The following is a 72,089-nucleotide window of genomic DNA, read 5'->3' on the forward strand; positions in this document are numbered from 1 at the left end:
GGCTTTCCCGCCTAATTTTCCCCCTGTATCTGGGGAGAATTGGGTCTTCACCCCACTTCCCGCTCGAATCTGCCGCCCAAACTGTCAGCCGGTCAGTTCTGGTTTTCAGTTTGGGGGCTATTTAAGGGGCTCCTTGCTGCCTGTTTCCTCAGTTCACCTCAAGAAGTCCAAGAAGAATCTTTTACTTTCCCCTCCCCCCCTCCCTTGGCTGTCGCGGCCAAAGTTATTATTTGTGGGTCACCTTTGTTTGATGCAAAGGGGGACTATATGTGTTAACCGGTTGCCGACCGCCGCACGACTATATACTGCGGCGGTCAGCCCCGGCCAGGCAGAGTGACGTATCGGTACGTCACTCGCCTGTCACTGACTTGCGAGCCTATCGCGGGCGGGCGGGCGCGCCCGCCGCGGCTCGTTCACAGGCAAGTCAGTGCGTGTGACCGGCGGACTCGATGTCCGCCAGTCACACTGCGATTGCTCCTGTGAAGGGAGAAAGACAGAGCAGCTTGTGTAAACAAGCTGCCTGTCAGTTCTCCCTGTGTAAAAGTGAAGATCTGACCGTTCTACTATGTAGAACGGTTGATCTTTGCTTTTACACCAATAGGAATGTCCCTGCACAGTAGAAAGCACGCCCCTAGGACACACTTAACCCCTCCCTGTCCAATAAAGTTAACCCCTTCCCTGCCAGTGTCATTTTTGCAGTAACAGTGCATATGTATAGCACTGATTACTGCAGTAATGTCACTGGTACCCCCAAAAGTGTCAAAAATGTCAGTCAAGGGTCCGATCTCTCCGCCGCAATGTCGCAGTACCGAAAAAAAAATCGCAGATCGCCGCCATTACGCGTTAAAAAAAAAAACACCAAAAATGACAAAAATCTTTCCCTTTGTTAGTAAACGCGATAACTTTTGCGCAAACCAATCAAAATACGCTTTTTGCGATTTTTTTTACCAAACATAGGTAGCATAAAACAAATTGGCCGAAAAATGTTAAAAAATTTTGATTTTTACTTTTTTTTTGGGGGAATTTCATATAAAAAAATGTGAAAAATATTGTTATTTTTGCAAAATTTACGCTCTTTTTTTGTTTATAGCGCGTGATCAAAAAATCGCACAGGTGATCAAATACCACCAAAAGAAAGCTCTGTTTGTGGGAAAAAAAAGGACGTCAAATTCGTTTAGGTACAGCGTCGCACGACCGCGCAATTGTCCGTTAAAGTCACGCAGTAAAAAATCGCAAAAAAACCCCTGGTCCTTTAGCAGCCAAATCCTCCGGGGCTTAAGTGGTTAAAGTTGTTGAGATAAATGTGGATAAAAATTTATGATGTATTATTTATTTACCGCCTGGATCGTGGTGATCGGGTGTGTTACAATGTTAAACATCTTGTTGTGTTTTTAAATTATTTATTTATTTATTTATTATTTTAAACAAATAATAAACGGCCGCGGCCTATAAAATTTTTTATTCCAAAACAGATGGTGTGGTGTCTTTATTTAAGGTATTATTTAATAAGTTAAGTAAGGGTGATCCTGGCTACTTCCCTATCTATGGGACTGCAGGCAATATTTTGCCTAAATAAACACCAAAACAACCTTTTGGAAGTAAACTTGGTCGCGGCCATTTTTATTATTGGATTTAATAAAAAGCATTTTATTCAAAATGAAAACAAGTCCCCCAAACTGGTCACATGATTTCCAGGAAGTCATGTGATCCCCTAGACAATTCACCCCATCATCATATACAATTACAGAGACACGTTCATTACCATAATACCACATCTAGAGGTCCAGGGATAGTCCATAGCAACCGTTACAATCCATAGCAACCAGGTAGATCCCATAGCAACAACAGAAAAACACAAGTCACCCCCGCAATATACACCAGACTGAATGTACAATACATATATGCAATAATAATTTTCCCCACGGAGAGTTGGGGGAGCTGGGAAAGCTCGGTTGGAGCTGGCCGGGGGGTGGAGAGTCTCCAGTGGGGCATGGAACCGGCCTCTGCTCAGACACAGTTTACACCATCCATGCTGGGTTCGGGGGGAGGGGGGAAGGCCTGTACTCTGTCCTTGTCTTCACCCCGCACTCAGTAGGTCAGTGGTGGGGACTTTTTACTTCTCCTCACCAGGAATCCCTTAGGCATCTCTGTAGCAGAAGCAGTGCAGCCTTTTTCACTGGGCATCAGAACGGCCCATGGGGCAATTGCCCCCCTGCCCCCTGGCCCAGTCCTCCCCTGCAGGGAATCTACAGTGTCTGGCACCCAGCACTACTCACCCACCACCACTCTAATTTCCACCCCCTTGCGTGTCTCCCCCACTGCTCCAATCCCCCTGTGTGCCCCCTAATGCAGTATTGGTGGCTCTCCTCCTGCCAGCTGCAGCTGCTGTGGGACACAGGAGAATTGAGTTCAGGATGAAGAGCAGAGGGGCCAGTAAATATGTCATATTTTTCAGCCCCTTCCTGTCCTAAACGAATACATTGTGTCCCTGGTACCGATCACTCCTGTGTTCATTCATAACTGTGTTTACTATGCTTCAGTTTGTGAATGAACAAAAGCCTCTGTACAGAGCTTTCTATTCATTAACTGTCCAGTGCAGCTGAGGCTGCAGAGAAAGAGACTAAGGAATCTCTGTCCTCAGTCCATTATTTCGTCTCCAAAATGAGACTGTTTAGACCCCTGATATTTTGCCAAAGCCCAACATTAGTGCTGTTAAATATGTAAAAAAAAAAAAAAACAGCAAAAAAAAAAAAAAAATAGATAATTAAGGGTTTGTTCACACTTTGAAAAATGATCAGCATTTGGATTGCTTTTCAGAGAACATTTGACAAGCGATAAAGAGGTCTTGTTTTAGCTTTGTCTTTGCTTTAACCACTTCAGCCCTACACTAGCATGCTGCAACCATGTGTGTTGCACACAGGGGTGGGGCACTTGCAGAGCAGCGCCATTCACTTGAATCGCTCACTTTCAACAGAGAGTGAAGCTGTGAAGCAAAGGATTGTGGACGCAGTATGTTTACACCCCCAGGAGCTGCCACTGTAGCTAAAGGGGGTAGTGGTAGAGGCACACAGGGGATGCCAGACTGTCCCCCCCACCCATCATAATTTAACAATTCCTACTTTTAAAACACACTAGCTTTTCGCGGCGGTGTGTTACACTCGCCACAGGTCAATCTCTCCCTTAAATGTCCCTCGTTCTCAACTTCAAAAGTTGGGAGGTATGCCAAAAACGGTAACCCCGAGCCACACTCGGGATTACCCCACAATTAAACCAACCTTCCACTGCAGTCCCCCGCCATCCTCCTGCTGTCCTCCTGCTGTGTGCTCGGCCAATGCCGTCACCTGCCTTCCGGTTCCCTTCCTTGCGAGCGCCGCGACGCCAGCATTACAACTTTGTATCATGCCATTTCACCACAGCTTTTCACCTGGTGGCTTTTCCAGTGCCCTGCCTGTACTTTTTGTGGTACTTTGTGCCTGGAAAATTGAGAACGTCCATGGCGACCAAAAAGCGTTCTTTTAGCTCAAAAGTGCTTTTGGACGAACTGGAAAACAGCGACGGTGAATCTGAATTATTTGAAGAACTGAGCGATAGCATTTCGTGAGAAAATTTGTCATCAGGTACTAAAAGTGACAACAGCAACGATTCTGCGACTGAGCTCAGCGATGTGCGAACTTGGTGCTCTATTGACTGTGGTACGAATCAGGCAATGCCCCCAGGATTCCCATTAACTGGAGCACCTGGTATGAAAGTTGATGTTGACCATGACAACCCCTTGGCATACCTCCAATTATTTCTGACTGATGAGGTTATTGAAAAAATAGTTACTGAGACAAACCAGTACAAAGAGCAACAATTGGCTACGCATCGGAGGTTTGCAAGATGCAGAAAGTGGGAACCAGTGACCAAAGATGACATTTGGAAATTTCTGGGCCTAATAATTCTTCAGGGAGTGGTGGGGAAACCCCTGCAGAAGTGGTATTGGACAACCAATACATTACTTGCCACTCCATTCTTTGGCACGGTCATGTCAGAGTGCAGATTCCCCCTCATAATGAAATATCTCCACTTCGAAAACAAAGAAGAATTTGATAAAATGTATTATTATATTATAATTTTGTGTTTCAAACGTTATCATACACGGCATGTCTACTAGACTCTTGTTTGGACAGATTTAAGTGAGTTATTCCTAAGAATTACAGGTCTAAAATATAAAACAACATATAATTCAATGCAAAACAATGTACCGCTTTTAGCACCAAAATTCTGACATAATCAGACTGCCAGGGAGGTTAAAGCTTTCTTTGACAGGCCTGCTCCGCCACAATTGGGCTTCAACCATATAGCTCATGTGTAGGCTGTACAGGAAGGCCTTCCACCCAGGAGAGGCTGAATTATGCCCCCCCTCCAGACCACCAGAATGGGGCTCCAACCATATAGCTCATTTAGAGACTGTACAGGAAGGCCTTCCACCCAGGAGAGGCTGAATTATGCCCCCCCTCCAGACCACCAGAATGGGGCTCCAACCATATAGCTCATTTAGAGACTGTACAGGAAGGCCTTCCACCCAGGAGAGGCTGAATTATGCCCCCCCTCCAGACCACCAGAATGGGGCTCCAACCATATAGCTCATTTAGAGACTGTACAGGAAGGCCTTCCACCCAGGAGAGGCTGAATTATGCCCCCCCCCCCCCAGACCACCAGAATGGGGCTCCAACCATATAGCTCATTTAGAGACTGTACAGGAAGGCCTTCCACCCAGAAAAGGCTAAACCTGGCTGGAGCAACAAACGGTAAGGGATACCTTGCGACTCCAGTCCTGATCAGGTGGGGACAAAAAGGAGAATGTTGCGAGCCGGGTCTGTCTTTGATTTATAGTTAACCAATGCTATCCTTTTGCCAGGAAAATAGGGTTAACACCTATCTTGATTTCACGGACAGGATCGGATCGGATAGCAGCGCGTGTCAGCGGACATCTCACCACTGACAGGGGTGCATGGAGCATCCGATCAGGTCTGAAAGAAAAACTGACAGGCCGACCTGATCGAAAAGCCCGTTCGAAAGGGCAAATGTCACCTCAGCAGCTCATTTAGTGAAACTGAATTTCCACTTGGTAAAAATAACTCCTTTCATCTCTATAGAGAACACAATGTGATTGGAAACTAATAACAACTGGCCCAGATGCTAACGTGAAAAAAAAATAGGGAAATTATGGCTCTTCCTCTTTCGAATATCTGCAAACCGAGTCTGAAAAACAAGTGGAACAAACCAAATAATTAAAATAGGCATAGGCTTCCTTTAACTACTTTCTTAGAACATGAATGGTGCAATGTGATGCTGCAACCAATTTCTGCCCAGGCCACTTCTGACATTTCTTCCATACAGTGCCTAGCAAAAGTATTCGGCCCCCTTGAACTTTGCGACCTTTTGCCACATTTCAGGCTTCAAACATAAAGATATAAAACTGTAATTTTTTGTGAAGAATCAACAAGAAGTGGGACACAATCATGAAGTGGAACGAAATGTATTGGATATTTCAAACTTTTTTAGCAAATAAAAAACTGAAAAATAGGGCACGCAAAATTATTCAGCCCCCTTAAGTTAATGCTTTGTAGCGCCACCTTTTGCTGCGATTACAGCTGTAAGTCGCTTGGGGTATGTCTCTATCAGTTTGGCACATCGAGAGACTGAAATTTTTGCCCTTTCCTCCTTGCAAAACAGCTTGAGCTCAGTGAGGTTGGATGGAGAGCGTTTGTGAACAGCAGTTTTCAGTTCTTTCCACAGATTCTCGATTGGATTCAGGTCTGGACCTTGACTTGGTCATTCTAACACTTGGATATGTTTATTTGTGAACCATTCCATTGTAGATTTTGCTTTATGTTTTGGATCATTGTCTTGTTGGAAGACAAATCTCCGTCCCAGTCTCAGGTCTTTTGCAGACTCCATCAGGTTTTCTTCCAGAATGGTCCTGTATTTGGCTCCATCCATCTTCCCATCAATTTTAACCATCTTCCCTGTCCCTGCTGAAGAAAAGCAGGCCCAAACCATGATGCTGCCACCACCATGTTTGACAGTGGGGATGGTGTGTTCAGGGTGATGAGCTGTGTTGCTTTTACGCCAAACATAACGTTTTGCATTGTTGCCAAAAAGTTTGATTTTGGTTTCATCTGACCAGAGCACCTTCTTCCACATGTTTGGTGTGTCTCCCAGGTGGCTTGTGGCAAACTTTAAATGACACTTTTTATGGATATCTTTAAGAAATGGCTTTCTTCTTGCCACTCTTCCATAAAGGCCAGATTTGTGCAGTATACGACTGATTGTTGTCCTATGGACAGAGTCTCCCACCTCAGCTGTAGATCTCTGTAGTTCATCCAGAGTGATCATGGGCCTCTTGGCTGCATCTCTGATCAGTCTTCTCCTTGTATGAGCTGAAAGTTTAGAGGGATGGCCAGGTCTTCGTAGATTTGCAGTGGTCTGATACTCCTTCCATTTCAATATTATCGCTTGCACAGTGCTCCTTGGGATGTTTAAAGCTTGGGAAATGTTTTTGTATCCAAATCCGGCTTTAAACTTCTCCACAACAGTATCTTGGACCTGCCTGGTGTGTTCCTTGTTCTTCATGATGCTCTCTGCGCTTTAAACGGACCTCTGAGACTATCACAGTGCAGGTGCATTTATACGGAGACTTGATTACACACAGGTGGATTCTATTTATCATCATTAGTCATTTAGATCAACATTGGATCATTCAGAGATCCTCACTGAACTTCTGGAGAGAGTTTGCTGCACTGAAAGTAAAGGAGCTGAATAATTTTTCAGTTTTTTATTTGTTAACAAAGTTTGAAATATCTAATAAATTTCGTTCCACTTCATGATTGTGTCCCTCTTCTTGTTGATTCTTCACAAAAAATTACAGTTTTATATTTTTATGTTTGAAGCCTGAAATGTGGCAAAAGGTTGCAAAGTTCAAGGGGGCCGAATATGAATACAAGGCACTGTATATGTAAATATTTGCATTTTTTTTTTGCTAGAAGATGACTTATATGTTTGGAGGGGTTCTATTTTCTGAAAACAGAGGCCCTGCAGAATGAATTACATTTTTTGTCATTCAATATTTGCACAGCTGTTTATCAAACACAAATTATAAGGAAAAAATTATTTATATGCATTTTAGTGCTCACAAACACAATACCCATTTTTTGGGGAAAAAGTAAAATGTGAGTTTGTGCAAAGTAAATAGATATCAAACATGTCAAGATTTAAACTTTTGCACGCCTGTGGAATGGCGACAAACTACGACATCTAAAAATCTCCATAGTCAATGCTTTCAAGCATTGATCAATATAGAGTTGAACATGAGCTTTGATGCTAGAATGATTGCTCTCCCTTTGAAGTTCTCAGGGATACCTCATGTTTACATATGAGTGCAGGACCGACGTGCATGTTCTCATTTGCATGTGAGCACAGAGGGACATGGACACTTAAAATGTTTTAAACTTTTTTTTTTTAGCATTATTATTATTTAACATCTCTTCTGATAGCATGTGCAATGACAGGCAGGGCTAGGGCAAGGCGCGGGCAGAAGGAACAGCTGCCCTGGGCGCAGAGTATATTGTAAGGATGGGAGCGCCACAAGTTCCTTCTACTTTATGACTGACAGCAGTTGTGAAAGCGGCATCACTACTTCTGTCAGCCGAGTGCTGAAAGTGGCAAGAAGAGGGGGAGAGATCCGGGAGGAGGTGCAGCTGTGCTTTCTCTCCCCCTCCTCCTCCTCCTCCTCATAAGCTCACACATAACTTTCTCCACTGGAGTGCTTCTAGGCTTCTAGGTTCTTAATTTGACAGAACTAATTTGTGTACCACAAGAGCACATACTGTAGCCAGTCTGTGGGAGCCAGAATTATTGTTGGTTTGTAGGGGATCAAATACTTATTTTACTCACTGAACTGCAAAAATTTAGAACATTTGATTCATGTTTTTTTCTGGATTTTTTTGGTTGATACTCCCGTTTCTATCATTTAAAATACACCTATTAAATTATAGACCCTTTTTCTTTTTGTAAGTGGGCAAACTTACAAAATCTGCAGGGGTTCAAATTATTATTTCCCCCACTGCATATTTATATTTACAGGCATACATATATATGATTTTTTTTTTTTTTACAATAATTGTGTTTCAGGGGTGTGCAAGATTGGGTGTTGGTTTCTCCTCACGAGCCCAGCGGTCTTCACCACTAGTCATTTTCCTACAGGCCTCTCTGAAGGTGATTAATTGAATAAACCAATAATATTTCATATATAGTATTTTATTGTTTCTCTTTTTTTCCACCCCCCCTTTCACTCCAAAATTGGCATCTATGTAGCCAAATTGTTAATTTGTCTCCTAACTTATTTTGTTATATGACATATTTCTTGCATGTTGCAGATTTTGTATAACATGTCGCAATAATTAGGATTTTTTATATGTTTTGTTACAGCAATGTTACATTGAGATCCAAGGTCCTGATGAAGCGGGTTTTCCCACGAAAACCCGTCGACCCTTACATGCTGTTTTCAAGGCCATTCGTACTGCAACATCGGGTGGCTGTCTTGAATGTTTGCTTTTAAGATGGTTTTAGATAAGTATGTTCTTTATTTGTCAAAATAAAGTGGAATATTATATTTATTTTTTATTTCTTGTTTATATTATACCTTTGGAGGTACATTTAAAGTCCCATTTCCAATATCTTTCACGGTTTGCCCATATGATTGAGGAAGTGACGTCACCCCCCACCTTCCTTCCCAGTTGCCAACACTGGTGACTTTTAGTGACATCTGCAATAGTCGAGGAAGTGGCAAGGGTGCACAGGTAAATTCAGCATAAGCGGGTCTGGGGAATGGGAGTGCCCTTTCCCTTCCAATGGAAGCATAACAGGGTCTAACTAAAAATGCTGTTGGTAGGATACAATATCATCAATATCCTACTTTATCCAGTCAGTTTTTAAGTCACGTAATATATAAACCCTTATAAAATTCTTATTGGGGGGGGAGGATGTCTTGACCTTCAAAACATATTGGCTCTCTTTTTATTTATTTTAGGTACTTATATAGTACCATCAATTTATGCAGCGATTCACATATATACTTAACATTCCCATCAGTCCCTGCCCTCAAGGAGCTTACAATCTAAGGTCCCTAACTCACATACTAGGACCAATTTAGATAGGAGCCAATTAGCCTACCAGCATATCCTTGGAGTGTTGGAGAAAACCAGAGTACCCAGAGAAAGCCCACGCAGGCACGGGGAGAACATGCAAACTCCATTCAGGTAGTGCCTTAGTTGGGATTTGAGCCGACGCCCCCTAGTGCTGCTAGACGGAAGTGCCATTCCATTCCCCTTTTGCCCAGGCTTTCCATCCAGCAGCCAGTCACTACCACTAAAAGCAGTGATCTGTTGCTGCAAAGCGCATGGGGGAGTCTGGACCAGATCTTTACTGAACAAATCCCCCCCCCCCCCCCCAAAAAAAAAAAAAAAGAACAGTAAAGTGAAAAAATATAAAGAATAGTAAAAGAACAAATATAAAACACTTTAAAAAATGAATAAGCAGAAGGTACATTGCCTTGAAAAAGTATTCATACCCCTTGAAATTTTCTACATTTTGTCATGTTACAACCAAAAACATAAATGCGTTTTATTGGGATTGTATGTGATAGACATCCCTTTTTCAGTGATGCCACCAATGCAGAGATAATTTTTCCTTTTAGTGACACCACTGATGCCAGGGCACTTAGATTTTCAGTGATGCCACCAATGCAGAGATAATTTTTCCTTTCAGTGACACCACTGATGCCAGGGGCACTTAGATTTTCAGTGATGCCACCAATGCAGAGATAATTTTTCCTTTCAGTGACACCACTGATGCCAGGGCACTTAGATTTTCAGTGATGCCACCAATATAGAGAATTTTTCCTTTCAGTGACAGCAACATTTTTTCATTCCAGTCACATCACCTGAGACATTCTCTCCTTTCAGTGACACCACCAACCCAAGGACAATTTTCCTTTCCTCGTATTTGTGTGCACCGGTTTAAAACTTTTCACTGGTACCATTTCATTGCATGTCACAAACATTTTTTTGCGCTCTACTATTGGCTCTGGGCGAAGAAGGGGTGTGCAGTCTTCTGCCTTTGTCCTAGGCAGCGATTCACCTTGTCCCGGCACTGACGACAGGTCGACAGGTACTCTTTATTGAATGATCTGGGGTCTATGACATCTCTAAACCCTCCTAACCTTTGACCAAACCAACCAAACAAAATCCTTGTCCCTTCCAGGCAAGTAATTTGCGCCCCCTAGCCTGCAGACTTTTAGCACTCCCTGAGTCCCTTCCTACAATAGTACTGACCAGCCTGATTCCTATACTGACCTACCAGTTCACAACAGCTGACCAGTGTTCTGTCAACGGGGAGCAATCGCAGGTGCAGCAGATTCCATGAATTTATATCCCTGCTGCCTAGTAGGGGCGGAAAGGGGCTCGCCCCCAGGACCACTCCCGTGAGCAGACGTACCCCCTACGTCGGTTCGTGCAGCCAAGCCAGCCTGCCGCAGTAAATCTGCTGCGGTCGGTCAGCAAGCGGTAAAGTGAATAACTGCATCAAGTTCACTATATGGACCACTTATTCATACATGGTGATCATATCCCTCCAAATTACCTATTCTCAAGATTAGAAATTCAGTTCAGCTCCTCCATGCCTCTTATCAGTTTGGTTGCCAGTCTCTGCACTTTCTCCAGTTCCAATATTTTTTTTGTGAATTGGTGCCCAAAACTGAATATTCCAGATGGAGGTCTTACTAAGGATTTGTACAGGGGCAAAAATGATAGCTCTCTCTGCATACAAGAAAGAATTTGGAAACCACAGCTTGGCACTGAATGCTATTAAGCCTACGAGCTACCAGCCAGATCTTCCCCCAATTACACAACTTTACGTTTGTTCACATGAAGGCCCCTTTCACACTAGCGGACCGTTCAGATACGCCTGTCCGTTTTTCAGGTGGATCAGAACAGCTGCCCATGCATCACTATGGGGCATCAGATGTCAGCGGAGACATGTCCACTGACATCCGAACCGATAAATCCAGACGGATGGAAACCCTATTTTCCATCAGATTGGATGAGAACAGACAGTCCGTTCTCATCCGATTCCCCCATAGAGAAGAATGGTGACCTGACAGCTGTGTCTCTGCACACACCGCGGAGACACAGAGCTGCCATCCACCTGCCCAGTGGCGGATTGATCCCCCGCTGAGAAAAACTGAGTCCGTTGACGGACTACCGTGTGTGAAAGGGGCCTTAACCTCATTCGCAGCAGAGCACAAAGTGATAGCAAATTTGGGTGGATCAGGGAAGTTTTGATACTGTTTGCCCACTGGAAAAATGTTTGACACATTCACTGTCACCAAGTGATGGGAAAGCTAAAAATTATTGAAAGTACCTGTTTTTGAAGGTGAAAGCCAGGAGAGTGAGGGGTGTTGAGGTCTAAAAATGTCAAGTGCACTTTTTTCTAAAATCCAGCTCTCCCCCCCCCGTATCTCTGTTGCACAAAAATACAAGTTTTCTTTGGATTTTGAAAGCAAGGCCTACCTTATCCATGGCTATATTTCACAGATTGCTTCAGAAACTCCTTGGTATATGACATAGACAGACCAGCCATTAAGACAAGGGAAGGAGTTTACCAGCTGACCTCATTAGCACACCTTCACCCATCAACTATGTATGTTTCCACAGCACCCCCAGCCTTTCTCCATTGCATTATGCCTGGCTTCCCCAGCATCCCTTCAGGAGGGCTCAGGGTGCATGCAGCCCATGGGAAACCCCTGATATAGTGCAAAAGCCTGCCTAACTGGAATGATAGGGTGTCCACCACCAATTATACAGTTTTGGTAAATTGAAAAGATTGTATAGTGTATGGCCGTTTATAGACCCAAGTTTACCTAATTGCGCTTTTAGTGTCATTCATTATTTTTAATGGCACACCAAACACGGGGGGGGGGGGGGGAACACCACTTCCGTGGTGGGATATCTGGGTTGAAGCCTCCTCTAACTCAGACTCAATGGATGAATACCTAGAATATGATCCCTTATTCAACTATCACTATTGAGATCCCATGGATATGCTCTGGATGGTAGCAAACCCCCTAGATATTAGGTTTCTGAATTTATGTCTAGTTGCATTTACCTTGAAACGCATACAATTCTATGCATTATACAATGTACTGACAATACAAAAAAAGAAAAAAAAGGAACCGACGTCTTCTAGAAAGGAGTTTCATTTCACTTTTTCCTCTCTTGTTTTTGTTACAGTTTCTCTTGAGCCCGGGAATGCCCAATAGGCTCTGAGCCTATGATATATAAAACCTGAAAAAATATTTAAAAAAAAAAATACCCAAGACAAAAACCATGCACTATAGGTGTGAATGCGGCCTGAAAGTGAGGTTGGTGCATTTACACAATGAAACTCCATTCACATCTGTGTTTCCAAACATATGGCAAGCTGCACAAAAAAAAAAAGTGCTTTGCCATGGGTTTAAAAAAAAAAAATAAAAATGCTGCAAATGTGCATGGTATTTGTGTTGTCAAATGTTAAAAAAAAAAAAAAAAAAAAGGCACTCCAAGGGCAGCAAACTCACCAAAAACTGCAGTAACCCACCATGCTGCACTCCATTAAAAAAAAAAAAAAAAAAAAAAGTTCTAGAGCGAATTGTCATGTGTAGAGCAGCCCATTCAAGTGAACGGCGACTGAATGTTTGGCAAGTCCCTCCTATGTACTTGTGTAAAGCTGGTCACACTATGCAATCTGATTGTACAATTTCCTTTAGATTCACCAGTACTATGGAATAGAGACACCTGATCGATCCATTTGATTTGTATCTAATCAGATAGGCCCTTTTACTCAGGGGAGGACTAGGCCAGGGGGCAGAGGGTCAATTGCCCCCCCAGGCCACTCTGATGCTCCATAAAAAGGCTGCACTGCTTCTGCCAGACTTGCCTAAAGGATTTGTGGTGAAGAGAAGTCCCCACTGCTGACCTACTGAGTGCAGGATGAAGACAAGGACTGAGCTCAGACACCCCCCCCCCCAGCATGGATGGTGTTAACTGAGATTGATCAGAGGCCAGTTCCATGCCCCACTGGAGACTCTACTCCCCCGACCAAGCTGTTCTAGCTCTCCCCAACTGCCCCCTGCTGACCAGGTCGATTACCCGGATTTGGCCAGTGTGTAGGGAGTATCTGGAGCAAAGCTTCAGCCTGGAATGGGGGTCAGGGAGAGTGGGAGAGGGGCCGAGTAGCTTCACCATGGGCCTCTGGTTTGTACTTACTCCCTGGGCCGAAAGTTGCCAGTCAGCCCCTGCTTTTACTACATAGCTGATGGGAGCTCTAAAGGAGATTATACAGGGAGTAGGTAGAATTGCAATTAGGTAGGAATGGTCCAGAGTGGTGAACACGCCCCATCATGCTCTTTTCTGTGATGCAAGGAAGTGAAGGCTTCTGGGAGATGACCCACAGAAGTGAATGCTGATACAAGATACAGGAAAGAATAGAATCTGAAAATCTACTCAAAAATAAAAATTGACAAAACTTTAAACCTCCTATGGATGAGTTAGATGAATGAAAAATCACATTGGGACGGCTGGGCCAGAAATGGCATTGGAAAAAACACTTCAATTATGAGAAGTAAAATTCATGAAAAGGGGGGGGCGTATCCTTTAGGCCAGTGGTCCTCAACTCCGGTCCTCAGGGCCCACTAACAGGCCAGATTTTAAGTATTACCTTGGGGAGATGCAGACTAGAGTACTGCAATCACTGAGCAGCAAATGATATCACCTGGGATGTATTTCAGTTATCTTGCAAACCTGGCCTGTTAATGGGCCCTGTAGGCCAGGGTTGAGGACCACTGCTTTAGGCCACCTTCCACCAAAGTTATGGTACAACATTATGGAGATCACCAAACCTCTCAATCACAGAAGATGTCCACACAGAAACCACTGACCTCCCACCCCTGCTTCCCATGTAATGAGCAAAAAGTGAATCTCTGTAGGGCATGTGCTCAAACAACATTTGCCCAGATCGTCATTGGAAAATTTGACTGTGGAGTCACGTTTTAGGGTTACAGTGGCTACTCTAATCCAGCACAGCCAAAATTCCAGCTTTTTTTTCACAAAGCCTTTACAAGCCCATTCGTAGAGAGAAAAAAAAAAGGAAACTTCAGTATCATAGCATTAAAATCTCCTTTATCCAAGTGACCATATTTACATGTATACATATATGTGCAAAAAACATACATAGCTTGGGACAAGTCAGCAAAAAGGGAGGGGGAATTCATGCTTAAAATAATTGATGTGACAATATACAATCATGAGATGCAATTTAACCCGTTTATATCAGACTTGTTTCATGTAGGCATGCATCCAGTTTAAGGATTTAAAAAAGGGTTGTTTACAAGTCACAGGGGAGGGGGGGGGGGGGGGAACCCACACTACCATAATCTTCAGTCAACCTTTACCAGGTTCATTTTGTTGAACTCCATAGTTTACCACCTTCGTAAAATTGTTAGCTTCCTGGTTTTCTACCCACCCAACAGCTTCAAAGTTGAGTCACCAACCCAAGAACAGATATGTAGATCAGAATCCCTGTGCAAAACCAGGGCACTTGTTCTAGGCTAATCCCAGAAAGTAATGAAACCGGTATGCCATAACAGCCAGAAGTCCAGCATTTGCAGACTGCAATGGAAACATCTCAAAATGTTTAACAGAAAAAAAAAAAAATACACCTCCCTGTAAATCCCTCAGATTGGCCATTTTTCACATTAAGGGACGTCATAATATTCCAGTGTTTGCTCTGTTACCCCCTTAACACTCCCTGAAAAATACTGCTACTCCCCCATAAGCCTCAAGCTGGGAGTCAGGCCTCTGGTATCCAAACTTCAGGAGGTCCTTCCAGTCCTAAACTTGTAAGCACCTGATAGCAAACTGGTTGACATAGGGAATTTTAAAATCATCAAAAAACAAACTCCAGAATAAAACCCTCCCAGCAAGCCACATTATATCAGTTTCTCATTTGATTACAAAGACTCTGAGCTCTCCCTAAGTAACACCTCTAAATTTGAGGAAGAGGAGACCTCCACTTTGTAGATCAGAGGTAGACCGTGGCAGATTCGAGAGTAAAAATTAGAGACACTTAGAGTCTTGCGAAGCATTAAAAGTGTCTAAAAATTTAAATTAAAATAAAAAAGGTCTTCACGCTGAAGCCAGAACACAATCCTGGTATAAGCAGGGAAGGCCAGCAGTCCCATTTCATAAAAGTTCTAGACTCAAAGTTAGCATATTTGATTTCCAAGCTGCATTCCATGAGGTACAGGCTGTTGGAACATGTCGTTTTTGTGGTTAAACACAGGGTTGTACATTGGTGGTGACCCAGACATATATCCTGGAGATGACATCTCCTGATGAGAAAAAACGCCAACATGAGGGACGATGTGTTGCGGTTCATAACCTTCGTTACTAGGTTCCTTCACAATCTGGCGCTTATCCTTCTGACGGCGATTACAGAACCAGACACGGACCACCTGGAGAACAAAGAAGTGTCAAGATATGAGGATACAGAGACCAGAAAACATGAAGACAATAGTTTGTAGATATAGCTGGATAAGTAGCACCCACTTCACTTGCTAAACTGAAACCAGTCCTCTGACCATCATGGAGTCTTCTGAAACCACCAACAACCAGATTTTTTATAGAGAAAAATGCTCTGGTCTAAGGGGCAGCACACAGCAACCCACATGTGATCCTGACTGTCAAGTGAAAGTACAGCCAGCCACACCAATGTCAGGGGTGTCCAAACTTTGGCCCTCCAGCTGTTCAGGAACTACAATTCCCATCATGCCTAGTTAAGTCTGAATGCCAGAGATTTACAATGCCTCATGGGACGTGTAGTTCTGCAACAGCTGGAGGGCCATAGTTTGGACACCCCTGATCTAGGTCCTAACGGTCATTGTTGTAGTCCCAGCAAAGTTTGTGTATTATTAGTTGAAATGTAGTATACTATACTCACTTCTGGCTCCATACACCTAGCACCCAACAAGGGGACAGTTTGACCTACTCTTCCATTTGCCCAATGTAAAGTTGATAAACTGGTTTTCCAAGAAAGGAATGTCCACACATTGAGGTTGTTGCACTGTACTGATGGAAGTCAGGAAAGTCTGCAGTAATTACACGTGAAAGCATAGGCAGCACTTTAGACAGCAGTCTCCTTCTACAGTCTAATGTTCTACCCAGGATTATTCGTACTCACAGGACTGTTCTCTGCACTCCCCTCCTCCACAGGTACGCCTCTCCTGTGACCTTCTAGGCTAGGGGGGGGGGGGGGGGAAATAACCTCACTCAAACTCTTGGCCTGGCCCAAAAAGCCTTTTGCAACCTACCTTAGCCCCACCTCCATAAGGGTCAGGAAGTCTACAGCTGGCTGTCCTGGGTGAAGGTCTACTACTCCCAGGCTTCCACATGCTGGTGTGGGATGTTTGGCTTCCATGCACCATCTGCCCTAGAGCTCCTCCCAACCAGGTTAATAACTGGGCATTGACTCACCCATGACATCACTGCAGGATGACTTAACTAAAAGGGGCCTAGTAAACACACTATTCTGGCACAGAGCCACCTAGTGACAAACTAGCCAACTGCACCTGCCTACACCAACCATCTCTACAAGGCATAATCCCATTAGGTCATTCTGAAAATAATGCTTACATCCTTCTCCATATGCAGATCCCGGGCAATCTGCTCCATTTCCTGGGCACCTGGTTTGGGGTTCTTCATAAAATAAATCTCCAGGCTGTCTTTTGCAATGTTTTCAATGTTTGTTCTTCGTTTCCTCTTCCGGGACTGAGCCAGCGCCTGTTCCCGATTGATCATCTAAGGACAAAAAAAAAAAAATAGTTAAGTATTGTTTCAGAGACACCAGTCAAGAAAGCATACAACTGACAAGAAATAGTAGAGTTGTTTAAAGTACTTGAACCCCATACTTGAGTAAAAGTACAAGTGCTCGATCAAAAAGTGACTTGAGTAGAAGTGCTCAATCAAAAAGTGACTTGAGTAGAAGTACTAAAGTATTCAACATTTTTTGTACTTAAGTATTGCAAGTAGTTTTTTTTTTTAAATTTTGCTACTCATGTACTGAAAGTAAAAGTACAAGTACTGTGTTATGTAGTTAAAGAAGTCAAAAGTTTGATCATATTGTTTTTTATTATTTCAAATGCAGCTTTTATTTATACATACAGTAGCATTTATTTACGTATGCGCTGATAATACACATGTTTGGAGCTTCACGAAACCTGCCATCTACTGTTCTGGCAGTGGAATTTATAATTGTAACGAGTAACTATGCAGCACAAAAAAATATATTGGAGTAGAAGTATTGAAATCATTGAAAGAAAATGTAGTGAAGTAAAAGTGGAAGTAGGAGAAAAAAAAAAAAAATTCTACTCAAAGTACAGATACCGCATTTCGGTACATAACTACCTCCCATCCACGCTACAGCCTATATACGGCTGCAGCGCGGACTCAAATTTTCGGGAGGCCGTTTTTAAACAGCCTCCCAGAAGCAGGCTCCCCGCGCGCTCCCGCGAGCGCGCATCGGGGAGAATCTGTGTCGGCCGTGTCCCTTGGACACAGCCGATCACAGATCGTGGTGAATGGCCAATCACAGCGGCCATTCACCACGTGATCGGACCATCCAATGAGAGATGATCTCATATGTAAACATATAAGATCTCTCATCGCCGGCGCTCCTTCCTCACACGGAGCCTGCAGTGTGAGGAAGGAGGGGGAGCCGCCAGCCGCCGGGGACACAGACATGTAATCAGGGCACTGATCACCAGTGCCCTGATTACTAAAAGGTAAAAAAACACCACACAAATTGCCCCCAACAGTGCCCGCCATCAGTGTCCCCCATCAATGCCCACAATCAGTGCCCATAGTGCTGCCAGTGAGTGCCCATCAGTGCCTGCTCATCTAGGCACTGATTAGCACTGACTGGCAGCACTATGGGCACTGATGGTGCCACCCGTCAGTGCCCAGCAGTGCCACCCATCAGTGCAGCCTATCAGTGCACATCAGTGAAGGAGAAAAATTTATTTTCAAAATTTACTCGCAGAAAATAAGAAAAACTTTTTTTTTCCAAAATTCTGTCTTTATTCTTTTTTTTTTTTAAAAAAAAAAAAACCCAGAGATGATTACATACCACCAAAAGAAAGCTCTATTTGTGTGAAAAAAAGTGATAAAAATTTCATATGGGTACAGTGTAGCATGACCGCGCAATTGTCAGTCAAAGTGTGACAGCGCTGAAAGCTGAAAATTGGCCTGGATGGGAAGGGGGTTTAAGTGCACAGTAGGCAAGTGGTTAAGTACAGTAGTGAAGTAGTTCTACTTAGTTACTATACATCTCTGGAAATAGTCTAGCCTGCCTGATAATGCTATAAAAATTACAAGAAGGTTTTATTGGCCAAATCAAATGTCAACTGAAAAGTTGTTTCACATCTTCCAGACCCCCCCTCCCTTAACACCAAGAAGGTACCCAATATGCATGTATGTTGGCTTTACTTACAGCCCAAAGGGTGTAAACTGAGTAGTCTATTTTAGCCCTACCACTGAAATCACTGTTTAGGACTTAAAAACCTGGACCAAAACTTGCAGCTAGTGAAGTCAGCCAATTGATCAGCCTGGGGAGTCAGGAGTGGCCATCTCTATAGTTGCTCATTGAACATTTTTCAGAAGCAAATATGCCTTAAAAATGGCTTCTCAAACCAATTGTTGTAACTACAAACTTTAGAAGTTATTTCAAAGTCCTGCTTACCTCTTGAAGGTTTTCATTGTGTTCTGCCTCTCCCAGCCAGCGATTTAGCAGGGGTTTAAGCTGGCACATATTTTTGTAGCTTAGCTGGAGGGACTCAAACCTGCAGATCGTTGTTTGGCTAAACATTTTTCCTGTAAAAAAAAAAAAAAAAGTCAACATATCTACAGACAGGGCAAATACTTCTAGTTTTGACACCAGCAAATGGAGAACACATTAGAACTACAGGGGCAAATTCATCCCTTAAGGGTTAGAACTTCATGAAGCGTTTATGGTTATTCAGAAGACATGTAAACTCTTCCCCAATAGGCTTCCTAGACGGGATACAAAATAGAATTTTCCAACACTTAAACTAAAGAAAAAACTAAAAATCTACATTTTGTTAACTTTTTGAGCCCATGTGCAGCCCAATGCATAACTTTAGTGCCTTCTTACAGATGGAGCACCATCTGCTACAATCAGCAGGGGGCTCTGTGAACAGATCCCCTGCCGATCAGGGTGGAAGTCCCATCCATGCCCGTTCAGTTTCTGCACAGGGGACCCATGTCAGTTATATGGGCAGCTAGGTGTAAATAGACTTCATTGTCATCAGGCCCCCACCCATCCAGTCTAAAAACTGGAAAGAATGCAGTCCTTTTCCCAGACCTGAAGGTAGGCGGCTGTAGACTTAGACATCCACCAGTCCATAGTGCTGCATGGACCTTGCGATCATGTCCATCTGCCAGTTTTTCATGCAGACCTGATCAGAATGCCTGCGTGAAAGGGCCCAAAGGTTACTTCTGTAACTACTTCATGAGCCTTAATACCCAGACTGAGAAACCTAAATGTAGCACCTCACCACATGGAGTGGGTCGGCTTTATGATGGGAAATGGAGGACATTCCAGGAGATGCAAAAAAAAAAAAAAAAATTAGCTTTAAAACAATTTACATGAGATAAAGGGGGTAGAGTGCTTACCATACAAAACTCCCAAGGCATAGCCCACATCTGCTTGTGTAAACCCCATAGACACCCGCTTCTGTTTCAGATCCCTAGCAAACTGCTCCATTTCTATTTCAGTGGGCATTTCCTAAAAGAAAAAAGCAATGTAGTTAAACATTTTAGGCTTTTACTGCTGCCCATATCCAGGACACTGGATCCTTCATCCCCCCCCACAGTGCATGCAAACAATGGCAACCACCCCGAAAGCTGCTGCAAAATAAAAATTAAATAAAATATATACACACATTATGTATGTATGTATGTATGTATGTATATATATACACATACACACCTATCTAATGCAGCTACCACATCCAAGAACTGTTAAGCAGCAGTGCTATTAATTTTGATTTGGCTGGATATTCAAAATAAGGGGGCTCATATCTATTACTCTGGATCTCCAACACCAGAGAGAGTGTTGAGTTTGCCATTGCCAATCCTGCCCCAAAATGCTAGTTGCCTGGCTGTCATGTTCATCCTTTCTGCTTGAAGCTCTAAAAAACGCTCAACAAGCCAAATCCCATTCATTTTAATGGTCGTTCACATCTGAGCATTCTGTTGCCTGAAGCAAAAACGGCTGTCGCTCAAAAAAGTACATGAGCTTTTTTGGCAGACTACAAGCATTTTTTTGGGCCCCATATACTTAAATAGAAACGCCTGTCTTGAGACTTTTGTTGCTCGTTTTCTGCTCACAGCAGCTCTCCACCCCTAGCTTCTTATCCCTCTTCCCCCTCCTAGTGCTCTCTAAGGGGCTAAACAAACACCTGAAGCTGTAAAACGCTTGTAATAGGCTTCTAAAACGCTTTAAAAACCAGTATAAAAAAAAAAAAAAAAACACACCTGGGAGAAAAAAAAAAAAAAAACAAGCTAGTAAACTGCTACGCTCAGGTGTAAATGGAGCCTTACAGCCAGGTAACAAGTATGCAGATAAGGAATTTGGACTTTCCCAATACACACTTGCTCTGGGTCAGCAATATAAAAGTATTGGCTCTAGAGACTAAAGGATAGCAGGCTCTTGTTGGGTTTTTGCATGCACTTGATAGTTACAGAACCAGGTGGAGAGATTCAATTCATTTCTTCCATTACAGTATAACTATAGCCAAAATTCACCCCCCCCCCCCCCATTTTGGATAGAGCAAGGGAGGGTTCCCCCCTCCCTATCAGTGTCCCATTGCAGAGATTTACCTTAACTTCCTGTCCCATAGCCAAACAGTTAGGGAGAGGAAATCCCTGCAAATTATGGGAATTCCTTAGGGCCCCCAGGTCATCATAACTAGTGTCCCCATTGGAAGGATTCCCCCCACCCCCCCCGATTACTTTTCTGGGAATAACCCAAAATTTGGGATTGTCATTTACTTTTAATAATAATGGTAAACAGGCCAAACAGAGGGTGGATCTCTTTAAAGAGGGGCACAGACAGCAACAACTACTGATAAGCTTAAAAAAAAAAAAATATGGATGATGGGGGGGGGGGGGGTTTGCCTTTAGTTAAACCTAAAGGATTAGGAAGACTTTCAAGGCCAGCTATAGATATACAAAATAATAGACTTTGGAACAAACCAAGCGTAGAAGTTTCACATAGCCACTTACCAGCGTGTCATCTCCATCTTCGGACAGAATCTCCTCCTGGGCCCCTGGGCTGGTCAGGGAGCGGCTGGCAGGTGAGCCACTCTCTTTGGTCACCTCTCCGGTGGGGGCACTGCTGCAGCGGCTGCTCTCCATGTTAGCCGCCGCAGTTTCCGCTGGAGTGTTGGGGCTCTGGTTGGGTGGCATCGGGTACACGATGGAGCCTGGGACACTGGTGTTTTTCTGGGTCTCGCTGGAAAGATTGGGGCTCCCCGGCCAGAAGGCTGGAGTCCAGGCATGGGGGTAATACTGAGGAACCTGGTGACTCTTCTCCTCCACTGATCCATTAGAGTCCTCGCTCTCCTCCTTGATCTTCCTGCTTTCCACCACACAGGGGGGTTCCTCTCTTAACTGGTGACTTGTGGGAGCACGGAGATTGAGGTGTCCAGGGGGCTCCAGCTGAGGAGTGTGGTTCCAAGCCATGACCTGAGCCTGGTGCTCTCCCAGATCCCCACTGTCTGTCCTCACAGTTGGGAAATAAAAGGCCTGGGAGGAGTGGTGGTAACCCCCAAAGCCATCTTGGATGATACCATGGTTCAGGGTAAATGAAGGGTAAGCCTGTTGGCTGTACATGACCCCAAGCGCTGAAAGTTCTCTGGTCTCCAGGAAGTCCACAAGGGAAGTAAAAGATTCAAGTGCCTCAATAAAACACTGGACACGTTCTTGTCCAAAAGCCACCAGTGCACCTTAGCACAAAAGGAGTCCTTCAAGCACTGAAGCAACTTGCATGGAACCTTGGCACCAGCTTCCTCATACCCCAACTGCTTCTTCTAGTGTGTCCATGAAAATGCCTCCTCAAACCTGAAAGGCCATTAAATTGGCCTATTTACTTTAGAGGTGGAGATCCCAGCCCCACCCCCCAATCAATGGGTATGCTAATTGATCCTATCATTCATTGGTTCCTCTGCAGCAAATAACCCCCACCATCCGCCCACCAGGTTGAATTAACTTATTTCCTAATGAATTTACCCCATGAAAAAAAGTCATCAAGGTAAAAATAAGTGTACTTGCTGCATGGTGGTTGTGGGGGTTTAACTTTTACATTGGCATCATGGCTGCTAATCACACAGGTGATGCATATATGCACATACCTAATGGATTGCTCAAGGTTAGCAGGAATCTCCATATTAAATGCTCAGCAGGCATTTCTTTGTAAACTTTGATTGGACAGATTTTCCTTTCCTTGTATCAGTGCAATCACTTCCCAACCATTAGGGATCATAAACTAATCACCTGTCCCTGTAATAAGACACAAAATGTCATGTCCCATGGCTATGGTATACAGACGGTTGCTATGATATATATACAGTATATTACTATGATGTATATATATTAGATTGCAACGATGTGTATATACAATATGTTACCATGATGTACATATAATAGACTGCTATGGTATGTAAATATATAGTATAATATATATATATATATATATATATATATATATAATACACGATATTTATACTATATATATATATATATATATATATAATACACGATATTTATACTATATATATATATATATATATATATATATATATATATATATATATATATATTTCTTGCACCATTACAACAGGGAAACAATCCTACAAATACGACAGACAGGCTGCCAATGATGACCTATTTTTGAAAATACTAATTGCTTGGCCACCACTGGCTTCACTTCTGGGTTGCATAGCTTGCGTCAGAGAGAGTGTTGTATTATATTGTAGATACACCATAGCAATCTATTGTATATACAACACAGTAACACATTGTATATACATTGTAGCAATCTATTTTATACGCATCATACGCAAACAGGATTGTAAGGCGCTACCTTTCTTGCACTATAACAACAATGGTGTAACCCCCTGTGGGGTTGGGCATCTAGTTGTCCATGTCGAATGATCACAAAGCTCTGTGAAATAGTGCAGAAATACTACTGAAATTACAAAAATGAACTAAATAGAAAAATGTGTCATTACATACGTAAATACTAGTGACTTGTCAACCACTGTGCTACTTGGTGCATTATGTCCTGTTTGGAATTCAGACCAAGGATCCCAGTGCTGCAAAGCAGCTCTACTAACTACTGAGCTATTTCATGCATTGTGCACTGGCCGGACAACAAAATAAAGATCCTTATGCTAACTACTGTGCCCTGTCTGGGAGTCAAACAAAGAACCCCAGTGCTGCAAGGCAAAGTGCTAACCCTTGCAAACCAGTGACCCCAAGTGCTATTTGGTGCATTGCGCCCTAGCTGGCATTCAAACCAGTGACCCCCAGTGTTATTTGGTGCATTGTGTTCAGGCTGAGATTCAAACCCCAGGGCCCCAAGGCAGCATTGCTAACCATTAGGTTATTTGGTGCTGTAAAGTATCAGTACTAACCACTGTGCATGTATTCCATTATGTGATAGCTGGGATTCAAAGCAAGAACTCCATGATGCAAAGCACCAGTACTAACCACTGAGCTATTTAGTGCATTATGTGCTGGCTGGGATTTAAACCAAGGACCCCAGTGCTTCAAGGCAGCAGTGCTAACCACTGTGCTGTTTGGTGCATTAGGGTTGATTTACCAAAGGCAAATAGACAGTGCACTTTGCAAAGTGCAGTTGCTCCAGAGCTTAGTACATGAGGTAAAGTGTCACTTTGCAAAGAATACCCAATCATATGCAAGGAAAACTAAAAAAACTGCATTTCATGATTGGATGATGGAAGTCAGTAGAGCTTCTGCTTATTTACTAAGCTCTGGAGCAGCTGCACAGTCTATTTGTCTTTAGTAAATCAACCCTATTGTGTCTTGGCTGAGGTTCAAATGAGGGAGCCCCCATAATGCAAAACCAATGACTGAGCAATTTGGCGCATTGTTTCCAGGCTGAGATTCAAACCAAGAACCCTAGTGCTGCAAGGCAACCGTACTAACCTCTCAGAACTGTGCTATTTGCTGCATCTGGCAAGAACTCAAACCAAGTACCCTAATGTTGCAAAGCAGTAGTGCTAACCACTAAGTTATTTAGTATACTGTGTCCTGGCTGGGGATCAGACCAAGAACTCCAGTGCTCCAAGGAAGCAGTGCTAACCACTAAGTTATTTAGTATATTGTGTCCTGGCTGGGGATCAGACCCAGGTCTCCAGTGTCACCACTGTGCTACTTAATGTATCGTGTCCTGGCTGGGGATCAGACCAAGAACTCCAGTGCTCCAAGGCAGCAGTGCTAACCACTAAGCTATTTAGTGTATTGTGTCCTGGCTGGATATCAGACCAAGAACTCCAGTGCTCCAAGGCAGCAGTGCTAACCACTAAGCTATTTAGTGTATTGTGTCCTGGCTGGGGATCAGACCAAGGGCTCCAGTGCTCCAAGACATCAGTGCTAATCACTATGCTATTTAGTGTATTGGGTCCTGGCTGGGGATCAGACCAAGGACTCCAGTGCTCCAAGGCAGCAGGGCTAACCACTATGCTAAGTAGTGTATTGGGTCCTGGCTGGGGATCAGACCAAAGACTTTAGTGCTCCAAGGCAGCAAGGCTAACCACTAAGCTATTTAGTGTATTGTGTCCTGGCTGGATATCAGACCAAAGACTCCAGTGCTCCAAGGCATCAGTGCTAACCACTATGCTATTTAGTGTATTGGGTCCTGGCTGGGGATCAGACCAAGGATTCCAGTGCTCCAAGGAAGCAGTGCTAACCACTGTGCTAGTTAGTGAATTGGGTCCAGGCTGGGGATCAGACCAAGGACTGCAGTGCTCCAAGGCAGCAGTGCTAACCACTATGCTATTTAGTGTATTGGGTCCTGGCTGGGGAACAGACCCAGGACCCCAGGGCTGAACGGCTCCAGTGAGCTTTTGGTGCATTGTGTCCTAGCTGGGATGCAAAACAAGCACCCCAGTGCTGCAAGGCAGCAGCCTGTCTGTCTTACATAGTGACTTGCAAAAACTCTGAGCCTAATATACCAGAGAGAACCACATGCATTTTTTGATTGTGATTTGCTTTGTGATCCATAGTGCAGCTGTTATATGTAGAAGGTGTAGAGCTTTAGCACACAGCGCATTGTCTGCTTATTTTCAAACTGCATACAAAAAAATAAAAAATAAGACTGTAGAGACTTTTCCATCACACAGAGCATGTCTGATCTACTGGTTGGGGATAAGAGGAAGGCTAACCACACACAAAATGTTTTTTTATCTGATGAAACAAAGATTCTACTCTACCGATGAGATTTAAAGTATCTTAGAAATCTTAAAGTTTTAAGGTTCAGATTTTGGCCAATTCCTACAGAAATTTGAGCTATGGGTGATCAAAGGAGCAGGGTGGAAAATGATCAGCTAAACCGTGACTGCAGCCAATCAGTTCAATTCACTGTTCAGGTATTCTGACAGCCGTGGTTGTTGGGAGTAAAATATACAATCGCCAGAAGGAGAGATTCCTTCATCCATGCATGTATTTCCAGCTTTACGCTTGGTTCACATCCATGTGGGTGGCTGCAGGTGCAGGAATCGCACCTGTTCCTGCACCCACAAACACCCGCAGCTCTGCAGCGATGTGTGGGGCTGCCATTCATTCTTAATTGCACCCCTACGCATCTTAACCCACAGCACGTTTGCAGGTATGGAAACCGCAGGCACACAGCATGATGCAAAAGCACCATGCGATTTTCCTGCGGTTGCGTTATATTAAAAAGGTGCAAGCACCTTTTTTTTTGCAGAAAATACAGGCATTTCATTTGAATGGGCTGCCGTGCCCAGGCAAACGAGGGCCGCAAGAACGCAATGATGTGAACCAAGGGTTCGTTTTAAGAGGTGATTATAAAATATAGAACCTAAGCCAAAATGTTACTGCATTGGTGTTCCCACTGGGAGGAATTACCATCTCTTTGTCTTGATGACCACTGTCACTAGGACAGAAAGAAAGAAAGATATGGAAATGTTACAGTTGACAGATGTGGGAACACATAACTATCTAACAGCCAATCCCTCTCACTTTGGATAGATTTCCTGTCGCTTCCTGTTGTATCTCTGTGATAGGTACTGGAGGGAAATGTTCTAAATGGGACAAAAAATGTAAACATCACAACATTGGTTTTAACTGCTCATTTCTCTATCCAAAGGTGGAAAAAAATACATTTTGGTTTTAGATATACCTTTACCCAGCTTTAAAATGCATTTGTTTGATATACAAGAGCTAACTGATTTGCCATGGAATTGTTCATCAGTCTGATCATGGTCACTGTAATTTATTAGATGTCAAAAAAACTTTAGTGTGCACCATGATCACCATCTCCATCTAGTGGCTAGGATGCTGTCATTTATTTTTTTATTGAGGTATTTCAGGAAAATACCGCATTATGGCCACAAGATGGAGTTGATGATCAGGAGAGATAATCATATTATATAAGACATCTGTATGGCCAATCTTTTTACACATAGACCCCTATTTGTTTATGTGCACTACTAACCTTTCATGTGAAAGACCAAATAAGGTGGATAATGCTAAACTAAACACTCATGAGAGAAACCTAGAATATGGAGATCTATCTATCTATCTATCTATCTATCTATCTATCTATCTATCTATCTATCTATCTATCTATCTATCTATCTATCTATCTATCTATCTATCTATCTATCTATCTATCTATCTATCTATCTATCTATCTATCTATCTATCTATCTATCTATCTATCTATCTATCTATCTATCTATCTATCTATCTATCTATCTATCTATCTATCTATCTATCTATCTATCTATCTATCTATCTATCTATCTATCTATCTATCTATCTATCTATCTATCTATCTATCTATCTATCTATCTATCTATCTATCTATCTATCTATCTATCTATCTATCTATCTATCTATCTATCTATCTATCTATCTATCTATCTATCTATCTATCTATCTATCTATCTATCTATCTATCTATCTATCCAGGGCTTTTTTTCAGCGGTAACGCGGGGGAATGCAGTTCCGGCACCTCCAGCACTGAATGTATGTAATGGCAAGGAGTGCTGGGTTGTGCTACACTGTGTATTGATGCTGGTTGCTGCGGAACCTATTGTTGCTGGAGGGGATCTATTCCTGCAGGAGGATTTATTGCTGCTGGGGAGATCTGGTGTGGCTGCTGGGGGATCTATTGTCTCTGGAAGAGATCTTGTTTTGCAGGGGTGTCTATCGTTGCTGGGGTGGGCCTTATGTTGCTGAGGGGTCAGTTGTTGCTGGGAGGGATCTACTGTTTAGGCAGCAGTCTATTGATGCTGGCTGCTGGGAGATCTGTTGTTGCTGCTGATGGCCCATTGTTTTTGTCTGGATCTATTGTTGCTGGGGGATCTATTGTTGTTGGCTGCATGGGATCTATTTTACTGCTTTTTTTTTATCATTAACAAATTCCATACAAATTACTTGTACCACAAATTTTACTTTGTTCTGTATTTTCTAAAAGGGATGGTACTGGGAGGTGGGTAGTGGGTGGAACCAAGGAACGGTTCACGGAGGTAGTTAGGGGCGGAGACAAGGGGTAAGTCCAAAAGAGGGAGTTCCTGTACCTATTCTCTGAGGGAAAAAAAACCTGTATCTATCTATCTATCTATCTATCTATCTATCTATCTATCTATCTATCTATCTATCTATCTATCTATCTATCTATCTATCTATCTATCTATCTATCTATCTATCTATCTATCTATCTATCTATCTATCTATCTATCTATCTATCTATCTATCTATCTATCTATCTATCTATCTATCTATCTATCTATCTATCTATCTATCTATCTATCTATCTATCTATCTATCTATCTATCCATCCATCCTATGGGCACTGCTCACAACGTCCTCCCTTCCCCCCATCTCTCCAGGTTCTCTCTATTCCATCCCAGTCACCTCTGAAGTCGGCCATTGTGTGTCTAAAGCTGCAGAGCACAGCCTAGGTGTGGTGCTCGAAGATTCTTCCCTTGTTCTTTCAAACTCATAACACAAGAACCCTGTGATACTATGCTAATAATGAACTCCTCCTGCTCCTATTAACATATCTGAGACACATGTTCAACCACCGCCGATACTTGTTGTAGGTGTCAGAGAACCCTATTAGCATGACACAGGAGAGTCTAACACTAGCAGAAGCTCCATATGGACAATGTGCTAGGCAATCCCCTCTAAAGCAATGCACCCTGGGGAAAGAAGGAACCTTCCGTATGTTGTTGGAACCTGGGTCCCCCTGCCCTCCTTACATTCACATTTGACTCTGACCTTTCTGATCTGTAGACTTGTTCTGTATCAGTGACTTCAGAAAATATTGAACCCAATGAATCAGTATAACCAAAACCAGGCAACTAGCTTGGTCTGCAGGTTTGCAATGGTGGTCCCCATTTTTCCTTTAAGAAAGAAAAGGAAGGCTAACTTTAATTGCCAAAAGTACTGAGATTGCTCTTACCTTCATGGTGGAAAAGTCTGGCGTATAGGCTTATAAAATAAGTACCATTGATACATACATACATGATAAAGCAAGGCCTACTTATTGAAATGTAAAAAAAATTGAGTAAATATATGTAATTTACGCAAAGTGCCTAGGCTCAATACTTTCAGCAAGATCCTGCAAATGATGAGGATCCCAAATTTCACGAGAGGACATGCCTAACTGTATTGGAGCATAATCCTATGAAATTTGGGGTCCTTGATATTTCCAGGATCTCACCGCTGCAGCATTATGGCATGGGTATGGGGCCTCTAAGTTAGTTCAATTAGACCCCGTTCACACTGGGGCGACCTGTCAGGCGACCTGGTCGCCTGACAAGTCGCCGTGGGTTGCCTGCCATAGAGCAGCACAGGACCCGTTCTAATAGGAGCGACACAAGTCGCTCCAACTTAGAAAAAGGGTCCGGAGCTTCTTTGGGGCAACCTGGAGCGACCTGGAGCGACCTGCTTTGACTTCAATGATATGAAGTCCGTGCCGGCCGCTCCGAGGTCGCGGTGCGAGCTGCGCACCGCGACTTCACAGGTCGCCGGGCAAAGTCAGGTCGCCCCAGTGTGAACGGGGTCTTAACTGGCAAATGTTTAATATTGTAGCTTTTTTATCCAACCTCTAAATTTACTGCGTTTGTTGTTCTGAAAAGCCATTATATGGGTAATAAAGAAAAGAAACAAAAGAAAAAAACAACTGCGCTAGTGCAAAATTGTAAAAGCAGTGACTTCAAGTGTGACCATTGTCAACACCCCCAGAAGACAATACAGTAAACCCCCGCTCCATCGCAGTTCAGTTTTTGCGGTCCTGGTATATTGCGCTTTTTTTTGTAATGTTATTTTATTATATAAATCATTAAAAATGAAATATTTTTGTGTTTTCCATAGCTCTTGCTATGTCTCTCAGTATCTTTTATGTGTTTAAATGAGTTTCTATTGTTTTAAAAGTGTGTTTAAAGACCTTAAAATGCTTTTACACGTACAGTGACAGTAAAAAAAAAAAAAAACATGCCTACAATGCATTTTAATAGGGTTTTTCTATTTCGCGGATTTTCACTTTTCGCGGCTGGATCCGGAACGTAACCCCCGCAATGGAGGGGGGTTTACTGTACCAAAATAAGTCGCGCTAAAAGTGATGTGAATTGAAAATAAAAATAATAATGTCCATAGAGTCCATTGAGAAATCAGATGGAATAAAGTGTCTGTAGATGTCCCTATGGAAATAGGCTTACCAGAAGACAGTATATGAAATGCCAAATTAAGACAAAAAAACACCCAGTGGAAACCCGAAGAGATCTGTCGGAGTTGATGTGCACTCACATTTGTGAGTGCACACAATCTTTTTTCATTTAAGTTTTGTTGATTTTACGCTATGGCGTTTTTTGTATTTTGTTCCATGCGATCTCCATGTATTGTGGTTTCCTGAGAATCTCCGCATCAACTCCGACAGATCTCTTCGGGGTGTTTTTGTCTTCATTTGGCATTCCATATACTGTCTTCTGGTAAGCCTATTTCCATAGGGACATCTACAGACACTTTATTCCATCTGATTTCTCAATGGACTCTATGGACATTATTATTATTATTTTCAATTTACATCACTTTTAGCGCGACTTATTTTGGTATTATGGGTAATAAAGGCCTTGTGGATTCAACCTATTATTTTTTGTGTATTTTTTCTTCATGATTCTTTTTGATTTATGGACATAACGGGAGTGTGCTTGTTGCCTACATAGGTAAAAGTTATAGACTAAGGTCTCTGTTTATGAAACCGAGATGAGCTGCGATTCTGGTTATCAGATCATTGTTCTCTGCTGATCATCTCAGCACACAGAGAATCTGTCAGCGACAGAAACTGCCAATTTATGAAGGTGCAATCTCAGCACCCCACTGGGGAGCCCATAGGTGGAGAATGGGGGAGACAAGAGAGAATCCCCAGAGAACTGAGGAGGAAGAAGATTATTGACTTCCTTCTTCCTCAATCAGACCCCCCCAAGACAGTAAAAAAGCTTCCCTTCTTTCACAAACCCCTAAAACCAGTAAAGCAGGTTAGAAACTCTATATATATATATATATACAGTATCTCACAAAAGTGAGTACACCCCTTACATTTTTGTAAATATCTTAATTTACCTTTTCATGTGACAACACTGAAGAAATGACACTTTGCTACAATGTAAAGTAGTGAGAGTACAGCTTGTATAACTGTAAATTTGCTGTCCCCTCAAAATAACTTAACACACAGCCATTAATGTCTAAACCACTGGCAACAAAAGTGAGTACACTCCTAAGTGAAAATGTCCAAATTGGGCCAAATTAGCCATTTTACCTCCCCCGGTGTCATGTGATTCATTAGTGTTACAAGGTCCCAGAGGTGTAAATGGGGAGCAGGTGTGTTAAATTTGGTGTTATCACTCTCACTCTATCATACTGGTCACTGGAAGTTCAACATGGCACCTCATGGCAAAGAACTCTCTAAGGATCTGAAAAAAAAATTGTTGCTCTACATAAAGATGGCCTAAGCTATAGGAAGATTGCCAAGACCCTGAAACTGAACTGCAGCACAATGGCCAAGACCATACAGCGGATTAACAGGACAGTTTCCACTCAACCAAAGAAGTTGCATCATACCCAGAGGTTGTCTTTGGGAAATAGATGTATGAGTGCTGCCAGCATTGCTGCAGGGGTTGAAGGGGTGGGGGGTAAGCCTGTCAGTAGTCAGACCATACGCCGCACACTGCATCACATTGGTCTGTACTCCCAGAAAGAAGCCTCATTTAAAGATGATTCACAAGAAAGCCTTAAAACAATTTGCTGAAGACAAGCAGACTAAGGACATGGATTACTGGAACCATGTCCTGTGGTCTGATGAGACCAAGATAAACTGTTTTGGTTCAGATAGTGTCAAGTGTGTGTGGCGGCAACCAGGTGGGAAGTACAAAGACAAGTGTGTCTTGTCTACAGTCAAGCATGGTGGTGGGAGTGTCATGGTCTGGGGCTGCATGAGTGCTGCCGGCACTGGGAAGCTAAAGTTCATTGAGGGAACCTTGAATGCCAACATGTACTGTGACATACTAAATCAGAGCATGATCGCCTTCCTTCGGAGACTGGGCCACAGGGCAGTATTCCAACATGATAACGACCCCAAACACACCTCCAAGACAACCACTGCCTTGCTAAAGAAGCTGAGGGTAAAGGTGATGGACTGGCCAAGCATGTCTCCAGACCCAAACCCTATTGAGCATCTGTCGGGCATCCTCAAATGGAAGGTGGAGGAGCACAAGGTCTCTAATATCCACCAGCTCTGTGATGTCATCATGGAGGAGAGGAAGAGGACTCCAGTGGCAACCTGTGAAGCTCTGGTGAACTCCATGCCCAAGAGGGTTAAGGCAGTACTGGAAAATAATGGTGGCCACGCAAAATATTGACACTTTGGGCCAAATTTGGACATTTTCACTTAGGGGTGTACTCACTTTTGTCTGACAATGGGCCCAAGGATTTCATCCCAATACCTAATGGCAGTCAGGGTGCCATTGTCTAGCCTGTAGAGGTCTGTGTGTCCCTCCATGGATATGCCTCCCCAGACCATCACTGACCCACCACCAAACTGGTTATGCTGAATGATGTTACAGGCAGCATAACGTTTTCCACAGCTTCTCCAGACCCTTTCACATCTGTCACATCAGGGTGCACCTGCTCTCATCTGTGAAAAGCATAGGATGCCAATGGTAGACCTGACAATTCTAGTGTTTAATGGCAAATGCCAATCCAGCTCCACGGTGCCGGGCAGTGAGCACATGGCCCACTAGAAGATGTCAGGCCCTCAGGCCACCCTCATGAAGTCTGTTTCTGATTATTTGGTCAGAGACATTCCCCCCAGTGGCCTGATGGATGTCATTTTGTAGGCCTCTGGCAGTGCTCTTCCTCTTCCTCCTTGCACAAAGTAGCAGATACCAGTCCTGCTAATGGGTAAAGAACCTTCTATGGCCCTGTCCAGCTCTCCTAGTGCAACTGCCTGTCTCCTGGAACCTCCTCCATGCTCTTGAAACTGTGCAGGAAGACACAGCAAACCTTCTGGCAATGGCACGTATTGATGTGTCATCCTGGTGGAGTTGGACGGCCTGTGCAATCTCTATAGGGCTCAAGTGTCGCCTTATGTTACCAGTAGTTACACTGTCCCTAGCCAAATGCAAAACTAGTGAAAAACGAGGGAATAAAATGTCAGGGGTCTCCACCTGTAAAACCATTCCTGTTTTGGAGGTTGTCTCATTGTTGCCCATCTAGTGCACCTGTTGTTAATTTAATTAACACCAAAGAAGCTGAAACTGATTAACAACCCCCTCTGCTACCCAACTGACCATATCAATATCCCAGAAGTTTATTTGACTTGATGCTATACTCTTTTGATATTAAAAAGTGCTCCTTTCATTTTTTTAATAACAGTGTATATGCAAATTGGATGAGTTTTTAACTGCATCTGATGATGGGTACCTAGAATGTGTGTTCACCAATCATAATAATTGGACAGGAGGATGAATTGGTAGTCGTTCTTTATCTATCACACCCTTCCCACTTCCTTTCCCCCTCAAACGTTCCCTACTTTTTCCCACTTATTTGCTCGCTCTCTTAACTTGTTATCAATTTAATTTTCCCTTTTTTTTTTCCGGTTTATTAATATTTATTCCCCTTTGGAGGCCTATGGATATAAACATATATGTTTAGGAAACTACTGTATGTTTTGCAGTTCTTGAAAATCTGAAACGCTTGACAGAATAGCTCTTCATTTTCAATTCTATTGCAGTCTACTTATTGGCAGTTTTACATTTTTATCTTACGGATGCACCATATCTGTGCATATACCAATAGATATATTATATCATTTACAAGAAAAGAAAAGTTATGTCTCCTAATTGCAATATCTCAGTATAAAGGGTGGCATAAGCAAGGTTAACGTCAAGGTGGCCATATACTGCTCGAGTTTCAGTGGGTTCCTGCTGGCTTGGTTAAAATTCAGAACCTTCTGGCACTGTTCCATTAACCACTTAAGCCCCAGGAGATTTTACCCCCTTCCTGACCAGGCCCTATTTTGCGATTCGGCACTGCGTGACTTTAATGGACAATTGCGCGGTCGTGCAACGCTGTACCCAATTGAAATTGACGTCCTTTTTTTGCCACAAACAGAGCTTTCTTTTGGTGGTATTTGATCACCTGTGCGATTTTTACTTTTTGCGCTATAAACAAAAAAAAGAGAGGATATTTTGAAAAAATAACAATATTTTTCACATTTTTTTTATATGAAATTCCCCAAAAAAATGTAAAAATCAAATTTTTTTAACATTTTTGGCCAATTTGTTTTTCGCTACATATGTTTGGTAAAACAAATCGCAATAAGCGTATTTTAATTGGTTTGCGCAAAAGTTATTGCGTTTACTAACTAAGGGAAAGATTTCTGTCATTTTTGGTGGTTTTTTTTTTAACAAGTAATGGCGGCAATCTGCGATTTTTTTTGCGGGACTGCAACATTGCGGCCGACCGATCAGACCCTTGACTGACATTTTTGACACTTTTGGGGGTACCAGTGACATTACTACAGTAATCAGTGCTATACATATGCACTGTTACTGTAAAAATGACACTGGCAGGGAAGGGGTTAACTTTATTGGAGATTCAGGGGTTAAGTGTGTCCCTAGGGGCGTGCTTCTAACTGTAAAGGGGTGTGGCTAGTGGTGAAACAACAGAGACATACGATCCTACATAGCAGTACCGTATGATCTCTGTTATTACACAGGGGAGAATGACAGGTGGCTGTGTTTACATTAGCCGCCTGCCTTTCCCCCTCTCCACGGGGAGATTGCGAGTGACCGGCGGACATCGGTCCGCCGGTCACTTGCGCGGACTGCTTAGGGAATGAGCGGGGGCGGGAGCGCGCCTCGGGCGGCGCGCGCTCCCCCCTAGAGCCTCACAGGCGAGCGACGTAGATCTATGTCACTTTGCCTGTGAGGGGCTGACCGCCGCAGTAAATAGTCATGCGGCGGTCGGCAAGCGGTTAAAAAAGTTTTGATTGTTCAATCAACTTTTGTGAAATGAGCCTCTTGGAAAATTGCTGACTGAACCAATCAGATGCAGGCACTGTTCGGGTATTCTGAGAGCCAGAAGCAACAGCTTTCAGAAAACAGTAGCCTAGCAGAGGGGATTTTCCCATCTGTGCTGTTAGCATGAATGCAGGAATCTGAACCTATACATGTATGGCTAGCTTTAGAGTCACAGGAAAATAAATCTAATGTATTGCCATTGAGAAAAGATGACTGTAGGACAATCCTAATGACTACAGACCACTAAGCCTAGTGCCCGCTCCCACTGGCCGCTCATTTCTCGGCAAGGGGCCTAACCACAGTCTAAGCACTAGACTAATGGCGCTTTTCAACTGCATGGAACCGAACGGTTCGGCTCGCTTTTGTGCTTTTCCACTGCTGGTACCGCATGGTACGGTGTAGGAACGGTTCGGTACGATACGGTACAGCGGCGCTTTTCCACTACATGGAACCGAACGGTACGGCTCTCTAAAACAGTACCACCTAGATTGTGGTTCCAAGAGGTACCATACCGGTACCATATCCCACAATCCTTTGCATGCAGTCACTACTAGCCACTGATTGGTCAGAGAATCGTTGTTATCCCACCCACTTAACTTTAGTACTACTTTAGTGGAAAAGCAAACCATACCAAACCGTACCGAACCGTTCCAACACCATGCCATGCGGTACCAGCAGTGGAAAAGCAAACCGGGCAAAGCAGGGCCGAGCCGGTACTTGCAGTGGAAAAGTGCCATTAGAGGACAAATTACATTGTGGCATGTCAACACAAGGTATAAGCTTCTACTGAATTAGATGGCTAGAGAATTATACTTTCGATGGGTTTTCAATAATAGCCATTGACTAGGTAGAATATGTGTGTTGACAATTATGTGTGCCTACTGTAGATAGCCATCTTACTTTGGCCTTTTCATGGCTTGCGATGTAGGCTTATTATGTCTTGTGATTATATTTTTCGAAGATGTTTATTTTTTTGGAAATGGTGAAATAATGACTTCCAAGTTTCACTTTGTGTTGTCTGTATATGTTAATTTGTAGAAGGATTAAAAAAATGTGTGTGTTGGTTGGGAACAGAAGAGGAGGTTGAAAGTATAGCTGAAATAAGATGGCAACACATGACCACAACTTCTCTTACCACTATAGAGGAACTCGGCTACTGGTATCCTATTGTTTAGAAAGGGGAATTTTGACCACAGAGATAATAAACTGATTTTCTGTAAGGCTTTTATATTATTTATTTATATAAAGAAAGGACCAAAGTGTACATGGGCTGATGCTAGCTAATTCAGGAAAAAGAAAAGTTAACCAGTTTTAAAACTGTTAAAGCCGTATTAAACCCCAAAAAAAAACAAAAAAAAAAAACTGATTCCCCCATCTACACATTCGAGGTGGATGGAGGAATCCTCCCTGCTGTTTGGTTGTATTCTGACAGCAGGGACTCCTCTGCTGTCACAATACTGAACACTGATCAGCGCTGCAGCTGGTCGCTTGCACATCTGATCAAAGAAACATTTTCTAACATTCCTGTTTGGGGGAAGCTGATCACTAGATCGACTTCTCGCAAACGCAAACAACCGTAGATGGATCAAAATCTGGCCGGTCCCTGCTGAACTGGCCATATTTAGATCCATCTATAGTCAGCTTAAAGCCCCATACACACGAGTCGAAATTCGGCCGGGAATTTTCGTCCGACGACCGATCTGCCGATTTTCGGCTTGTTAGTATGATGCTTCCGACAACTGACTCAGACTTTTCGGCCGAAAAAATCCTGGTGTGCAGGCTATATAATTTTTGTCGACCATCAAAACACGTCTGATTTTCGTCTCATTAGTACAGATTTCGATGGGAAAAAATCTTACGAGCAAGACTAGGCATGCTCAGAGATGAAAGAAAACATACAAAGCAGTCCAAAACATGACATCACTTCTGAAGTAGAATTCTGTCGTACGGGAAAATTTGTGTGCAGTCTAGAGCACATTCCAACCAACCGACACCACTCTGGACAAAAGAAGGACGACTGGTCGGCGCAAATTCGTTGCGCGTGTACGAGACTTAAGAGTAGCTCCACTCTGAATGGACGAGCAACAGAGACACCCTTTGACAGCAGCATTGTCAATCTAGGAAGAGGGTAGTGTTGGACTCCAGCTAACACTTTTTAGACAGAAGCAGAAACATTTTCTTTTTCGTCCGACGACCGATCTGCCGATTTTCGGCTTGTTAGTATGGTGCTTCCGACAACAGACTCCGACTTTTCGGCCCGAAAAAATCCTGGTGTGCAGGCTATATAATTTTTGTCGACCATCAAAACACGTCCGATTTTCGTCTCATTAGTACAGATTTCGATGGGGAAAAATCTTATGAGCAAGACTGGGCATGCTCAGAGAAGAAAGAACACATACAAAGCAATCCAACACATGACATCACTTCTGAAGTAGAATTCTGTCATACGGGAAAATTTGTGTGCAGTCTAGAGCACATTCCAACCAACAGACACCACTCTGGACAAAAGAAGGACGTCCGGTCGGCGCAAATTCGTTGCGCGTGTACGAGACTTAAGAGTAGCTCCACTCTGAATGGACGAGCAACAGAGACACCCTTTGACAGCAGCATTGTCAATCTAGGAAGAGGGTAGTGTTGGACTGACTCCAGCTAACACTTTTTAGACAGATGCAGAAACATTTTCTTTCCTTTTGGGATAAAGATTTTACATAAAAGAATAAAAACTGATCATAGTAGGCACCGCTGTCAGTGTTAAATGGTTAGTCTTAAACCATCCAACCCCCATTTTTGCTAGACAGCTTGATCTGCTAAAGGAGGTTGAAAAATAGCAGACTTACTGGCTGAATCACCAGGTAAAAAAAAAAGCCTAAATCACAAGAAAATTAATACAGCTACAACCATACAGAATTGGCAAGCTTCAATATAATATTGTTTTTGGGTGTAATATTGCTTTAAAGTAAACCAGGAAATTACTACAGAGAATGGCTGATACTAAGAAAGCTGTTGTGGATATGGTGAATATATACTATTAAATAGTCAATCTACCCAAAAGTCAAATTTAGGTTATCAGTGGTGCATGGTGGGTTGAGTCGGTTCCTGGCTTCTTATATGCCTTGATGTCTTAAATGCTCTTATAGTGAGATCTCTCATATAACACCTTGTTCCGGTCCACCTGGGACTTTTGGGTGTTCTCACCCACCTTTCTCTGTTCCAGATCCCGTTACATTCTCCTCCTGGTGCCTTCACCATTATATGAGAAAAACTCAAAACCAGTGGGAGCCCCTCATAATAAGAACAGCATGTGTGAAGACCTAGGAACTCGTGGCTGTCATCAATAGAAGACCTAGAAGAAACCCTCCTGCATCTACAAAACACTGAAATATTCATTTTGGGTGAACCGACCTTTAAAAAAAAATGATGTGGTTACTTTTAGATGCGACATCCCTTTACTACACGTTGATTTGTTGGGCACTGAAAAAAATAAATGGTTTGACTTATAAAAGTGGAGGGAAAAGTGGACCTTCACGCCAACCATCCAATCCTGTACGAAGAAATTAAAGCTAAATCTGTGGTTTACCTTCTAAACTGACCCCAGGTCCTTAGAGCAGACAATTACAGACTGTTGGTACTTTCGTCTTATCTTCTGTGCTCCAAGAAATCCCCAAAACCCAGGTGCTCTATTGGCGCTTTTCCACTGCATGGAACCGAACGGTTCGGCTCCCTTTTGTGCTTTTCCACTGCTGGTACCGCATGGTACGGTGTAGGAACGGTTCGGTACGGTACGGCGGCGCTTTTCCACTGCATGGAACCGAACGGTACAGCTCTCAGAAACAGTACCACCTCGATTGTGGTTCCAAGAGGTACCATAACCAGTACCATATCCCACAATCCTTTGCATTCAGTCACTACTAGCCACTGATTGGTCAGAGAATCCCACCCACCCCGTTGTTATCCCACCCACTTAACTTTAGTACTACTTTAGTGGAAAAGCAAACCATACCGTACCGTACCGAACCGTTCCAACACCGTACCATGCGGTACCAGCAGTGGAAAAGCAAACAGGGCCAAGCAGGGCAGAGTAGAGCCGAGCCGGTACTTGCAGTGGAAAAGTGCCATTAGATGCAAATATGGACCATAATTTCAATGAACAATCCTTTCCACCTCTTCATTCTCTCATTGGCAACAAAGCAGATCTTTTCATCTGGTGAGCAGTAGAAAAATTGGCAAGGGACAGGGGGTGGTTCAGGAACTGATAGTGGAAGTGGGGTAGATAATTGCTTTTATAGAGCATCTATGTGTTGGGGATTGTTGAGTATTCTAAAGATTTACTGGGAGTGGGTACACCAACATCTGTCTGCTCTATTGGCCTTAGGCCACCTTCATGTCACATTGTTACATTTTGTAGCAGATATTTGGAGCAGCTATACAAATGCTTTTTTTTTTTAACATTTTGTGTTCCTAAGAAGAGTTGCAATCAATGAAGGGTCTGTGTCATAGAGGTTCCAAGTGATTAGTAGCTCAGTAGCTAGTAGGAGTAATTTAGTTTCAGCATTCAGGATATATTTGTTTTTGCCACATTCGCACAGATCAAATGTACATGAACTTTCACTTTCCAAATGGCGATGTAAATTCTTTGTCGATCAACTTTTTAAAGTTTTTGCAGGTGGTGGTGGCATAATCACTTTGACAAAGACCACACCCAGTTGAACCCCCTAATTAATGTTATCATTTTATATTATAGTTAAAGTATATCTAAAACATGAATACTAAGAAACCTAAAAAATCAGCGCTAATTCATAAAAAATCGATAAACTGCAGCCGTACAGATGGACAAAAAATATAAAAATATATAATCTTCCAATAAATGCTGAATGGGTTAAAATAGTGAATAATACTGACTAAATCTGTGTAGTGATAATAAAACAAAATTCAGCGCTAATTCTTAAAAATGATAAACTACATCCATGCAGATGGACAAATCTATATATTGTGTTGTATAGTAAAAATATTGACTCCAAATGATGCTGAATAGGTTAAGGTATTGAATATTCTAAAATTGGTGCAAGTGTTAATATGTATGATGATAATGAAACAAAATGTCTCAATAAATGACAAAATGTTTCAATGATGTCAAAACAAATAAACAAGTGGATAATTATTGTGAATAAACATTTATTTATTTAATGCTAGCGGTGTCAGCCTGTAATAATTTGTTTCCATGTGAGTGCATTACTTTTATTTAAATAAATAAATGTTTATTGAAGATACTGCACCATGAGCGATTGATTTCACCTGTATATAGGATTGATTTGTTTCACATTAGTTTCCATTTTTCTCATTTATGCCACTGGGATATTATATTTATTTTGGATTCATTGAAATTGATTATTGCGGCATTTTTATGTGTATAAGAGTGGATATTTTTTTGCACAGTTATTTTTACGCATATTTGTAACAATTCTTGGATTGATTGGGACATTCACAGTTCAACACGATTTATTTTACACATGATTGGGACATCTGGCAATATGTTATTTATTTGCTTCACATTTGCATCCATTTAATTTATGTATATATATATATATATATTGGGACACTCTTTATATATCTGGATTTATTTGAAATAGATTTTTAGCGTTTTCTTCACTTGGTTGATACATGTTTTTTTTTTTGTAGGAATAGTAGAAGTGTTCTTTCCACCTATATTGTTCATTCACAATAAGAGCCGGTTCACACTGGGGCGACCTGGTCGCCTGACAGGTCGCCGTAGGTCGCCTTCCATAGAGAAGCTGTGGACCCGTTCTAATAGGAGCGACACAAGTCGCTCCTACTTAGAAAAAGGGTCCGGAGCTTCTTTGGAGCGACCTGCATAGACTTCTGAGGTCGCCCGGCAAAGTCGGATCGCTGTAATGTGAACCCGGCTCTAATTATCCATTTGTTTATTTGTTTCGACATCATTGAAACATTTCGTCATTTATTGAGACATTTTGTTTCATTATCACCATACATATTAACACTTGCATCAATTTTAGAACATTCAATACCTTAACCTATTCAGCATCATTTGGAGTTAATATTTTTACTATACAACACAATATATAGCAGGGGCGTAACTACAGGGGTTGCAGGGGTTGCAATCGCTACTGGGCCCCATGCTCCAGGGGGCCCGGTAGTAAAACAGTGGGTGAACCTCTAGGATCTCAAAGGTCACACTTGCGACCGGGGCCTGGCATTTCACCACTGTGGGGAGGCCCCAAGATTGCAGGAAGGGGGCCCACTGCAGAACTTGTGAAAGGATCCTGATGCGGGACCATAATAAAAGGCCATGCAATGAGAGTAAAGAGCCCCAGGATTAGTGGGAAGAGCCCCGGGCTTGAAGGGAAGGGCCCCGGCCAGGGGTCTGGGGGGCCCTTCATCGTTTCTTGCATCGGGGCCCTGAAGGTTCTAGTTACGCCTCTGATATATAGATTTGTCCATCTGCACGGATGTAGTTTATCATTTTTAAGAATTAGCGCTGAATTTTGTTTTATTATCACTACACAGATTTAGTCAGTATTATTCACTATTTTAACCCATTCAGCATTTATTGGAAGATTATATATTTTTATATTTTTTGTCCATCTGTACGGATGCAGTTTATCGATTTTTTTATGAATTAGCGCCAATTTTTTAGGTTTCTTAGTATTTATTGACAGTGGGGATACTGATTAAAATTGGCTGCTTTTTCCTTTTTTTGCGGATTTGCACATTAACACCTGTTGTTTCACACCATCTACACTTCACCAGCTTCTCTGAGGTCATATTATCTCCTGGTAGCGCATTGGTTCTCACTATCTACAATATCTAAAACATGATTTCCAGTTTTGGATACATTGCAGAAGCAATAGTCCCTGTTTAGAAAATTCACTCTAATGCCCCGTACACACGTGCAGATTGTCGGCCGAACGATCGGCTGTCTTTTGTCTCCGGGCTGTCGTGTCTGTTGAAAAGTGCAAAAGACTGCACAAGAATTTTGTCCGCCGACTGCAGAAGTGATGTCATGTGATGGTTAACTTTCTGTGTGTTTTTTCTTTTCTGAGCATGCCCAGTCTTGCAAATCTGCTGTCTGTCGGCCGAAATCTGTATTGACTGGCGAACAATCGGCCGTTCTGGTGTTGGCCAACAAAAATTTTAATGCTTGCACGACAGATTCTGTTCGGCCGAAAGTGCGCTGTCGGCTGTCGGAAGCATCATACTAACAAGCCGAAAATCGGCCGATCGTTCGTCGGCCGAATCTTTTCGGCCGACAACCTGCACGTGTGTACGGGGCATTGGTTGTCATGTGCTTGTTCTCATAATTTTAACATTTTACTGAACACCTGTTCTGATGACAGTTGTCACTTTGGGGAGATTTCCTCTCGCATTCTGTTTTGTATCTGGGGAAGGAAGTGAGGACAAATCTTCCCAGCAGTAAAACCCTCCCTCCTAGTCAATATCACCATTAGAAAGTATACCAAATCAGGTTATTCTGGCTTTGCGATCTTAGTTGTATATGCTTTCTTTGCTGAACTGCTTGCTTTTGGTGATGAGGATCTCAGAAAAGGATGAAGGGACTATGCAGCAGAATAGGGGTGGTAGTTTCCCTTTATAACAAGCCCCGCCATTTTAGTAAAAAACACAAAAATCACACAAAATAATTGCAATGAACATAGATTTTTATCAAGTTTTTGTTCTGCATATAATATAGAAATTCATCTTGTGAGGATAAAACTGGTCCTCTAGATGTTAAGAGATAAACATGACAATATTTCATCTCATATGGTCCAGCAACCCTGACAAATTTTTATTTTCAAATGCAGTCATATGAAATTTTATTTTACAAACTCTCCCCTCCCCCCTCCCACTTCCCCATTGTGTCCCCAGATTCCTTCCCCCCCACCCCCAACCCCGACTCATCCCCCCCCCCCCCCCCCATCATCCCCACACAAGTATATCAATGCACATGCTTTGCTTTATTTCTGTGTACACATCAGGTCACAATATGGCAATTTGTCAGAATTGGTTCACCAAGTAGTGGGATGGCTTTCCTGGGCTTCTGATACACAGAATACCTCATATTAGAACTAACAGTTTTGTTACAAAGCAACTTGAATCTAAACTTGAAAGGAGTGTTGCCACCTTCACATGGCTTAAAATGTATCTAAAGCCAAAACTTTTTTTGTTTTTTTTTGTTTTAGATTGATTGAGGTAGAGATAACCCCTGCCAGGTCCGTGTCTCACTGATGACATTCATTGTCCATGAATTCATTGTCCATTGAGGAGCCCAGGATAGAAGGTGAAGAGAAATTGGAAATGTCACAATTGTCACCAGAACAGGAATATTAGGCATGGGGACATCTGTTCCATACTTTATCCAAAAAATAAAAATGTTTTGGCTTTAGATATACTTTAAACTCTGGCAACTCTTACTAAATATGTTTTTATTTCCTATTCTTGTTCTTTATCTTATACGTTTCATCCTGAAGAATTGTCTACTTCCTTTTCCCTGGGATAGAGCGTTGCTTCGTATCAGATTCCAGTGTATCAATAGAGCCTCTTCGAGGAGTATCCCATGATAAAGGAAATAAAAGTAACATATTTAGTAAAAGTTACAAAAAGGCAATGTCATACAAATCTTTTCTGTAGGTTGGAAAACTCCTTGAAATAACATTTCCTTCTATCGGCTGTGAGGATGTATGATATATACAGCACACCCAAACATTTCAGATGAAATACATCTACATTAAGAAGAAAGAATTGGTTGCTGTAATAACTGAGAGCAAACCAGCTGTAAAAAGTGATGTCTCAAAATGACCCAAGGCTGGGCTAAGTAGCAGGTCAATATGGAGAGTTCCGAATTCATGTGAATGGTAAAACGCATCACTATTTACACATAATTTGCATTTAAAGAGAGAAAGTATGAACAGGGATGGACGTGCAACTTCAAAAATACTTTGGGCAATTGGTGTATGAATATTTTAGAACTGGGGAAACTAAGACTGGGCATAGATGGATCGAAATTTGGTTGTTCAGCCTGCAGGACAAAGAAAATTTTACTTGATTCCTACTTCCATTGGGCCAGGGGGCAGGGGGGCAATTGCCCCCTGGGCTGCTCTGATGCCCCATAACAACGTTGCCCCACTTCTGCCACAGACATGCATAAAGGATTCCTGAGTGTGGGTTGAAGGCAAGGACAAAGCGCAGGCCTCCCCCTCCCTCCCAGCATGGATAGTGTAAACTGTGTCTGAGCAGAGGCCGGTTCCATGCCCCACTGGAGACTCTTCTGCCCAGTCCCAGCTCTCCCCAACCTCCCCCTACTGGCCAGGTCGGAAACCCGGATTCAACCGATAAGTAGAGAGTATCTGGAGCAAGGCTTCAGCTTGGAAAGGGGGGTCAGGAGGAGGATTCAGAGAGTGGGAGGGGGGTGAGGGAGAGTGGGAGGGGGGTCGAGTTGCTGCACCATGGGCCTCTGGTTTGTACTTGCCCCCTGGGCTGAAAGTTGCCAGTCTGCCCCTGGCCATTATATTTACGCAGCTCCAGGTCCGCATCTGATAGGATACAGCCGCTGTTTGGTTGATAAATTTCAAAATATTCGAAGAAAAAGTGACCGCACTCAGGAGAAGTTTGAAGAATGAAGTGTTTATTCCCTCGTGGAGTATAATCCATACAAATCATTGGTAATGATTAAGCGATCTCAGAGTCATGAAACGCGTTTACCTGTCCTGTGTCTATGTGAAGCTTTGTATGGATTATACTCCATGGGGGAATAAACACTTCATTCTTCAAACTTCTCCTGAGTGCGGTCACTTTTTCTTCGAATCTTTGCATTTTTGGATGACGGATCCGACCTGCACCGCAGAACTTTTTCTCACCTAAGCGGCTCTCCTCCTTCTACCTACACTGATAAATTTCCACCTGGCTCAGTCAATTTGTAAATCGACTTTTGTCAAGACCACCCATGGCTCAAATGCTGAATGGACCAAAATAAAGTCATCACTGAGGCCTTCATTGCTGTAAACTAGCTAACAGAAAACCTACGCAGCTACATACAAATTCGATTTTAGACATTATCCCCCAATAAAGTCATTCTTATTTTTCAGTGTTTGGTAGAGGCTGGAGATTTGACCCACCCAGTTTCTTTTTTCTTGATGAGATCTCTGTGCTCTGTTGGTGCACCCATAATGGTGATGGGGAACACCTCAAACTCCTAGAATGGATAGCAATGGAAGTTGACAATTTTGGTGGAGATTTCACCTTTGGAACATCCAATAAGAAATCAGGGGTTGTCTCAGACCAGCAGTCACCACCAATATGTAAAATAAAACCTTTATGGTGGTTATGCCCTTTAAAGAAAAATAATTCCAGTAAAACAGCCCTAGGCCCCCCGTTTATTTATATTTGCCCAGTTGAACAAGTAGTTTTGAAGTAGAACGTTTCCTTGCCCCAGGGTAAAAGAGGAGTTGAAATGAACGAACGCTTTAGTGCAACAAGGATTAAAGTGACTTGGGGACATTAAGTTACCAGCTTAGCTGATCAAGAAGGCAGTTTGCATAAAACATCAAAGTGACTATTCTTGACTTTAGGACAAATAATTTAAAGTCAGAAAAAACAAACATAAAAAGACAGACAAAGATGAAGCATTAGAAGCTAGATTTGGAGAAGAGTTAGGAAGCCCTGTTAAGGTAAAAGAATTTAGTGGGTTACGTAGACCTGATGCCTCAACATTGTGGTAGCCATTTTGTATGCCTAAACTATATTCAAAAGAATGTAGCTTAGGTCCCAGCTGCTTTTTCATGAATAAAGTACCTGCCTGAGAAATAGCTGCCAGAAATAGCCCCTTAACGTTGGCTCAGAAACAGCATCTACAATGTGGTGTTTCAGGACACCAACTTGTAACTGAACAGAAGGGGGCAACAGTGAGCTAGTGAGAGTAAAACATACAATGGACATGGTATGGAATGGGGTGGGGTATGGTGGGTTGGGGTGGGGTACGGTGGGGTGGGCAGGGGGGCAATGAGAGTGGGTCAAGGACTAACTCAGGTCTATCTTATGCCACTCTCACAGACTGTAGAATACCACAGTGCCCCCTAGAGTCAGACTAGAAGTTAGCATGTGCTGTTGCTGGATCATTGCCAGCCAACGACCTGATATTTTGGCTTTTTAAGGGATACAGTCATAACAAAGAGCACATTAAAAGGTTTATCCCAAAACCAAAAATGTATCTACAATCCAAAAAAGCTGCCAAAATCTCAAGATGTTACTGGATATGTATTACCACATAACTAGATATTAATATATTTTGCTGACCATAAATGCTTTGCCTTCCTCTTTGTCCCTCTTTGATATCATTTCATTTTTACAACTGGAGCCCAACTTTTTTGACTTCATGACTAAACTCTGCCAACTGCCATTCTACTGTCCAATTCTAAGGAACTCTCATTGAACAGGAAGACAGCAGTGGCTGGAGCTTAGCCATTAGATCAGGAAAAGTCAGGTTCCTGTATAAATGTGACTCTAGGTCAGAGAGGGGCACAGAAGAGGTATTTCTTGGTAAATGCCAGGCATCTATTGGTGAAGTATCTTGGTAGTATGGTTAGGCAGGGTTTTTGCATTGCATTCGTTTCGGGATGACAAAAATAAAAAAGGAAACAAGAATACAAAATAATTGTACTTGTTTGGTTAGATATTATAGAAGATACTAATGATATGGACAATGTAGCAGTCAATCAGAATGCTGCGTTAATCAACCTCAGTAACTTTTGGACACCAACTTTGCTCCTTTGAATTGCCTCACTGAATATGCCAGTATGACTGTATCCCTTGAAGAATAGATCAGACGGTTTGATGGAACCCTGGTTATGCACTAAAGGTTGGAGTTTTCAAATGTTTTCAGATGTATGCTGTATTAATCAAATTTATAAACTAGTAACAGCAATCCATGCAGACTGGACTGTAACCATTCTCACTCTGAACTCATTTTAGCTTTAGGTGAGAACATTATCAACATGAACCAAAACTCGCGTTTTACCAGCAGTAATATCTCTCTTTGCCCACCCCCCACCCTGCCCCACTTTTCAGAAAATGAAAAAGAAAAAGAAAGGTCATCTTCGGCATCTTTGCTATATTACAGGAATCAGATACAGTAATGGGTTTTAAGTGGCATGATTCCCTATGGACATTCCATGGGGCATGGCCTGGGCGAAAACCTCGCTTTTGTGGAAGGCAGGCATGTAAAGTGCAGGGTTGGAACCCAGGGACGTCGGGGCAAAACCTTGAGATGCCATCACCTGCGGCAGGGTGAAAGGTCCTGCGTTTGGAGGTGAGAGGGACTGGACAACATCATAGGCTTCTCCACCATTTTCCCTGAAGTAGGGGTGCACCTGCCGTTTTCCTTTCTGCCGACGGTTACAAAACCAGACTCTGACCACCTATGAACAGATGAACACATGGTTAAGAAGTCAATGTTAAAGTAAAGGACCTACAATAATAATTCTAGTAGTTTAACTAATAGGCAACACAGTTCAAATTTGTGAAGATTGGAAAAAAACTGTAAAAATACGTTTTTTTAGGGGGAATACATAGCAAAAAGAGTTACCTATATCTCACAGGGATGTCAGTGGTAGAATTCCTTAGCCTGCCTCAGCCATTATGAGGATCCCACTCTCCTTGTTATTTGTAATTTTATATTACAGATGATGTAACAGAATGAGTGGGGAAATTCCAATGTGCAGAAGAACACCAAAAACTCCAGGTTGGGCAGGAAAGTGTTGGGAACTATAACAGAGGACCCCCTTATTACAGTCCTCAACAAAAAAAAATAAACAGAGGGTAACTTAGCTTACCAAGTATACCAGCTATAACTGAAAGATGACTTTTGGTTAGACTAAACATCTACTTCATTACGAGTATTTTAGTTGCTAAGAAGAGCTTCTATGTAATAGTGCATTTGTCTGTCTCTTTGCAGCAAATGTAGACATGGATTCAGTCCAAGTGCCTCCTGCTATGGTCCATGTTACTTGCTCAAAATCCAAGCCTGTATAGATATAGGGGTTGATTTTCTAAAACTGGAGAGTTCAAAATCTGCTGCAGGCATGAATGGTAGGCAATCAGCTTCTAACTTCAGCTTGTTCAATTAAATGAGTTGTACAGTCAGGAAGTTGGTTTTATCTTAATGCATTCTATGCATTAGGATGAAAAGCCTTCTGTGTGTAGAAGCCTCCCCAGCATCCCTAATACTTACTTATGCCCCCTCTCTGCCTAGCGATGTCCATGAGTCCCTCAACCGTCCTGGGATTCTCTATCCTGATTGGCTGAGACACAGCTGCGGCGCCATTGGTACCCGCAGCTGTCAATCAAAGTCAGTGAGCCAATCAGGAGAGAGAGGTTGCAGTGCCGAATGGCATCTCCGTGTCTGAATGGACACACGGAGCTGCAGCTCGGCTCGGGGACCCCCATAGCAAGCTGCTTGCTGTGGGGGCAATCGATAGTGCGCAGGGGCCAGGAGCTCCAGCCAAAGACCCAAGAAAAGGAGGATCAGGGCTGCTCTGTGCAAAACCAACTGCACAGAGGAGGGAAGTATAATACGTTTGTTATTTAAAAAATTAGACTTTACAATCACTTTAAGCTTGGAAAAAAAAACCTGGAAGATGATTTGTTTCTATGCAGAGATGCACCAGATTGTGCACTCTACAGTTTTGGTAAATTGCCCCAGAGATCTCTCTATTGCTCTTTCTGTCATCTCTCCAGCTTTAAGGAACACTATTGGCCTAAAACAATGTGCCTTTGAATCAAACTAATCTACTATCATTAGCATTATCATTACCAAGACTGATACCCCTCCCATGCTGCAATGGCAATAGCCTATATATTGAACAGCCGTTAGAGCTGAAACACAACTAAGCAGAGCCTAAAGTAGAACTAAATGCAAAACTTTTTTTTTTCATTTTGGATCGAGTAAGGAGGGTATAACCCCTAACAGTTTCTTTTTTTTGCCATTGGTATGGTAGAGTATAAGCATAGAGTTTTGATGTCATGGTTAGGCCAACTATCGTACAACAGTAAAATAACTGAACTAGGTATACTTACATCTTTATCCATGTTTAGTTCCCTGGCAATCTGGGATATCTCTTGTGCACCAGGCTTTGAGCAGTGCATGAAATAATTCTCCAAACTGCGTTTGACATTGTTCTCGATACTGGTTCGATGCTTTCGTTTCTGAATCTGAGGCAAAACTTGTCCCCGATTGATCATCTAAGGAGCCAAAGAAGAAAGTGTTATGGCTACATACTGGTTCTTCCTTTCCAGATTCTGAAACCTGCACTTCCAACCAGGGCTGCTGTTAGAAATCGCGGGGCCCCATACAGACTACCTGGCAGGGCCCCCCCAAGAAAATATTAAAGATATATTTAGCTAAAATTACAACAAAATCACTATTATCAGACACAAATATAACTTAACTCGCATAATTCATGCTAAATCTAAAAAAAAAACTATGTTAAATAAAAAAGAAGATGAGATGAGAAAAATATACAGGCTGGGCAGTTGGAGCTCAGTGATCAGAGAGACAGAGAGAGAGAAACAAAGTTACAATTTACAAATAAACTCCTGAGCAGAGATAAGTGCTGGGAGGGGGGGGGGGCACACAAGGGAGGGGGATTAGTGAAGGACAACTCTATTTCTCAACAGATAAAAACTGATAGCAGGGAGAGGGACAGATCAGATTCAGGTGCTGGAAGAAGATTTCTGTATTTGTTGTCCATCACTAATCCCCCTCTCTGTGTGGGCCCCCCTGTGTGCTCGGGCCCCCTACAAGAGGGCTGGTGGTCCCCCCCTATCAGCGGCCCTGCTTCCAACTATGTAAGCCTTTGGTATTGTAAGGGTGGCTGTTCATAGGCTCCAGCATTCCTTGCAACAGCTGAATGAGGATGTATAAGTATTCTGCAGTGGGCACTTAAAATTATTGTTGGGATTTAGGGGTGTTTGCTATCACACACAGATTTATTTATTTTTTCTATACGGAAAAGGCATTGGATTGCTGCTCTATATGTCATATTTACCTATTGGTTGAGTTAGAGAGGACATTTTGGAAGGGCCTGATGATAACGCAATGTACTGGAACCAGCAATGTTCTCACATCTGTAGAACACCAGTATGGCTGCCATATGGGGACATACGGGAATACCTATCAATCAGGCATATCAAAAGCTTCCAGTCCCCATTATTACCCCTTTAAGTACCTTTTTTACAATATTATCATTACCATTTACAGCCAAGCTGAACTTACAAGTATTTTAATCTGCCTGCAGGGCTCCAAGGATGACTTGCTCTGTAGGCTTTTGGATAGTTCCTACCCAGCTGAACTTTATTGTTGCTTATCAGGTGTCTGCAAAGGTCAGGGGTAGCCCACAGGGTACCATCACCCAATTTAATAGAAATCTTATGAAATAGTAGATGGGATATAAATACAAGTGCAAAAATCTGACCACAAGTCTTCTAAAAAAATCTTGCTAGCTGAGTCTATCTACCAAACTAAAGCCTAGTACACACGCAAAGAATTTCCGCCGACCGGTTGTCCGTCTTTTGTCCAGAGTTGTGTTTTGTTGGTTGGAATGTGCCTAGACTGCACACAAATTTTCCCGCAGGACAGAATTCTATTTTAGAAGTGATGTCATGTGTTGGATTGCTTTCTATGTGTTTTTTCATCTCTGAGCATGCCCAGTCTTGCTCATAAGATTTTTCCCTGTCGAAATCTATACTGACTGCACGAAAATCGGACGTGTTTTGACGGTGGACAAAAATTTTATAGCCTGCACACCAGGATTTTTTCGGCCAAAAAGTCGGAGTCGGTTGTCGGAAGCATCATACTAACAAGCCGAAAATCGCCAGATCGGTCGTCGGACAAAAATTCCCGGCCGAATTTCGACGCGTGTGTACGAGGCTTTAATCAAATGCTAATATATGAGTTTTGGATGGCCTTACTCTTCCACTTTTTTATACAAGCCCTTTTCTTAACCCATTTATGATGATGTAGTTACCTCTGGCAAGTCGTCATTTGTTTCCACTTCATGCAGCCAGCTGCGTAGTAGCGGTTTAAGCTTGCACATGTTTTTAAAGCTTAGCTGTAGAGACTCAAATCGGCAGATGGTCGTCTGACTAAAAGTTTTGCCTATGAGAGAGAATAAGAAAGAGAGTTTTCAGTTTCAAACAGCCTAAAACAATGCTCTCCTGCAGTGTCTTCTAGAATTCTTCATAGGTAACCTTACCAAAAAGAACTCCTAGGGCAAAGCCAACATCTGCTTGTGTGTAGCCCAGAGTGATCCGTTTGTGTTTAAGGTCTTTGGCAAACTGTTCCATCTCTGAAGATGTCGGGACTTCCTGTGTGAAGTCATAAAAGCAAGTTACTAAGAGACATTTAACTTTGAATAGCTGAAGAAATCAACTACTGAACAAATACTGAAGAAGGCCACACATAAGATAGGCATAGGAATAAGCAAAGGAAATAAAACAATTTTTCATAATTCACGTTTTGGGCTTGCAGAAAATGTAGGCTGCAGAAAGGATATTTACTTGTCCCATTAAGAATAAGAAACTGAAAACTTAATTTTCAGATTTAAAATTCTAACCTGAGGGTACTTTGAGCCACAGCTGGCTTTAAGCATATTATTTTGGTAGATTCAGGTGCAGTTTTATGTGATGACCCCTGAAAATGCTGACAACAGAAATATTGATCATAGTACATAGCATAGGTTGCTGTACAATGACCAACTTTAGCTCTGTGAGCATAGGACACAAAGTTCTCGGAGCTAATGATGTTGTGAACACCTGCAAAAATATACTATATTCATTTTCAAATGGGTCTTTCATTGTAAATGTTGCTTTAATTCAACACATTCAAGTGCTCAGTGAAACACAAGAAAACAAAGCCAGGGGGCTTAAAGCTAGATGATGTCACGATAGCACAAGAAGATCAAGTGTTTAGATGGAACCACTTTAACATAAGAGACTCCAAGCCAGCTAGAAGGCCTTTAGCAATATGAGGAGACAGAGGTGTAACTAGAACCTTCAGGGCCCCGGTGCAAGAAACCATGAAGGGCCCCCCTGGCCCCTGGCCGGGGCCCTTCCCTTCAAGCCTGGGGCTCTTCCCACTGATCCTGAGGCCCTTTACTCTTGTTGTGGGGCCCTTTATTACGGTCCCGCAGCAGGACCCTTTCACAAGTTCTACAGTGGACCCCCTTCCTGCCATCTTGGGGCCTCCCCACGGTGGTGGAATGCCAAGGCCCGTTTGCAAGTGTGACCTTTGCGATCCTGGAAGTTCACCCACTGGTGTCTGTAGTTTTTATTTTCTGGTATTTTAATTGTATTATTTTTTATCATTTTATTTTATTTTTTTACATTCCATATTTACCGACCCCTTCCTGGTTCTCTATTGTGACATATCCCCCTGCATCAGCCGGAAGGGGAGGTGAGGGAGCACAGTGGGGGGGGGGCAGCTCAGGGGGAGGAGCACACAGGGGCCCAGAGACAGCAGAACACAAGTGAACTGGATAGGTGGAGTGGCGGGGGCAGAAAACAGGGGAACCAATCGCCTCCATTTTCCTCCTGCAGCTACAGAAGGAAAAAGGAGGACAGTGATTTCTCTACAGGCTGCCCCCACCACCCCTCCTATCCAGCTGCACAGGCCCCCTGGAGCATGGGGCCGGTTGCAATTGCAACCCCTGCAACCCGTGTAGTTATGCCCCTGTGAGGAGAACAAGAAAGATGGAGGTAATTTAACAAAAATTTAGGGGCTAAATAGCAAGATGGCGTCAGATTATTAAACTGCATAGGAGAAAAGAACAGAAGTGTTGTTTTTTTAATTGGAATGCCATCAAACATAGAAGAATAGCAGTAGACTAAAGATTAAGTGGTCCATTAGGTTTGCCAAATGTTTTTAAAAATGTATTTATGTATTTTTTGAATGACGGATTGATTGATTGATTGATTGATTTGTTGGTTTGAGCAAACATCCATGTGTGGTCCCAAGTATGTTTGAATCCACTTACTGTTGACTGACTTACTACCTATGCTGGAAAGTCTAGTCCAAGCATCAACTACTTTCTAGGGTTCATTTTGATCTTGCCTCCTGCTAAAGTCAAGTTAACAGAATCTGTAGAGCTAGAAGCAACATGGAGTCAGTATATTAAACTTTTTTTTTGAGTATAATAAGATCTAAGTAGGTGTGGAGATTGTATGGAGAATGGTAGGCTAAAAAACTCTGGCACTGTCCCCAGAAATGTAAATGGGAAAAAAGATAAAGTTCAGGTGTGGTAATGAGGAGCACAAGGGGAAGGGTAAAAGGAGATGAATGGGGACATATGTTTACCAAACCTGGAAAATGGGGTTTTGAATGTGCCAAATATATTTCAAAAAGATGTCCATATATGATATAAAATGTCAACATTTTTTTTTTTACAAACAGTTCACTAAAACACATACAGTAAGGATAAATGATACATGTGTATAAAAGGTCCAAAGGTCTGAGTATATACATTATGGTCTGCTGATGGTTCAACGCTTTTCGCTGAAATAGCTTCTTCAGGATCCAGCCAGTAAGCCAGTATGTATATATCAAATAGATTTCCAAAGTATCATGATATCCATCACTAAAAGTCAAACAAAAGCCTGCGGGATATGGTAAGATGTGATATCGCCTTAACACCCACTGTATTGAAGATGGAAGAGAAGGTAAGAAGCCTCTCCTTATAGAGAGATAAGTCCCCACAAAATTAGGCGTGCTCACATATGGGGGGGGGGTTTGGAAATGCGCCCTACCAGGGGCCCGGATATGAAAAAACAGGAGGAAAATAAAACATCTCCAATAATCTGCCAGGTTTATGGGATGGTCAGGATAAACACCAGCAAGGCAATACAGCCAGATATGGGCATACTGCCAAGTATGACCTTCACATCCATATCATATACCCTCCAGGGGTAATTACGATTACGGTACCCCTGGAGGGTATATGGTATGGATGTGAAGGTCATACTTGGCGGTATTCCCATTTCTGGCTGTATTGGCTTGCTTGTGTTTATCCTGACCATCCCATAAACCTGGCGGATTATTGAAGATGTTTTATTTTCCTCCTGTTTTTTTCATATCCAGGCCCCTGGTAGGGCGCACCCCCCCCCCCCAGTCTGTGAGCACGCCTAATATTTTGGGGACTTATCTCTCTATAAGGAGAGGCTTCTTACCTTCTCTTCCATCTTCAATACAGTGGGTGTTAAGGCGATATCACATCTTACCATATCCCGCAGGCTTTCGTTTGACCTTTAGTGACGGATCTCATGATACTTTGCAAATCTATTTGATATATACATACTGGCTGGATCCTGAAGAAGCTATTTCAGCGAAACGCGTTGATCCATCAGCAGACTATATTGTATATACTCAGACCTTTGGACCTTTTATGCACATATATCATCTTTCCTTACTGTATGTGTTTAAGTGAACTTTTTGTAAAAATAAAATGTTGAAATTTTATATTGTATATGGACATATATCTTTTTAATATATATTTGGCACATTCAAATCCTCATTGTCCAGGATTGGTAAACATATTTCCCCATTCATCTCCTTTTACCCTTTCCCTTGTGCTCCTCATAACCACACCTGGACTTTTTTTTCCCAAGATCTAAGTAGCTCATGGCCACACAGACTGTCCAACATGGATGAATCAAACTAAGATGGAGTCACCTTAACTTGACAATAAAAATAATGAATTACATGTGAACAATTGCTCATTACTTAATGCAGTCTCTTCTGTTCAATAGTACCGAAAGCTCACAATAAATTTTTTTTTAGGCCAGATAAGTGAAAATGTTCAGAAATCTGGAAGAAACTGTAGTATGTCCCTTTCAACAAAATCACTAACATGAAATTCTCAAGATGAAGTCCTCCTGATACAACATGATTAGAAAGTACCCATAAGGTCAAGTCCATCACTAAACTATATTAAGGATTAAAAAAGTAAGAAACAAGATCCTATATGTCACATGCAATATGGGACTTGTCCTATGATAGGGTACTGTAGTCAACACAAAATGGAATTACGAAATTTCAGCTCAGAGGCTAATTATATAGTAAATGATTCAAACAAATGCACATTCAACGTTATCAGATCAATTCAGTCTACAAGATTAGGAGTTCAATCCAGCATTGAGTCTGTTATACCCAATACTATTAGGAGCCCAAAAATACAATAGGGTCCCTGTAGTCTACAAAAGAAGAAATATCTACAAGGTCAAGTAAATATTACAAAATCAAACATTCAAAACAAGATGAAGTCATTTAAGTCTATATGATCACTATATCATGAGCTTATTGTAGGATGTATTCATATAAATGCATAAACATCAGATTTATAAAACAAGATGGAGTCACTTAAGTCTACAAAATCATGAGCTTATTGTGAGATGTACTTATATAAATGCAGGGCTTTTTTTCTCAGAGAATAGGTGCAGGAACTCCTCCTTCTAAGTTACTTTGTGTCTCCGCCCCTACCCACCTCCGAGCACTAACCCTTGGTTCCAACCCTACCCACCTCCGAGCACTGACCCTTGGTTCGACCCCCTACCCAGCTTCCAGTACAGCCCCTTTTAGAGAGTATAGAGTCAAGTATAATTTTGTATTGGAATGTATAGAATTTGGTTATGATAACAAGAAAAGCAATAAAATAGATCCCCCACAGCCAGCAGCAATAGACCCCCCCCCCCAGCAGCAGAAAAATATCTCCCAGCAGCCAGCATCAATAGACTCTCTAGCAGCCAGCAACAGTAGACCCCTCCCTAAATAGTAGATCCCTTAAAGAAACAATTAACCCACAGTATCAAAAGATCCTCCACCAGCAGCAATAGATCGCCATGAAAAAATAGATCCCCGTCCAGCAGCAATAGATCCCCCAGCAGCCAGCATCAGTAGACCTTCCAGCACCTGGAGGTGCCGGAACTGCGTTCCCCCGCGTTCCCGCTGAAAAAAAGCCCTGTATAAATGTATAATGATCTGATTATAAAACAAGATGGAGCCACTTAAGTCTATAAAATCATGAGCTTATTGTGGGATGTACTTATAGAAATGTATAATGATCTTATTATAAAATAAGAGGGAGTCACTTAATCATGAAACAAGATGCAGTGGCTTAGACAATTTGGGGAGTGGGATGTACTTATATAAATGTATAATGATCTGATTATAAAACAAGATGGAGTCACTTAAGTCTATAAAATCATGAGCTTATTGTGGGATGTACTTATATAAATGCAGGGCTTTTTTTCTCAGAGAATAGGTGCAGGAACTCCTCCTTCTAAGTTACTTTGTGTCTCCGCCCCTACCCACCTCCGAGCACTAACCCTTGGTTCCACCCCTACCCACCTCCAAGCACTGACCCTTGGTTCCACCCCCTACCCAGCTTCCAGTACAGCCCCTTTTAGAGAGTATAGTGTCAAGTATAATTTTGTATTGGAATGTATAGAATTTGGTTATGATAACAAGAAAAGCAATAAAATAGATCCCCCACAGCCAGCAGCAATAGACCCCCCCCCCCCCCCAGCAGCAGAAAAATATCTCCCAGCAGCCAGCATCAATAGACTCTCTAGCAGCCAGCAACAGTAGACCCCTCCCTAAATAGTAGATCCCTTCCAGCAACAATTAACCCACAGTATCAAAAGATCCTCCACCAGCAGCAATAGATCGCCATGAAAAAATAGATCCCCGTCCAGCAGCAATAGATCCCCCAGCAGCCAGCATCAGTAGACCTTCCAGCACCTGGAGGTGCCGGAACTGCGTTCCCCCGCGTTCCCGCTGAAAAAAAGCCCTGTATAAATGTATAATGATCTGATTATAAAACAAGATGGAGTCACTTCAGTCTATAAAATCATGAGCTTATTGTGGGATGTACTTTTATAAATGTATGATCAGATTTATAAAACAAGATGGAGTCACTTAAATCTATAAAATCATGAGCTTGTTGTGGGATGTACTTATATAAATGTATAATGATCTGATTATAAAACAAGATGGAGTCACTTAAGTCTATAAAATCATGGGCTTATTGTGGGATGTACTTATATAAAATGTATAAAGATCTGATTATAAAACAAGATGGAATCACTTAATCATGAAACAAGGTGCAGTGGCTTAAGACAATTTGGGGATCAACACAACTTTGATTGAAGTATTTTACACTTCTCTAGCTAAGCTGAATATTTTTGTTCCTTCCATAAAACTCAGGAGTTGTAGTTCTCAGGAAGCCCGATGTCCAACAAGATGGAAAAATCCATCCCAGACACAGCAAAATGTAATCCTCAAAAATGATGGGAGTCCTGGGTTTCCAAAAATGTCACCTAAACATTTCGGTCCATATTTTCAGACCCTGGAACATTAATAAGAGGTAGACCAGATTATATTTGTAAATTTTAAGAGATATTAGACTAAGGAAAGTCATTGTAAACCTGGAAAAGCAGAGATGTTGGGCACTTACCTCCTCATTGTCGCTGCAGATGCCCTCGCTGGCACCGCTGGAGATGCTCCTGGGCGTGCTATTGTTGTGCCCACTGGAGACCGAGCTGGTGGCACTACTACAGCGGCTGGTATCCAAGCTGGAGAGCCCACTTTCCCCCGTGGGGCTCTGGTTCTCGGGGTACTGTTGTACCGGAGTGGGTTTCACGCTGGCTTGCGGCTTGTTGGCTGCGGTGGTGCCCGGGTTTGCCCAGAAGGTACTGCCGCCCCAAGCCTGGGCATAGTAGGGTGCTCCCATGGCATTGTGCGGCTGCGGGTTGAGTTTAGGTGTCGGAGACTCTTCTTTAATCTCCGGCTCCGGCTCTCTTTCTTTTTTCGGGTTCCTCTTGGCGTCTTCTGAGTCGGCCATCTGTTCTCTTCCCTGCTGGTCACCATGGATGGGCATCTGGCTGGTCGGGTCCATCTGTGCCAAGTGGTTCCAGGGCAATACCTGTGCCGTACAGTCCCCCACACCCTGCATCCCGATGTCCCCATAGTCAGGCTTGACGGTGGAGAAAGGGAAAAAGCTCTGGGGGTGGTGTGGGTGCCCGAGGCTGGTGTAGCTGCCCATGTTATACTGGCAATTAGCATCTTGCATCAGACCCGAGCTGTGGGCAAAGGCTTGGAAGGTCTGCTGGTTGTACATGGTGGGAACCTTTGAACCCAAGCCTAAGTTCAGGATTTAGCTGGAGTTGGGTCTACTTCCCAAATCTTCCAAACATCTTTAAAAGTTGCATCTATGGAGCAGCCAGTCAAGCTGATGCTTAGAGTCCCATGCAGAAAGTCTTCCTTTGCCCCTATGGGGATTCTTCACCTGTGGATTAGTAAAAGTTCCATAAAGGTATCAATGCTAGCAGAAAAATAATTCAATCTAAGCCTTCCTTCCAGAAGGTCTCCAGGGGGGACTTGTGGTCTTAAGCTGGAGGTCCCTGGCTGGGAAGTTGTTTGTACTGTAGTTCAACTGCTTGTAATCTAATTCATTATGGTGGCTGTCCACACACTAGCCTAGGCAAAAAAACCCTCCTCCCCCTAGGTCTATGCTAATTAGCCTTCCAGGTGATTGGGGCACTAAAACAAAAAAGGCCCTCCAAGGACTATGAATTGGGCCAAGTTAAAGTAAAACATGAAACTAAGAAGAAAAAAAAAATAACTTCTTTTTAGAGGTTATGAATGATCATATATGGATGTTAGGATCCCCAGTCTAGAAGTGGAAGCAGGTGATCAGATTAACAAGAGAACAAACCTGAAGTGTAATTTGTTTGGCTTGTACATGATTTCACATATACATAGGAATACAGACTCCACAGAGGCATATGAATATTCAGCAGCTCTGTGTTTTACACACTACAGCTCCTAAATTCTAAGTCATCAGTCTTAACATTTCCTAAACATTAGAGGTTATAAAGCCATTGAGAGTGGGTAATGAGGCAGGGGAGCTCTGACCTGTGCCGAAATGGGCATAGGAAACGCTCACATCTACCTGCTAATGTCAATAACATCAGCCTTATCCACACCATAGATAGTAGACAGAAGACAGGTGTACAACAGAAAGTCAGATAGATAGGTGACTGGTTTTATTTAATACTGGCACTTTTATTGTAGTACTTTACATTAAGTGCCCATTCACACTACCGCGACTTGTCAGGCGACCTGTCAGCATGACAAGTCGCGGTCCATGGAGTGCTACGGGAACCGTTCTAATAGGAGCGACTCAAGTCACTCCGACTTAGAATATAGTTTCTGTACTACTTCGGGGCGACATCGGAGCGACTTGCATTGACATTCATTATATGAAGTCAGTGCAAGTCGTGCCAAAGTCGTGGTGCACACGACTTCACAGGTCACCCCCGAAGTCGTGCCGCGGTAGTGTGAACCACCACTTTTTTTTTTTTAAGCCCGTGGTGTGTGAAACACACTCAAAAGACTTACACCCGGTGCATAAAAAAGTGCACACACGCAAACGTGAGACACACAAAAAGTGCACAAGGCGTACACATTGCCCTCCTCCGAAGAGGAAGGGCCCTGACCCTGATCCCCCGGGGCGCGAAGCTCCTGACAGGGACTGAGGTACTCACTTTGGTCCACCCAGCCGAAGCCGGGCAGACCCCATTCTTCAGGGGGACTGCCGAAACAGCCCACCCCGAGTACTAGGTGGGGCTCCCCCGAAGGGAGACCCCATGGGAGAGGGCGAACTAAGCCAAAAGGCCATATCCACCCCCACCCAAGACTTACAGGGCAGGCCCGAGGACCTACGCCATCCAAGTCGTGCAAGTGACAAACAACCAAAAAGGGACACACGTGAACACACAAACAAAGAAAAAACAGAGTTGGGAAAAGGGAAGTGGAGAAGTGCTGGGTAGTGCCTAAGTGCAAGACCTCGCCAGGCCCCCCGGCCAGGAAGAAAAAATTCCTCTGGTGTTGGCCAAAAGTGTGAACCACCACTAACACACATATCAGTCTCTGCCCTGATGGAGCTTCCACTCTAATACCCCAATCAAAATTATATAGAAACACACCTGTAGTACTAGTTTGGGTGAAAGCCTGAAATATATTTTTAGAATGTTGAAAAAAAACTGTGGCTACAGGAGGGAACCCACAAAAACAAGTGGGGAACAAAAAACTCCACCAATACTCTAAGCTAGGTTGATATTTCTCCCTGATTGTTTTCTCAAGATAACAGCTATGCTTGTTGGAGAAAGGTCTCACAGTGGTAAATATGTAAATATGACCTGATTTGGCAATGCCCTCGAATCAACTGTTTTTGGCAACAAGTTGTTCGGTTTCTACATGACCAAATGGGCTCCCCGGTCTCATTGGATCCCAGGCAGTGCCTTCTGGGCTTGTTCCCAGATCTAGAAGTCGATAAAAGTTCCCTGAAATTCATACATGAGACGTTGTTTAGCGCCCGTAAGCTGTTGGCTCGCAGCTGGATACAATCCTCGCCCCCTACTTTGGCCACGTGAATTGCAGAGATTAATGCTACTCTGCCATATAAGAAGCTGATTTATGTCAATAGGGGGTGTCCTGCTAAATATCACAAAATTTGGGACAGGTGGCTGCAGTCGTCACTGACTTGCTCTACTTAGAAGTTTACTCTACCTGTTACAAAACTGGTGTTCTGTTTCACTGTATTGCACGCACTGGCTGAATGTTATGTTATATTGTGTGGTTAGGTTGGGCCCTTCTGGCCCGTGTGGGGGACCCTTTGGCAGTTTTGGGATCTCGTTTTGGGGGGGGGGGGGTTTGTTTTTGTGTTTTAATGTTTTGCTATTCGGATGTGGAGGATTGTATTTTATTTTCTACTAGTCTTTTGATACTGACTGTACATTCTTATGGCTAAATAAACTTTGATTTTGATTCAAAAAAATATGTAAATATGGCCATAGACACCAGATAGCGGCAGAGATGCCTCTATAATTCACTACCAAACGTTACTGTTTGAAGACTTTTGAGTAGATATAACATGTAGTGATCAAATTCTGATGGTGGCTTGCTGGTATCAAGTAAACCTTGTAAAGGAGTTATTTGAAGCCCTTTCCAGTTCACTTATCCTAACCCCTTGTACCACTTTACAGTTCTCATTAACATTATGAGTCCCTCATTGATCCCCGGTGGTAGGGAATAGACCAACAAGTAGGTTGTTTTTTATTAATGGTAGGACTTGCCACTGTGGCATAGTTGTGCTTATTTTGACTTTTTAAAGTTTGTTGTCCCAATCTGTGGATGACCTCAACTGGGCACAGGGCTGACACTATGAAAAGAACATGGGCAGAAGGGATGCTAGGTGCTTTACACATAGCAATTGACAAAGTAAGGGTTGAGACCCTTAATGCAGTTCCTAAGCAAACTGGTTTGCCTGGTGAAGTAAATTAACTTTGGGTCAGCCATTTAAGATGCATATTTCTCATTATTACTCATATGCATACTTTACAGGTCTGTCTATATACTTGGTAGAGAGCCCTCATAAAGGGGAGACAAAAATAATGAAGTATGCAGCATCTTTTTGCTTTAATGCTGGGGTTTACCTTAACAAGGATGTTTACCCTTAAAGCCCCGTACATACGATAAGAAAATCTCAAGGGAAATTTCGTCCGATGAACGATCTGCCGATTTTCGGATTGTTAGTATGGAGCTTTCGAAAGCCGACTCCGACTTTTCGGCTGACAAAATCCTGATGTGCAGGCTATAACATTTTTGTCGTCCGTCAACACAACGTCCGATTTTCGTCTCATTAGTACAGTTTTCAACGGAAAAAAATCTTAAGAGCAAGACTAGGCATGCTCAGAGACGAAAGAACACATGCAAAGCAATCCAACACATGACATCACTTCTGAAGCAGAATTCTGTCGTACGGGAAAATTCGTATGAAAATAACCTCTTCACTTTCCACATCAGACTAGCATGCCACAAAAATGGGCGACAGATCGTTCGATAATCTGATCGTGTGTACGGGGCTTAAGGAGGCTGGGGGCAAAGATTTTAAGTAAAATGGATGGCTAGGAAACACCATGTTCGCCCTATCCTTCCTCTGATTAATTGAGTAAGGGCCATCTGCAGAACAGGGTGCACTTATAGTGTTTCTGCCTGCTTGTAAAAATTCATCCAAAATTTATGTGTCCATTATTTTTTACCATGTTCAGGCAGTAGTTGTATATTCCAATTGCCACCTAGTCTCTAGCTCCCTTTAGTTGTCTTTAGATGTTGAAAGGCCAGGACTAGACATAGAAAATCTTATTAGGACCTGATAACAGGGCCAAGTCTTGACAAGAGGCTCTGCTCATGCCATTATTTGTTCAGCTTTCTGTCTTAGGTTGCCTGGGTAGTGGGGGGTGAGATAAGGGCTGGATAATTGGCTTTGTAAGGTTTGTGAAGACCAAGATCATGGCTTCCCCTGGCTCACACTAACCAAGAGGGGGTAAAATAGATTATTAACAGGTTTTCTTTGTTAATGGAGGTCAACTAAACTTATTAAGGCACGTTAAATGGCCTTAATCATGTTATCACTTCTAGAGCTGTGCTTCAAAAACATTTGGAAGGCTATATAATCCTATCCCCCGTAGACTTTTGTAAAAATATTTTGTTTATTGTGGTCCCATCATTTTGCTCTTTGTTAACCTTGATTTTTGAAATAGATGTGATCGATTATTTGAGCAGTGCTTCAAATAATTGGGTGAAATGGAGGATGACTATTGAGTTACAAGTGAGAATGTTCAAGTCTTTTTCATGACCACAGTTGTGGAGTAAAAATTAATATACAAAGTCATTACATTTTTTAAAGCTTTTATATAAATGTATGTACTTTGTAATGGCTTAAGCTGAAGTATACACTAGAGCCATCACCAGAGGTGTAACTAGAACCTTCAGGGCCCCGGTGCAAGGAACCACGAAGGGCCCCCAGACCCCTGGCCGGGGCCCTTCCCTTCAAGCCTTGGGCCCTTTACTCTCATTGCGGGACCCTTTACTCTCATTGCGGGACCCTTTCGACGATTCTGCAGTGGGCCCCCTTCCTGCCATCTTGGGGCCTCCCCACGGTGGTGGAATGCCAGGGCCCGGTCGCAAGTGTGACCTTTGCGACCCTGGAAGTTCACCCACTGGTGTCAGTAGCTTTTATTTTTTGGTATTTTAATTGTATTATTTTTTATCATTTTATTTTATTTATTTACAATATCACTGACTATGTCCATTTAGAAAAGGAAGGAGCTGGTAAATTACATATTTACCGACCCCTTCCTGGTTCTCTATTGTGACACATCCCCTGCAGCAGCTGGCAGGAGAGGGAAGGGAGCACAGTGGGGGGGGGGGGGGCAGTGAAGCACACAGGGTCCAGAGACAGCAGAACACAAGTGAACTGGATAGGAGGAGTGGCGGGGGCAGCATACAGAGGAACCGATCTCCTCCATTTTCCTCCTGCAGCTACAGGAGGAAAAAGGAGGACAGTGATTTCTCTACATGCTGCCCCCGCCGCCCCTCCTATCCAGGTGTACAGGGGAGCCGCACAAGCCCCCTGGAGCATGGGGCCCGGTTGCAATTGCAACCCCTGTAGTTACGCCCCTGACCATCACCAATGATGCTGAAGATTGATTGCCCCTTGTCTTTTGAGAAGAGTAGAAGCAGGTGGGTGGTGGTAAACTCAAACGAATGTGCTGGGTGCACAAGCCCTAGGATTTCATAGGGTATTGAACTCCCGTCAGGTATAAAAAAAAAATGCCATTTAATTCAGTTGTGTATTTATTTACAATTATTAAAGCATACCTAAAACCCAAACTGTTTCTTTTAATTTTGGATAGAAATGAGAAAAGGAGGGTTAAAACAACTGTTTTTTTATGGGATCCTTGTTTCATTAGGTAGATTTTTTTCACTTTCTGTTGGGTAAACTCATTAGGAAGCGAGACGACAAATTTTCAATGATGTCACGGGAACAAGTGTCCCCATTGGAAGATTTCCCCTCTATTCCTGTTCTGGTGACAACTCAACATTTTGGATTACCTTCGCATTCATTTCCAGGAACACTGGTGATTTGGACAATTAGAGGGTAAATCAACCTCAGGAACAGAAACACACAGGAATAAAAACCCGACATTCATTCCAACTCCTCACCACCATTTCCAATCTCAGCAACAAAGCCGGAAAGACTGTACTAGGAAACAATGAGGGCTTTATGGCTATGCATTTGTTCTAACACGAAGCCTGCAGACAGGAGGAGGGAGCAGAGTGAGCACAACTGATGGTTAATCAGTGTGTTTCTGCTCCTTCATTATCCATTTAGCAGCTTGGGGATGGGTAGGTGACACTGCTGTCTCCCTTAAGTGTAAGGCAGGCCATACATTAAGTAATTTTCTATCCTTTCTATCCTAATTGTTCAATTGCCCCCATCAACACAGTTAGTGTTGATGGAGGAATACCTCCCGCACCGCTCTTGTGTTTTGCCAGCGGGGAGCCTTCCCCACCAGCAGAAGACAATGATCACCACTGTTGACTATAGCCACCAGTAGGGATCGGAATTCAGCTGGTTTCTGCTGAGCCAGTTGAATTTGGTTATGTCTATGGCTGGCTTAAATGAGAAAGTGGTGTCATCCTCCTACCAGGGGAGGACTGGGCCAGGGAGCAGGGTGGCAATTGCCCCCTGGGCCGCTCTGATGCCCGGTAAAAAGGCTGCTCTGCTTCTGCCACAGACATGCCTAAAAGATTCCTGGTGAAGAGAAGTAAAAAGCCCCGACTGAGCTGTCCCAGCTCCCCCCAACCGCCCCCTGATTCAGCCGGTAAATAGAGAGTATATGGAGCAGGGCTTCAGCTTGGAATGGGGGTCAGGAGGAGGACGGGAAGTGGCAGAGTGGGAGGGGGCCGCGTCGCTGCACCATGGGCCTCTGGTTTGTACTTGCCCCCTGGGCTGGGAGTTGCCAGTCTGCCCCTGCCTCCTACTGTATTTCAGTAACTGGACAGAAAGTAAATTATTTGGCAAACAACTTAGATGTTTGTCTGGAGTTTAGTGTTAAAATCAGATACTCCCTAAGGTAACGCCAAGTGGAAAAATGTCTTGAGCGTAACACATCACTCTGTAGAACCTTGCTGGAAGAAGTACTTTGAGCATTGGTCTTCTAAATACCATCAGTGGATTCCAGTAATACATGTTGCTTGAAGTAGCTCGGGTTGAGTAGCTCTTCCCACCAGTCTTTGGAGGAGTTGATTGCCTTGTACAGGATACAACAGAGGGACTCAGCTAGTAATAGACACTTCTTCTGTCACGGCAGGGGGCCAAGGGCCAGAGAGTCTCAGTGCACAATAACTGTATCACTTTGATTCATTGTTACCTGGCCCTCCTTCCACCCCCCTCCATGTTGACTCACCACCCCAGGATGCTTTGCTACCCAAAACAAGACAGAAAACGGCTTTAAACTAGATTATCCACATTCCAACCAGCTTCTCTATTCAGAACTTGGAGCAATGGCCCCAACCTGTGACTTTGAACCTGCAGATGGGGACTGCTTGATCCTCAGTACTGAAAGTGGTTATGCTAAAGGGTTGTGGCATCTTGCAATAAATACATATAAATGTGGTTACAAAAATGAGGTATCTGCCCTGACCAATCACTATTGCAGATTATCATTGTACAAACATACATGTTGGAAATTGAGTGGATATTTATTCTGGGCCCGTGGAAAGGGTAGGAGGTGTGCAATGCACTATCACTGAAGAAAACAACAGTGATCTGCCAAGAAGATCCAACCCAACAATTTGACTTTTACCCTTGGGCATCATGGAAGGTCTACAGACATACCAATGTTCTCTGATCTTTGACTCTAATCCGATGGTTTTAGCTATCTGTTCGACTGAGAAATTGTCAGGCCACACCCAAATGGACTGCCAATTATTATTAATTATAACTATATATTATTATTATTTTTTTTTTCCAAAAAGCTTTATTGAACAGGTTTATATATATATTGCAGCACAATAATAATAAAATGCAGAAAGACAAAAACAATTTTTTCCTAATTTTCATTTTTACCTTTTCTCTTTTTTTTTACTTTTACTTTTCTGTATATGCATATTTTTTACAGTTTTGTTTTCTGTGTTCTCAAATAAATGTCTTGTAGGTGTGTAACTTTTTATACCGCAGTCTTTTCTCTGCGTTTCTTGACTTGTATTGTCCCGCCTTGTCCCTATTAACACAACACTATGGACGATGGACGGGAGGGGTCATAGCTATTGTATTCACATACTTCAGCTGCGTTGAAATACAAGCATGAGGCCAGCCATACACGGAGCACATTTCTTAGTAAAGGAGTTTGCTCGATTCCCCCCCATCAACACAGACAGTGTTTATGCGGTAATCCCTCCTGCCAGGCCATTGTCTTTGGCGGGGGAAGCCGCCCCCACCAGGAGAAGACAGTGATTATCGCTAGCGACTATAGCAGCTGCTACCGATAATCGCAAGAGAATCGGACAGGCTGGTTGTACCCAAATTGATCGATCGTTCCTGCTGAACCAGCCGAGATTCAAACCGAGGATGGCTAGCCTTAATGTTTTGGGTTCCACTCTCTTCTCTCTTTCCCCCAGTTTATATTCCTATGACTTCTCTGTAAATAAGGTTGGCCGTTTATTATACCAAATTGAACAATTTTCCTTTAGATTTACCAAAACCATATAATACGAGGTCAAACCTAAACACTCTGAATTGGTATGCAATCAGGCAGGTCCTTACACTACATAGTTGAAGGTAAATCTAAAGGAAATTGTATAATGTATGGCCAGCCTAAATGATAAAATATGGAGCATGAAGAAATCAATGTATTTCCTATATTTAGAAAACACAGTGTATGTGAAGGCAAAACTTTTTTTTTTTCCGATAAGTGTGGAGAAGTGTTCGACCCTCTGTTAATTTTCATTGCACTCTGAATGGGCCCCAACGGGTCAGTACACACATGTGATATTTTGGTTTTGTGTAGATGCTAGAGAGAAATAGTAAAGCTGACTATACGCAGTTAGAATTCAAAAATGTTCTTGTGCCAGTTTTGAGGGGTTCCCACTCTTCCTGCTTTATTATTTTTTTTATATTTTGAAGAGTGTAACAGGAAAAGCTGAAATGGAAAAAAAAAAAAACGAAAAATGTGAGCAGGAACAGCCAAAACACCCAGGTAGACATGACTAAAGTCTGTAATTATAGCAAAGAAGATTTTATTGTTGCAGTATCTAAAGCAAGGTTTCTCAACCAGGGTTCCTCCTGAGGTTGCTAGCTAGGGATTCCTTGAGCAACAGGCAATTTCTGCATCTCTGATAAGTTCCCAATGACACCATTGTTCCTTTTAGCTATCTGTAAGGGGGTAATTCTTCCCAATGATGACAAGAGTAAGGAGCAGGGGCTTAACTACAGGGGTTGCAGGGGTTGCAATTGCAACCAGGCCCCTTTCTCCAGGGGGCCTGTGCGGCTCCCCTGTACGCCTGGATAGGAGGGGCGGCGGGGGCAGCATGTAGATAAATCACTGTCTTTCTTTTTCCTCCTGTAGCTGCAGGAGGAAAATGGAGGAGATTGGCTCCTCTGTATGCTGCCCCTGCCACTCCTCCTATCCAGTTCACTTGTGTTCTGCTGTCTCTGGGCCCCTGTGTACTCCCCTGCCCCCCCCCCCCTTACTGTGCTCCCTTCCCTCTCCTGCTGGCTGCTGCTGGGGATCAAAATAGAGAACCAGGTAGGGGTTAGTAAATATGTAATATTTCAGCTCCTTCCTTTTCTGAATGGACAGACTCATAGGCAGTGACATTGTAAAAAAAAATAAAATAAAAATGATAAAAAATAATACAATTAGAATACCAAAATATAAAAACTACTGACACCAGTGGGGGAACTTCCAGGATCGCAAAGGTCACACACGCAACCGGACCCTGGCTTTCCACCACCGTGGGGATGGCAGGAAGGGGGCCCAATGCAGAACTTAAAAGGGTCCCGCTGCGGGACCGTAATAAAGGGCCCCGCAATGGGAGAAAAGAGCCTCAGGATCAGTGGGAAGAGCCCCAGGCTTGAAGGGAGGGGCCCCGGCCAGGGGTCTGGGGGATCCCTTCATGGTTTCCTACACCGGGGCCCTAAAGTTTCTAGTTACGCCTCTGGTAAGGAGCATTCTTCCCACTGACTGTCACACTAATGTGTCATGAGTTGTAAATTTTTAATTTTCAACAGGGGTTCCCTAAGACCAGAAATGTATTTCAAGGGTTCCTCTTTGTTGAAAAGGTTGAGAAAGGCTGATCTAAAGCCTCGTTCCCACGATCAGATTATCGGAGGAATTTTTGTCAGTTTTTTGTTGCAATCTAATTTCATATGGAAATTGAAGAGGTTACTTTCATACGAAAATTCTCGTACGGCAGTATTCAAGTTCAGATGACGAAATGCGTTGAATTGTTTTGTATGTGTCCTTTTGTTTCCAAGTATGCGTAGTCTTGCATTTTCGTCTTGCTCTACTACTTAAACGAAAATTGGATGTTGTGTTCACGTACCATAAAATTTTTATAGCCTGCACATTCAGCTTTTGTCGTACAAAAATTCGTAATCGGCTGTTGAAAGCACTATACTAGCGATCCAAAAATCAACAGATCGTTCATCGGACGAAATTTTACTTCCAATCTTCTTATCATGTGTACAGACCTTAAGACACGTAGAAAACCAGGGACTTACTCAGCCCCCCCTCCAGGTTCTGTTAATGGGCTAGGCCAGTGGTCCTCAAGGCCCACTAACAGGCCAGATTTTAAGTATTACCTTGAGGAGATGCAGACTAGAGTACTGGAATCGCTGAGCAGCAAATGATATCACCTGGGATGTATTTCAGTTATCTTGCAAATCTGGCCTGTTAGTGGGCCCTGTAGGCCAGGGTTGAGGACCACTGGGCTAGGCAAAAGCCAAGGGATCTTTTTTGGAGAAGGGAGAATATACAAATCTACAAATCTGGCAGATTTGGTACATTGATTGGGGAATGCATTTGAATTATGGGCCAAGCTACCCTGGTTGGTGTCTTGTGCACTTACATAGTGGATTGTCCCCACATCTGTATTTTAAGTTGATATCTATTCTCCTCTCTTAAAATAGAATCCTGGTGAAATCCTTCCCATGGCCCCCCCTTGAGTAGCTTCTCTGCTGATCTGGGGGCTACCTAAAACATATTGGCCAAAAACAGGGAGTGACATATATATATATATATATTGATATTATTGGTCACAAACTGTTAAGTTGGGTACACACTATAAGAAAACCGGGCAAACAATCATCCAATTTTCCTCGTTGTTTCACAACAAATCAGATGAACGAAAATTCGTACAAAAAATCTCGTACGACAAGAGCTTTTTTTTTTGTTGTTTATTGTTTCTGATCATGCGGAGTCTTTCTTTACTTGTACAAAAATCATACAAAAACAGTACACATTAAACGATAATCTTTCCTTTTTTTACGTACGAGAGAGTTTTTGGAGTTTGTTCCTTCAAGAATTTTCGTATGAAAATTCAGAATCGGCTGTCGAAAGTTGTGTACGCACTATACGAAAATCGTACGAAAATTCTTTGGATGAAAATGTTCGCCCGATTTTCTTATAGTGTGTACTAGCCTTTACTCTTGAAGAAGTTGAAAGCCTCTTAATGAAACATTGGGGTTGATTTACTCAAACTGGAGAGTACAAAATCTGGCGCAGCTGAGCATGGTAGCCAATCTAACTTTAGCTTGTTCAATTAGGCTTTGACAAGAAAAAAAAATGGAAGCTGATTGGTTTCGTGCAGAACTGCACACTTTTGTACTCTCAAGTTTTAGTAAATCAACCCCACTGAGTCTACTGCTCAGTTGGTCTTCCACAATTGTTGCTACTGTACAGTATAAAGCCTAGTACACACGGGCCGAGTGCTGGCCAACAACGGCCTGTGTGTATGGCAGCCGGTCCAACAGAAGCCGGGCGTTCGACCGTCTTCTGTCGGACGTGCATGCTGGAAAACCAACAGCCGACCGACTCCCGATCAGCGCTCTCAGCCAATGGAGGAGATCGCTGACCTGAGTGTTCTGGCGGGGAGGCCACCCCCCTGTCGGAACAGAATACCTCAGCAGGGAAGATCGCTGTACTAACAAAGAACGGAGCTGACAGTTATTTTTTGTTTAACCCGCTGGATTGAATGAAAAAAAAAAAAAAAACTTAATGCTGTGTACTAGACTTGAGTATTTTGTGAAATTTATTGTGCAATAATGCCGGTTCCAAACAAAACTGGTTTGACCGGCTTCTGTCGGACGTGCACGCTGGAAAACCAGCAGCCGACCGACTCCTGATCATCTCTCTCAGACAATGGCAGAGAGCGCTGATTAGAAGGCTCTGGCTGGGAGCCGCCCCCCTGAAAGAGCACAATAGCTCAGCGGGGAAGATCGCTGTACTAACATCGGATTGTTAGTACAGCTGCACTGACTGGAGCTGACAGTTTTTTCGGGTTGAACGAAAAAAAAAAAAAACGAATAGTGTGTACTAGGCGTAAGTATATTGTGAAATTATATTGTGCAAACTAGCAGCTACAACTGTGAATGCATATTTCAGTGTGATGTGTAATAAGACATAAGCAGGGAAGGTGTACCAAAATTTCATTTTGGTTCGTTCCCAGGTTTCGGCACCAAAACCAAAAAAAAAATTAAATTTATTGTATTCGTGGGGTACATGCTTTTTATGTAATTTATAAATAACGTTTTTTTCAAATATTTTTACTAAATAGAAGTATTAAAAAAATGTTTGCTCCCATTTTGCTTAAAATGGAACTAATTATCTAAGAGGGATGTGAGCTATTGGTTACCAATAACCTGGGTCCATATAGGCTTAAATAAATCCAGAATACAGAAAAAGGTATGCAGCATTGAAGGTCAGAAATGAGCACAGTGGCCTCCATCATCCATAAATGGAAGACGTTTGGAACCACCAGGACTCTTCTTGGAGTGGACCGACCGACCAAACTGAGCGATCGGGGGAGAAGTGCCTTAGCTAGGGAGGTGACCAAGAACTCGATAGTCACTCTGACAGAGCTCCAGAGTTTCTCTGTGGAGAGAGGAGAACCTTCCAGAAGAATAACCATCTCTGCAGCACTTCACCAATCAGGCTTGCATGGTAGAGTGGCTAGACAGAAGTCACTCCTCAGTAAAAGGCACATGTCAGCCCGCCTGGAGTTTGCCAGAAGGTACCTGAAGGACTCTCAGACCATGAGAAACAAAATTCTCTGGTCTGATGAAATAAAGATTGAACTCTTTGGCCTGAATTGCAAGCATCATGTCTGGAGGAAACCAGGCACCATTCATCAACTGGCCAATACCATCCCTACAGTGAAGCATGGTGGTGGCAGCATCATGCTGTGGGGATGTTTTTCAGCTGCAGGAAAGAGGAGACTGTAAGGGACTTTTGAACGTGACGGCTAGATGGACTCCCTACGAATATTCGGGAACACACAGAGACATACACGAGGGTAGAGTCAAATCATGTTCATTTATTTCAGGAAATGTCCCAAGCATATATACAGTTAGAATAACAGAGAGGTTGATTTTGTAATAAGGGGTTTGGTTTCAATATGACTCATGATCACATGATACTTTTTGGCATACTACACAATTTTAAAATGTTCCCATAACAAATTTACCAATCAAGATGTTCTTATCTGAAACTATTTCTGCCAGGTCAGAGATAGCCGAACAAACAAGATGTTATGACTGTAAATCAGGCATAATTGCAGGAATAATAGAGAAGAATACACAGCATGAAAACACCATTAATCCTTCAGAGACTAGTCAGGATCGAGGGAAAGATGAATGCAGTAATGTACAGAGATACTGTATCCTTGATGAAAACCTGCTTGAGAGCGCTCTGGACCTCAGACTGGGGTGAAGTTTCATCTTTCAACAGGACAACGACCCTAAGCACACAGCCAAGATAACAAAAGGAGTGGCTACGGGACAACTCTGTCCTTAAATGGCCCAGCCAGAGCCTAGACTTGAACGCGATTGAACATCTCTTGAGAGATCTGAAAATGGCTGTGCACCGTCGT

General features: G+C 42.8%; 2 protein-coding genes across 2 annotated transcripts; both read right to left on the reverse strand.

Moving 5' to 3' along the window:
* Positions 1–15,343: 15,343 nt before the first annotated feature.
* Positions 15,344–22,049, reverse strand: LOC309559353 (POU domain, class 5, transcription factor 1.1-like; the record flags this gene model as incomplete). Its single annotated transcript, XM_082262595.1, has 5 exons — positions 15,344–15,592; positions 16,770–16,934; positions 18,874–19,004; positions 19,827–19,938; positions 21,441–22,049. 5 exons carry the CDS (start codon positions 22,047–22,049, stop codon positions 15,344–15,346), a joined length of 1,266 nt encoding a protein of 421 aa, XP_082118721.1.
* Positions 22,050–47,181: 25,132 nt separating this feature from the next.
* LOC309560590 (POU domain, class 5, transcription factor 1.2-like) lies at positions 47,182–58,206 on the reverse strand (the record flags this gene model as incomplete). The annotated part of the gene is made up of 5 exons (XM_082264219.1): positions 47,182–47,457; positions 49,115–49,279; positions 51,064–51,194; positions 51,292–51,403; positions 57,544–58,206. The coding sequence occupies 5 exons, from the start codon at positions 58,204–58,206 to the stop codon at positions 47,182–47,184; spliced, it is 1,347 nt and encodes a 448-aa protein (XP_082120345.1).
* Positions 58,207–72,089: the final 13,883 nt, after the last annotated feature.

Source organism: Pelophylax lessonae (genome assembly GCF_965119305.1).
Source record: "Pelophylax lessonae genome assembly, chromosome: 7".
Classification (NCBI taxonomy): domain Eukaryota; kingdom Metazoa; phylum Chordata; class Amphibia; order Anura; family Ranidae; genus Pelophylax; species Pelophylax lessonae.